The sequence below is a fragment of the Dunckerocampus dactyliophorus genome, chromosome 18, assembly GCF_027744805.1.
Source record: "Dunckerocampus dactyliophorus isolate RoL2022-P2 chromosome 18, RoL_Ddac_1.1, whole genome shotgun sequence".
NCBI classification, from domain to species: Eukaryota; Metazoa; Chordata; class Actinopteri; order Syngnathiformes; family Syngnathidae; genus Dunckerocampus; species Dunckerocampus dactyliophorus.
Genome location: NC_072836.1, coordinates 18,701,603 through 18,760,224, shown reverse-complemented (window position 1 = coordinate 18,760,224; position 58,622 = coordinate 18,701,603). Strand labels below are relative to the sequence as shown.

At 40.3% G+C, this 58,622-nt stretch overlaps 4 protein-coding genes across 4 annotated transcripts; 1 reads left to right on the top strand and 3 right to left on the bottom strand.

Annotated features, from left to right (window-relative positions):
* Nucleotides 1-15,059: 15,059 nt before the first annotated feature.
* Nucleotides 15,060-17,558, top strand: ccdc97 (coiled-coil domain containing 97). The gene is made up of 7 exons (XM_054759645.1): nucleotides 15,060-15,427; nucleotides 15,519-15,683; nucleotides 16,085-16,244; nucleotides 16,313-16,401; nucleotides 16,467-16,653; nucleotides 16,744-16,867; nucleotides 17,069-17,558. The coding sequence occupies exons 1-7, from the start codon at nucleotides 15,272-15,274 to the stop codon at nucleotides 17,181-17,183; spliced, it is 996 nt and encodes a 331-aa protein (XP_054615620.1). The 5' UTR covers nucleotides 15,060-15,271; the 3' UTR covers nucleotides 17,184-17,558.
* LOC129171211 (uncharacterized) lies at nucleotides 15,987-22,578 on the bottom strand. Its single transcript, XM_054759644.1, has 3 exons — nucleotides 22,076-22,578; nucleotides 20,840-21,132; nucleotides 15,987-19,699 (listed from the first exon to the last, which is right to left on the bottom strand). Exons 1-3 carry the CDS (start codon nucleotides 22,296-22,298, stop codon nucleotides 18,923-18,925), a joined length of 1,293 nt encoding a protein of 430 aa, XP_054615619.1. The 5' UTR covers nucleotides 22,299-22,578; the 3' UTR covers nucleotides 15,987-18,922.
* Nucleotides 22,579-22,706: 128 nt separating this feature from the next.
* Nucleotides 22,707-31,629, bottom strand: sp100.1 (SP110 nuclear antigen, tandem duplicate 1). The gene is made up of 15 exons (XM_054759642.1): nucleotides 31,066-31,629; nucleotides 30,489-30,663; nucleotides 30,186-30,407; nucleotides 29,978-30,097; nucleotides 28,802-28,935; nucleotides 28,501-28,542; nucleotides 28,380-28,419; nucleotides 27,671-27,796; nucleotides 27,427-27,566; nucleotides 26,983-27,051; nucleotides 26,784-26,911; nucleotides 25,721-25,838; nucleotides 25,577-25,651; nucleotides 25,359-25,502; nucleotides 22,707-25,283 (listed from the first exon to the last, which is right to left on the bottom strand). The coding sequence occupies exons 1-15, from the start codon at nucleotides 31,198-31,200 to the stop codon at nucleotides 25,200-25,202; spliced, it is 1,752 nt and encodes a 583-aa protein (XP_054615617.1). The 5' UTR covers nucleotides 31,201-31,629; the 3' UTR covers nucleotides 22,707-25,199.
* Nucleotides 31,630-31,794: 165 nt separating this feature from the next.
* LOC129171210 (extracellular serine/threonine protein kinase FAM20C-like) lies at nucleotides 31,795-43,723 on the bottom strand. The gene is made up of 11 exons (XM_054759643.1): nucleotides 43,491-43,723; nucleotides 41,234-41,722; nucleotides 40,049-40,227; nucleotides 37,510-37,588; nucleotides 37,331-37,423; nucleotides 35,624-35,739; nucleotides 35,349-35,529; nucleotides 33,923-34,032; nucleotides 33,708-33,789; nucleotides 32,567-32,626; nucleotides 31,795-32,289 (listed from the first exon to the last, which is right to left on the bottom strand). Exons 2-11 carry the CDS (start codon nucleotides 41,719-41,721, stop codon nucleotides 32,043-32,045), a joined length of 1,635 nt encoding a protein of 544 aa, XP_054615618.1. The 5' UTR covers nucleotide 41,722; nucleotides 43,491-43,723; the 3' UTR covers nucleotides 31,795-32,042.
* Between the last annotated feature and the right edge of the window lie 14,899 nt (nucleotides 43,724-58,622).

Below are 58,622 nucleotides of genomic sequence, written 5' to 3'. Positions count from 1 at the left end.
AGTTTTATATTTTAGCGTCAGGCCAATTGATTTGAACAAATGTAGTACTTCTACTAATAAGCATTAATGTCAGACTAGAAGTTCGCTGGAAGCTATGCTTTGTTATGACTATTTGCTTGAGGCTAGAGACCTCCTGTCTCCACAAACAAGTTTCTCTGATGACATTTTCAGGCCAATAGGTTCTGATTGACCCGGACTACATCCTTGCACCTGATAAAGTCCTGATAACGTGTGTAAAACTATGCGATGCTTCTGTCCCGTCCTTCGGCAGGGTACTTGCAGCAGACTCCCAAGGCTCTTTTTCACCTGTCTTCTTCCCGTCTGATCAGAATAAATATGATAAAAGACAAATTTGTCATTGAGCGATTTATTTCTTCTCTCCCGCTGGTGCTAACGGGAATTTTCCACCCCAAGTAACACTCCTATTAGTCACCTATAGTCAACAGGAAGTGACGTCGGAGTTTCAGAGTTGAGCTTTAACTTGGCGTGGGTTAAAGCCGATGAGATCATTCAAGCCTGCAATAAAAGCCTGTTGTTCCGGCGATCAAGTCTGGTGCTTGTGTGTCTCACCACTAATGTTACTGACACCTCATGACCAGTATAGAATAGTACATATCATGAGAACATCTTTGAATGCGTCTTCTGAATACCTTATATTTGTATTTTAGTTCATTTAGCCATTTTTATGGTTGAAATTGCTTAATTTAGGCAACAAAATCTGTAAACTTCCTTAAATATGCACATTTTTTAAGCAATAGCAGACCGTATTCAACATAAAACTAAAACCGTGATAGCGAAGCCACAGAATTCGAAGTGCAAAGTGGTGACGGAATAATGTCCATCCAGCTAACTAGTAAAATAGAACCTTCTTACTGTAAATAGGTACTCCACATGATACGTTTGATTGACAAATTTTAATTCAAGGCGTATGCTTGTCACTATTTACTGTGCAATACATGGTCCAGTTTCACACTAATAGCAACAATGTGGCATAAAGTGTCAGCCTCAGGTTAGTGTTAATTACGCAGCATCACAGGGCATCTTGTCTGCAAACAACACCTCGCTGCTGCCCTATAAATAACTCTTGGTGATGAGCTACCTCGAGCTGTGTCTTGTGCTGGTAATTATTGGTTACCTTTACTATACAAGGCTGCTAAGAAGGCGCTTACATCCTAATTAGACAATGGTCAAATAAATCTATATGCCGCTTGAAGCCTCACCAGGGTGTCTATGATAAACAATTTGTTCTACAAACTCACTGTTGTCATCTCAGCCCAAATCTAAAAGTCACTCTGATGTGTTTGACAGCAGTTTTCAAAGAAATTAGTGTAAGTCTGCACAGAAATCAATGTGGCAATGTGTAAATCGAGTAAAAGGAAGGTCACAGTGCTTTGGCGTTCAATATGTAGTAGTGAGGGTGCACTAATGGCACGCGGTGGTGATCAATGACTCCATTTGCCGTATTTGTGCAACAGAGTCAGAAGAATAGACTTTACAGGTGGTCCTCGGTTTACAGTGCTTCCTGTTGCTACGTTTCGTGGTTACGTACTTAATTGTGGTCCGCATGGGACTTGCTTGAGAACGAGTTCCGAGAACTACAGCTACACTGAGGATAACATTGCTTATTAGCTACATTTCTGCACTCCATTATGCACCCCAAGCGTAAAGCAGACTCTCTTCTTGTGGCAGTGTGGCAAAGAAAAGTAAAGGCATCCCCAAGGAGGTGAAAATGAACATCGTACAAAGCTCAGAGAGCAACGTTCACAAATGTTGGCTGCACATTTGGTATCAACACTTGACTGTCACGACGAGCAATAAGGACGGTATTGTATTGTAACGTGTCAAGGACGCAAACACAGCAAACTCAACTGTCCTCTCTGTTCTCCTCGACCCGCACCCAGGACTTAGCCTGGCATCTTCACAGCCTCATGGACAGTCAGAAAACACAAAACTCTTTAGCACTACACACAACTGCCAGGTCGCGACAGTGTCTAATAACTAAGCAGTGTAGTGTCTTATTATTGAGATAGAAATGTTGCTCGTACTCTGGCTGGAAGACCAGAATCAATGCCGAGGACCGCCTGTGCAGTATGTTGAACCTTTGTGTCCATGTATTCTGTCAAGGAAGTTGCGGTGGAGGTGTTTAATGTCCCACGTCGGGGCTGGGTCGTTTTCACCTTTTTGTCCTTGCTGTCTACCTTCAATATTGAAGGTATCCATGGGAGATGAGGGATGGCCCGAAATACTGGCCATGCTTTGAATTTGGCCATGGGGGTCATAAATCAGGGGGCCGCTATAAGACCCCAGAAAGGGGATAGATGAGCAACGGAGCTGGGGGGACAATGACTTCCGGTTTCCATAAAAATAGTAACATTCTGCAAACAGGGACGTTTTGTGACAAAAATACGTTATGAACACACAGTGTATCAATAACACAAGTATGCTAGCTGGGAAATGTACGCAAACAGAGGCAAAGTTTTTACATAAATCGCAAAATAGACTAACCCGGGCTAATGGGGGTTCTACTATCAATTAGCCGATAATCACGGGACCGTGCAAAATATTACCGCTACTTTTTTCTCACGCTTTGAACCCTGCAGCTTATACAGTGATAGGGCTAATTTATGGTCACGTTCTTATGTCGCAACATCTTGTGTGCTTTAGAACAGTCACATTGCACTTCATGCACACACCCTCAACATGAAAAACACACGACAAAATGCATTTGATGCAGCTTTCAAGTTAAAGGTCATCGATGTAGCAACTTCTAAGTCTGCCACTGGATCCTGACAGCGTGGAGCAGTGTACAAAAAAATCCACTATCACCTACCGGTTTCAAAAGGCTGCACTACTGCATGATGAAGAGGACAGCACAAGCTCAAGGGCTAATATGCCTCAAGACGAAAGTGACGATGAGAACGACAATGAACGAGAGAGAGAGAGAGAGAGAGAGAGAGAGAGACTGACAAAGTGTGTGATGAAGGAATTATGAGGCTGCGCTAGGGGAAGATGAAGACAGCGATGAACTACTTTTTTGGTAGGCTGCTGTTTAACCAGTCGTATTACATGCAGTGTTCGGCACTGTTTGGGGAAAAAAAACATTATTTAATTAAAAGTTACTTAATTATTTTAGTTATATTTAATTTTAAAAAATCTTTCTGTGTAACATGTTTCTGTGTACTAAATATCCCATATTACCGTATTACCGCACCATATGTACAAATCTTTTTTCTCGTTAAATTTCCCGGAAAAAAGTCGGTAGATTAATCTGTGATTCCCATACCTGCTTTCTAGTTTCTGTTTCCAGAAAATCTGTTCACATGATTTCAGTAGCATTTCACATTTTGGGGGTTACAATACATGCTTTTAAATTAACGCAAAACTTTTGTTTCATGGGAGCCTTTTTTTTTTTATTGCAACAACAACCTTGTTTTCCTGAGCAAGTGTGAATATATGCACTTATACGGTATATTTACGGTTTGAGAGGAAAGCAATGAGGCAGCTTTCCTTGGAACCCCCGGGCTCCAGAGCAGCTGCTCTGCTGGGGTTGATGTACAGATACCTGAACTCCCCCAGTGTGTACCTTCAATTCATTAGACGGAGTGGAGAGACCATGACATGAATAATAAATCAGTCTGGATCATTAGACTTAATTGGCATCTTATTGCATTTGTGCTGACAAAAGACGAGCGCTCATTCACTCTTTCCACCTGTGCATTTCTTGCTGTGTTTCTAATTCTAGTGGAGTCTGCAGCCTTGTGTTGTCATATGAGGGGAGATTGTTCGTCACCATTGTCGGCTTTCAGCAAATAGTGTCCCACAAAATGATGTCATTTATTGTAGACAGGCTTTGCTTCTGCTCACTTAACAGTCAGGTGACCACATTCCGATTACAGTTTGAGTAGAAATGGCAGGTGAATTCTGAAATGCTGAACTGAAGTGTAGATTGAAAAAATACATTGATACACAAGGACTGAGGATCAAGTAAGCAAAAAAAACTGAGGTGGAAGAAGGAGAGGAAGTGGTATAAATAGATTTTTAAAAACTGTGTAAAATGACTTTTATGTGTGAATGTGACGTGAAAACAGGACACAGTATGTGCCCATCCTTGTGTTTTTACAGGATATAGATCTCGGTCAAAGGTTTGGAGACACTTTTACATTGTACTGAATGAGAAAGTGTCCAAAAACATTTGACTGGTATTGTTCATTATCTTTAATTGAGACTGCCTGAGATAATTCAACAATATATTTACCAGCGTAGTCATAGATGATCTACTTACTTTATCGTGCGGCTGCAACCATTATTTTCTTAGTCGATTAATCCGACGTTTGTTCTTTCGATTCAATGACAAGTCGGCCCTAGACGGACCAAATCAACATGAACCAAACACAAGCACTTAGTGGTTTGCTCTGCACCGTACCAGGAAAGAGCCAATGATGTCGGAGCCAAAGCCAAGGCCGATGGGTGTGAATATCTTGTTTTGCCTAAAACACAAAAATAAGTCTGCTTCTACGGATGACTAAGGAAATTTTAAAAAATATTCACATTTGAGAGGCTGAAATTAGAGGATATTTAAATATTTACATCAAAAAATGATGAATGGAATAGCTAGTTGTTGATTTAGTGGATAATTGATAGCATTCATGCTGACACTCATATTCCTGCAGTGTATCATATCAGGTATCATATACCGTAGAAATGACCTTTAATTACAATACTCTATATGCGTCGTGTCACACAGTAACAGCTTCTTTAGCAGCAAGCTATAGGAGATGTGAATGACTTGCATCACGGTCTGGCATGGCGTTGCAGAGGCTGCAGCTGCACGGCCTTCAGCAGCAGCTCGAAGGGATTAAGGAGGATAATTGGGTTAGGAGGTTTCAAGTCCATACATTATCCTTATTGCATTTTTTTAAACTATACCTTTAAGCTGACTAATCAAGACATGATGGCCACGGCTCTCATACTGTTGCTGGTGTGTTGTTGTTCTGTGGTTGCGCTCCTGCAGCTCGCTGACACCCCCTGCTGGTAGGGAGAGGACTCCACTTCCACTGTCATGCGAGACAATTCTTTAACGACACACGCCGGATTCGACACAATCTAGCAATGTGTTGCAATGTCTAGCAATCTGCTACATTTGAAAACGAAATTGAGACTACGTCTGTATTCGGTATCCTCAATCAGGTGGAGCAGAACACGTGTGTCTGATCTGAGCAGGGATTTAGAGAATAGATGTTGCTTCTTATTTCGTTCCACAAAGCACGTGACACATGTGGACTGCCGGCCGATAAGTCACCATCAGTGGGCCATGATGAAAAGACAACATGGGGCTGATTTGATACTGTAAGATTCAATCATGTGATGACGTTCCCTCATGCGTGCGTGTGTGTGTGTGTGTTTCCTGTACCTTTGTATTCCCAATGGAGGTAATGCAATAGTGTTTTATTATGTCCCGACGACAGAGATGGATAATTTTCTCATATCTTCGCTTATTGAATCTCACAATTTGTCCCACAACACATCAATCAAGCAACTGGGGGCGGTGTCTTCTGTACGAACCCATTTATGATGACATGGACCAAAAAGTTACCTCTTCTTGGCAAAGAGCCTTATAGATTAAAGAATATTACAGAGACAGTTGAAAATGACAACACGCGATAATGCTAATTACCCACGCTAAGCACAAAAGCTAGATGAATGGTTTTGATGGACGTTTCTTTAGTACACTCAGGAGTTAAGCCTGAATTACGTAGTGCACTTGAACGCAACAGTGCGTGGTGTGTGTGTGTGTGTGTGTGTGTGTGTGTGTGTGTGTTATATGAACAAATGAGTAAGTTTTGCATTAGAGTGTGAAATATTGAAGAGGTCATTAATATTGTGTGCAAAATGAATTGGTGTTCTCATGTGACACTGTAAATAGTGCTTTCTGTGCTGGAATTGGTTTTTTGACTGGATGGAGACTATCATATATGCAGTGACTTATTATGATTTAGAAAGGTTGTGTACGATGACCGTAAAGACTGTGATTGGTCTGCTTGTGGAACATTATTTCCTGTGTGAAACTCATTCATGCAGCCCGCCTCCTTAAACGCAACAAAAATGAGTGTTGTATCGCATCGATTAGTTCCAACTGCAGTAACGTTCCACTTTTCTCCTTAACTCGTACCGTTTACTGCTAATAAACTAAAGGTAACAAGCTAAGTAGTTGACAAGAGTTGAAGTAAAATACAATTATAAGGCATTCAAAAGGCTCATTCAAAGACGTGATGATATGTAGTATTCTACGCTGGTCACTAGGCGTCAGTAATGTTACTGACACACAAACACCAGACTTGATTGCCTTTTATTGTTTGAATGAGCTCACAACAGGCACAATAATCCCTAACACCGGCTACTGTTGCGGCCGTAACCCACGCCAAGCTAAAACTCAAGTCTGAAGCCGGCTCCTCGGCTCCCCGAGGGAATACATTTATAGCAACACACGTGAACACGAGTCTCATTTATGTTTTAAATGTTTTTTTACTCTTATTGTGTCTACTATGTTGGGTAATATGCGTGCAAAGGTGACTCTAGGGCTGTTATTTCATGTCTGGAGGGCTCTACTAATGTCAAAAAACATATTTAGAAGATTGTAAACAAGTTTTCTATGCTGTAACTACAAAATTAGGAATCCTACTTTCCGTAAAGACTTCACACTCACCATGATTGGAGCTGGAACCGATTAAGCACGATAAACACGGGATTGCTGCATATGCGTAAACACATGACGTGAAAGAGATCATGACAATTATTATACTGTATTTGCCTTCCTATTGCATTTTTATTCTTGATGGTTCTTATTTTCTTCCGTGGTCTTTAAAAAGGGTGCTGCACGCACATAGAAATCAGTCTGCCTTTGCTGGCCCTCAAGGTGAAAGGGTCGCACACTTAATCAAACGCAGGATAATCCCAGCTCATAATTGGCTTCACTGGTCAGATGTAATTATGAGAGAATTGAATTGTTCAGGGTGAAGACACAGTAACACCACGTTCCCTTCGGTAGATTTGATTTTCAAATAAATATTCCTACGGCATCATTTAGCATCGCATAACAAATCTATCTTTGTGTTGATCCTACACAGCATGTTGTAAGGGCTCATGCGTGAAGTAACTGTCGCACATGAGTGTCGTGTAGTAAGAGTGCAAATGTTCTTCCAAAAGACCAGTTCTGACCCGCAAAGCCGATTCCCAGCTGACTCTCAAGCACAGTGTGTGTTAATGGAGAGCAGCTGAACTGTTCACAGTGACGAGAATAAAGTGAGCAAGGGACTATAGAGCACAGAGAAAGAGAGAGACGGGCTGTCAAATAAGTGTCGAGATTTATGCAAATGAGAGGAAATTGGAAGGAAATTGTCTTTGATTGGCTGTCTCCCTCTGTGACTTGTGAATGAGGTTGATACTGATGGTTTGTCAAGTCAAAGCCTTTTGGTCTTCATAGTTTGTGCCATGTCCTTGTTGTAAATGCTTAATAGCCTAGGCTGTGCTTTGTAAAAGACTAAAAATCACAAAGTCAGGAAGGAAATTCAGTGTTTCCAGCATGAAAAATCAATGGAATCTCTATGGAAGAGCCACGATACAGCTGTGTAATAATCATTTCTTCATTCACTTTACACGCAGTAATCCTTCACCACTCTGTGCTTTCAATTTTGCGGCTTCACTCTATTAGGTTTTTAAAAAACTGTTAATAAATCACGGCTGTTTCACGGTTGAATACGACCTATTATTAGTTTTAAAATGTGCACATTTACACACATTTTACATATTTCTTGCCTAAATTAAGCATTTTCAAGCATATAAATGGCTAAATGAAGTAAAATACAAATATAAGGCATTCACAAGAGGCATTCAGAAGACTCATTCACAGACGTTGTGATGATATGTGGTATTCTACACTGGTCACGAGGTGTCAGCCACCGCAGGACGGGCTGTCCAGACCACAAAGTTAAAAAAAAAGGAAAAACAAGGAACTCTTCCAGTGCTAACATGTGTGAGCCCGTATTATATCTTCTTTTCTCTTATTATGTCTACTATATTGGGTAATACGAGTGTAAAGGTGGCAGTAGGGGTGTTATTTCATATGTAGAAGGCTCTAATAATGTTAAAAACCGTATTTAGAAGATCATAAACAGGTTTTCAGGACGGTCGCCGGGCCAATAACAACAACAAACCATAGACATAAATAGGGAAACTCCACACCGACATTTTAGAATTGACGAAGCCTCAACAAAGAAGAAGTGTCCAGTTGCCTTGATTCAACCCTTGCAGATGACCAAATATGGTTTCGTGCCCTAAAAACTACTTCGGAAATAGTAAACCGTTGGTTACCATACCTACCCGAATGTAAAAAGTCTCTGAAAGGTGGGTTGTCTTATATTTGGGCTTTAGAGATTTAAGTCAATGGTAAATTGACTTTTACTATGTAGCGCTTTTTTCAAGGTACCCAAAGCGCTGTTAGCACATTTACCTTCTGATGACGCAGCGTCAGGAGCAACTGGGGGGTTCAGCACCTTGCCCAAGGATACTTTGACCGTCAGGTTGGCAACCGACCGCTCTACCACTTTGAGCCATGCAAGCCAACCGGTGACGCCAAACATTTTCTCCCTCAGTGAGCCAGCGCTTTTCTTCCAGTCACTCACACACCAGTGGCCTGGAGCGATTGGGCAAGTTAGCACACAGCAGAGGAGGCGTTTTGATGCTAGTTTTAAGAAAATGGTAATCAAGTGAGAAGGTAAACATGAAGGTACATTTTGTCTAAAAACCAAAACAAAATTCCAAAAGAGAGATTGTCTTATACTCAGGGTTGTCTTACATTTGGGTCGACACGGTAATTCATCATTAAGAGTGATGTCAATTATGTGGAATTCATTGTGTCAAGAAGAAGAACAACAAAGAAGCTGAGCTCATTTTCCTCCTGTCCTACCCAGGCAAGGAAATGTCCCTTTTCTCATCTTTTTCATTATTAATTGTGGTGATGATGTCAGGACAACCAAGCAGACTGCATAGTAGGCATCCACGTTGCCAGTGTGAGTGGCTTAGCAACCCTGGAGCAACACTGATGGTACCTGCTCAAGCCTCAGTTCACGTCGCTGAACACTGTCGGACCGCTGGTATGCGCTCGCCCCTGCACCCCCAGGGGACGACAACCCTCTTAGACCCCTTACTCGCCCACAGAGGAGGGCCATGTGGCCCTTTTGAGGGTATATGTACCTCGGCTACATGGGAAGTTGAAGGATGGATGGATATAGATGGATGGTTGGAAAGCGGGACAGTGAAAGGGATGGAAATCAATATGAAAAGGATGGAGAAAAAATGAAAGCGAAGATTAGAGGGGAAGATAAATGGAGAGTGGCAGCTGGAAGAAAAATGGCACAACAGGCCAAAGAGATGGATGACATCAGAAAGGAAACATCTGAGGGAAAAACAATAAGTTCTGCTACTGACTGATAGACCAGAAATTGATGAGACGTACTCAATCTTTTTGCTGCAACTCTGGATTATTGTTTGAAAGATGACTCTGTTGCATCAAGTCTGTGATTACAATGACGATGAACTTGTGTGGATCAGCAGAGTGAGCTTTCAACAATAGGACTCGTCTGACTACATTTTATTTCAATGATGATCAACTGCGGGCATAATTAGGTAATGAACTCATTTCTTTATGATTGAATCAAAATGTTTCACACAGCTCTGAGTGACACCGCTGCAAAATACAACCACAAAAATAAACATTGTTGAGTTCAGTGTCAATCAAAACAGAGTATTAATTGTTGTCATGGAAGAATATCTAACATAAAGTAGCTGTTGTATTGGAGCTAGTAAGAGTGTGCCTAATATTGTGGCCAATCAGTAATGTATGTACTTTGTGCTTTGAATTTCACGGCGTCACGCTATCACGGTTTTGCAAAGATATATTCATGAATACATCATTGTTGTTTTGTGGTTGAATATGGCCTACTATTTGCTAAAAAAAAAAATGCATATTTAAGTAAATGTTACTTTCCCCCCCCCCTAAATTACGCATAAAAATGGCTAAATAAAATAAAATACAACTATCAAGCATTCAGAAGACACGTTCAAAGATGCTGTGATGATATGTAGTATTCTACACTGGTCACAAGGTGTCAGTAAGGTGACACTGATGAGGCAATAGCCAATGCAGGAAGTAGTGTACAGAACAGGAAGTTTTAAAAAAAAGAACACACATACTAACGTGTGTGAATCTAGAGTAGGTCTTTTTATCTACTATATTGGGTAATAGGAGTGTAAAGGTGACTATAGGGGTGTTATTTCATATCTAGAGGGCTCTAATAATGTAAATGAGCAGAGCTTTCTACCCCTTCTCCATAATCATATATATTAGTACAATATAATTCTATTAATAATATGAAAAATGTTAAAATAGTTGAATACGTCCGATTCTTACAAAATATGCATATTTAAGCAAATTGTGCATATTTTTGCCTAAATTGAGCATTTTCAAGCATAAGAATGACTAAATGAACTAAAGTACAAATATAAGGCATTCAGAAGACTGACTGCCAGAACAACAGGCTTTTATTGCAGGTTAGAATGATCTTACGACTGTCACAATAATCTCTAACACAGGCTACTGTTCCTTTTTTTTTTTTTTTTTTAGAAGTGTGATATACACTTCCCCTGTTATACAAAATTTATTTGACTTTGACGCTTGGGGGGGGGGATGAGAGGGGGACAAAAAAAAAGAGAGACAAGAAACAAGGACAACAGCAGCAACAACAACAATTGTGACAACAAGAACAGAACAACAGAAACATACAGAACGACATCAGCAAATAAATGTCTGTGACAACTATAAAGACGAACAAGGACATAAGGACAAAGGACAAAACAATATCAACAACCACAATGACAACGCTGTCAATGACAATCACACATAATAGTAGTCATGAAATGAACTATGACAGTGATCACAATGACAATACTGCATTGAAACAGTCACACATAATAGTAGCCATGAAATGATGAACTATGATAGTGATCACAATGACAATACTGCATTGAAACAGTCACACATAATAGTAGCCATGAAATGATGAACTATGATAGTGATCACAATGACAATACTGCATTGAAACAGTCACACATAATAGTAGTCATGAAATGATGAACTATGATAGTGATCACAATGACAATACTGCATTGAAACAGTCACACATAATAGCAGTCATGAAATGATGAACTATGATAGTGATCACAATGACAATACTGCATTGAAACAGTCACACATAATAGTAGTCATGAAATGATGAACTATGACAGTGATCACAATGACAATACTGCATTGAAACAGTCACACATAATAGTAGTCATGAAATGAACTATGATAGTGATCACAATGACAATACTGCATTGAAACAGTCACACATAATAGTAGTCATGAAATGATGAACTATGATAGTGATCACAATGACAATACTGCATTGAAACAGTCACACATAATAGCAGTCATGAAATGATGAACTATGATAGTGATCACAATGACAATACTGCATTGAAACAGTCACACATAATAGTAGTCATGAAATGAACTATGATAGTGATCACAATGACAATACTGCATTGAAACAGTCACACATAATAGTAGTCATGAAATGAACTATGATAGTGATCACAATGACAATACTGCATTGAAACAGTCACACATAATAGTAGTCATGAAATGATGAACTATGATAGTGATCACAATGACAATACTGCATTGAAACAGTCACACATAATAGTAGTCATGAAATGATGAACTATGACAGTGATCACAATGACAATACTGCATTGAAACAGTCACACATAATAGTAGTCATGAAATGATGAACTATGACAGTGATCACAATGACAATACTGCATTGAAACAGTCACACATAATAGTAGTCATGAAATGAACTATGATAGTGATCACAATGACAATACTGCATTGAAACAGTCACACATAATAGTAGTCATGAAATGATGAACTATGATAGTGATCACAATGACAATACTGCATTGAAACAGTCACACATAATAGCAGTCATGAAATGATGAACTATGATAGTGATCACAATGACAATACTGCATTGAAACAGTCACACATAATAGTAGTCATGAAATGAACTATGATAGTGATCACAATGACAATACTGCATTGAAACAGTCACACATAATAGTAGTCATGAAATGATGAACTATGATAGTGATCACAATGACAATACTGCATTGAAACAGTCACACATAATAGTAGTCATGAAATGAACTATGATAGTGATCACAATGACAATACTGCATTGAAACAGTCACACATAATAGCAGTCATGAAATGATAAACTATGATAGTGATCACAATGACAATACTGCATTGAAACAGTCACACATAATAGCAGTCATGAAATGATGAACTATGATAGTGATCACAATGACAATACTGCATTGAAACAGTCACAGATAATAGACAGGCTACTGTTCCAACCATAACCCACGCCAAGCTAATACTCAACTCTGAACGTCGCTTCCTGTCCGTCCCCCACTCAGCTCCCCTAGCACCAACACAATTACACAAGTACAAGTCTTATTTATGTCTTAAATTGATTATTTTCTCTTATTATGTATGCTATATTGGATAATGGGAGATACCCAATAAAGATGACTATAGGGGTGTTATGTCATGTCCAGAGGGCTGTAATAATGTTAAAACCTGTATTTAGAAGGTCAAAACAGGTTTTCTATGCTCTAACTGAAAAATATTCCATTTATAAATAAAGAATTCTACTTGGAATTTCACTTACCAGGGTCGGGTCTGGAACCAATTAACAGTTGATCTACGTGTGTTAGAATAAAAGACGCACAAAATCCCTTTTAAACTATAATCTTGATTTAAAAAGATGAAACTATACAATATTCAATTTGTAAAAGCAGAACGCATGTTAGAGTTCCGTCAGTCTAATTCATTCTACTGCAAATAACGGTGTCTCGTTTAATGATATGAAACTTTTCAGGTAGCTGCTGTAGAATGCAAATGCAGTCTATGTTAATGTATTCTCCCAAGTTTTCAGATGAAGGCAAGCTGTGTGCCCCGAGTGCCAGCAAGTCGAAATCCCATTAAATTGTTCTTCCATTGAATGCAGCGTGTGCTCATTTTGCCCCCCATCCTAAACTGTTCCTGAACCCGCCGTCGTCTGTCCTCTGATGTATTTTAGCTCACACACGTCCCGAAATGTGACTTCTTTTCAAGCGTTGTCTCAAACAGCAAGCGTGCCCTGACGTGGGTGCTTACAACTTCGTTGTGGAGGAAAAAGCATCAGTTGTTTTCAGTCATCTTTTTGATGCATGTGCGCCTTGTGCTATTCTTCTCCCGTTTGTGATTCTTCATGAATATTATAAGCATAACATGCACGAACTGTTACATTATAGAAAGTACAATGTTTTTGAACACAACTTTTCCGCCATGTTTGTAGGGACAATCTACAACATACTGTATATATTTATTCTCAATGTTTTGGAGGATTTTGCAGAATCTCTCGTTTATAGTGGTTAATTGGTTCCACACACACGACCATAAAAAGTGAATTTCCACGAAGTACAGAATTCTTTATTTATGAATTGAATATTTTTGTGGCTGGAGTATAGAAACCCTGTTTATGACCTTCTAAATAGAGTTCTTTAACATTAGAGCCCTCGAGACATGAAATAACACCCCTATAGTCACCTTTACACTCCTATCACCCAATATAGTTGACATAAGAGAAAATAAGACATAAATAAGATTTGTACTGGTATGTGTTGCTGTAAATGTGTTCCGGTGCTCGTGGAGATGAGTGGGGGACGGATGATACCTATCATCACAGCGTCTTTGAATGCGTATTCTGAATGCCTTATATTTGTATTTTAGTTCATTTAGCCGTTTTTATGTTTGAAAACGCTTCCTTTTGGCAAAAATATATGTAAAATTTGCTTAAATATGCATATTTTTTATCAATAAAAACCATATTTAACCACAGCGTGATTTATGAATTTATTGTATTGTCTGTCTATAGATAGATCTATCTTTCTATCTATACAAAGTCAGTAATATACATGAAGGGGTAGGAATAAGTCAGCTCTGCTTCTTCCAGCTCCTTTTTAGACATGCTGAAATGTGCAAATGTAACCACGTGATGCTCCTTAATGTGACACAAGATGCTACAATGCGAAGGCATCATTATTGGTGACTGTAGATACAGTAGATGCAGTGGGACATTTTGCAGAGCTGATTCACTCAAACAGTGGTGTGTGCATCGGTGTGCATGTTGGAGGGATTTGTGTAAGTGTGTGTTTCTCTACTGAGGGTGTTTGTATGCAAGAGGATGTAGTATCCCCGGGCAGAGAACTTGAAAGTCTAGGAAAAGAGGGGGGAACGAATCATTACTCCAGATAAGGCCACAACGGCAGTGCTGGCGCGGATAATCTCGCTTTGCTGCGTTGTGTGCATTGCAGACGTGTAGGTACGCTGTTACAAGACTTTCAACTCTTACGTGTCAAATAATTTATGTAAATGCGACCGTGAAACTGCATCTGAATATCTTTAAAACTCAATCCACATCATCACCAGCAGGCGTTCATGTGAGTCACAAGTACGGAGACAACAAATTAGAAACAGGTTCAAGTTAGGTTCAAGTTTTAACCCCATTTCTTCCACTCATATACTGTATGTATCTGATGTGTTGTGTGTGTGTGTATGTATATGCGTGTGTCAATCCCAAACGAGCCCCAGCACGGATGTAATTTTGAATTTTGGGGGCAGTTTATTCCTCTGTAGTTTTTACTGTCCAAAAATAATATTCTGCGATATTAAAAGGAGATTTGTCAACCACTAATAAAAACTTTTTCTGCATTATAAAAATACTTTCACATGCAATAATATCAATAATTATAATGTAAATTTTGTTATAAATATATCTAGGCGTTCATTTCCACAATCTACCAGCAGAGGGCATATACGCGCCGTGTCCGTGGGAAGTGGGGGACCAAAAATAGTGACGGACCAATATGGCGGCGCACCATCATGCTAGCAGGAACGATAGCAACGTGTGTATTAATGATGACGTTAGTGTCACTTAACTCTGCTACTGTTGCTATTTTATCATTTTAGATGTCAACCTCTCATATACACGTCTCTGATCATACAGTAGCACAACAAAGGGTGACAACATTAACTTTGCGTCACGTTAGAAATACGTAAGCAATGTGGGGTGAGCTCGAACCTCGCGTTAAAATACAACCGAACACGTCCGATACATCTGATCTGCAGGACGACCGAAGTACACTCCCTGAAAAACCGGTGGAGATAAAGCTCCTTGTTCCCCCCATAGTTCAACAGGAGCCGCTGGAAGACACCCAGGTGAGCTAACGGAATTAGCTTTGTAAAATAGGCCCTCGGCCACAGTATACTCGCGTGGCTGATGTGTGCTTTTGGATTGCACTTGTTTCAGAATGTCCCTGCTGATATCACCGCCTTGTTGGATGCTGTGGTTGTGAGTGGAAGCAAAGTGAAGAGTCAGCAGATAGGAGAAGCTGAACTGACACCAGAGGAACGTAAAAAAGAGCTCCTGCAGCAGTACAGGAGCAAACCTCTGGTCTTCCTGGAGAGATACCATGTAAGTGCATGTGTTGTTGCCTAACATCTATCATATAAACATCGTCAGAGTGTACTAAGGTTATCAGGAAAATAAGGAACTGAGGGGAAAAAAACGTTACTTGCAGCCCTAACCAATGAGCTACAGATTAATTTATGAAGAAAACATGACGTCATACATGACTTGATTGATATTGTGCAGTACAACCCTGGCATGGAAGGAGAAGTCCAGAACATGCAGAGAAATTCTCAGATCCCCTAATGTATTATTTAAAAATGAGAAACAAAATTAGTGATCATTTGTCAATCTAGGAAACTTGGTGAAATGCCCATCCCGTAAGGGAATTAACTGGAAATATGGAGTGATTTATTTATATTAAAATTTTATACAGCTGTATTTTGTATTTTTCTTGGCTTTTCCAGGGCTACCTGAAGCCGGAGCATTTGCGATCTTTTGCCCACGTCAGCGCTGATCCGCGGACTCAGCACTACAGCAAAGTGATCCATAGGCGAGCTGCAGGAAGCACCGACAAGAAGCGAATTAGAAACCAGCGCTATGCTGCTCTCAGGGCCCTGCAGAAAGGTAGAGGCATCTTTTCTTTTTCTTTTTAAATGTACAGTACCACTTAAAAGTCTTCACTCTTTTCTTAGAGGGTGAATATTTTAGTGAAGAACAAATGCGAATGAGGGAACCACTGCTGTATGAACAGTATATTGGACAGTACCTCACCGATGAGGAGGTAACAATGTACTATAAAGTCATGCTCTCGCTGCAGGATGTGGTTTCAATCTTTTCCCATTTCAGGTGCTGGAGCGCTCCCAGGAGGCCATGTTGCACAGTGCACAGGGGGGACCTGAGGCACAACAGGGAGCGCCCGGAGGGCTCGCCCACCTCCTCCTCAACTCCTACCAGGAGCGTCTCATCCAAGGTCGTTTGCAGGAGGAGCAGGAGAGAGAGGAGGATGCGCAGGAGGAGGACGAGGACGATGAAGGCAAGGAACGCAAGAAATGGTGGCGCTTTAGTTGGATTTTTCTTTTTTAAAGTGTTATTTTTTGTGTGTCATTCAATGTTGCTGCTGAAGATGATGGAGTCCAGGAGAAGACTTGGGAGCCGACCTCTGAAGAGAAGGCTCTTCTACGGGAGGAGTTCATCAGTCAGATGCACCAGCGCTTCCTCGACGGCAAAGACAAGGATTTCAACTACAGGTCGGCCTTCACTCCAAGATGGCATGTACACCATTTGAGTTATCTTCAAGCTGTCCTCATGAAGACATCATGCGCGTTTGAAACATGGTGGCACTCTCTGTGGAGGTTGCACGTTCTCCCCATGCTCGTGCGCATGTACTCCGGTGTGGCTTGTAACTGAACGTTGCATCCTAAGCGTGTGCTTGTGTGTCTCCCTGACAGCGAGGTGGATGAGAACCCAGACTTCGACAACCTCGACATTGTCAGCAGAGATGCAGAGGAAAAGTACTTTGATGAAGACGACGAGGGAGAAGATGAAGACGTTATGACTGAATAGCGACTGCATTTTAAATACCGTGTTTCCCCTAGAATAAAACCAGGAAAAAAGTCCGAAAAAGATGAGTCTAAGTGAGTAAGAGCTTTTCTTCCTGTCACTCACACACAGCAGTAACCTGGAGTAGATGCAGCTGCCACACAGAGAAATGTGTTATGCTAATTTGAAGATAATGTCATGACATAACTGTCCATCAGCTAATAAATATGATAACCTTCTAGATGTCAGTCTACCAGTTTTATTGATATTGAAAGTGTGATTTAAAAATGATTCATTTGGTCATTCTTGTGTATAGCACTGAACAACAAGGACACAACAACACAAAAGTTGTGTTGTATTTTTCAGTGCTATAATTTGTAATAAATATTGTTTTTGGAATTGATGTATCATTTTTTCCTGCGATAACCAGGCCTGCAAACTCACTGCCAACTCCGTGAGGTATTACTCGGCTGGTTAGTGATGTAGAGGCGACTCTTTGAAATGAACGAAACGAGTGCCGCCGCTCAGACTTGAACGAGCAGTCCGTTGTTTTCCCTCGTCTTTGTTTCTGTTAAAGCCGCACACGGTTGGTCAAAATGTGCGGTGCCGACGTGTCAACACGCTGCAAAAGGAGGACGCAGTGGTCACGCACGCAAGCTGGAAAGGTGAGGAGTTGAGCTGATTCTAATTAGAAATAATTCATTTTTTGTTGCAATTTGTTCCATGTTGAGCATTTAAATAAAGCCATATAAACAAACATTTGATATTCAGGAATCCCTCTATCACGGTTAATTGGTTCCAGACCAGACCACGGTACGTGAATTTCTGCATAGTAGGATAACTATTTCCATGGTTAGAGCATAGAAAACCTGTTTATGACCTTCTAAGCACATTTTAAACATAATTAGAGCCCTCTAAACACGCCTATAATCATCTTTACGCTCATATTACTCAATATAGTAGACATAATTACAGAAAGTAGGCCATTTTAGACATAAGACTTGAGGTCGTGTGTGTTGCTGTAAAAGTGTCCCGGTGTTGAAGAGGAAATGACGTCATCGGTTCAGAGTTGAGTTTTAGCTTGGCGTGGGTTTCAACCGCAACAGTCGCTCATGTTAGCGATTATTGTGCCTGCTGTGTGATCATTCCAACCTTCAAAAGCCTGTTGTTCTGGCGATCAGATCTGGTGCTTGTGTCTCACCGAACATTACAGTAACATTACTGACACCTAGTGACCAGTGTAGAATACTACATATAGTCACAGCATCTTGGACTGCATCTTCTGAATGCCTTATATTTGGATTTTACTTCATTTATGCTTGATTTCAGCAAAAAATTAGTCAAATTTGCATATTTTTGACTAATAAGATGTATTCAACCACAAAACAGCATGATTTATTAATATACTTTTGAAAAACCGTGATAGAGTGAAGCCGTGGCAGGGATTACTGTAATTATATTTTTACATTAGAAATTAATTTTACACCTATTTTGGTAAGAAATCAATTTAAGCAACAAAAAAAATCTGAGGAGCCAAAAGAACCGACTCTTTTTAGTGAGCCGAGTCAAAAGTGCCTGTTCTCTGAAAAGAGGCAAACTTGTCACCACTAGTGTTGGTTTGTGGTAGCCTGTTAAAAACAATCAACTTGATAAGTTGGATACTAATAATGTTTAGTAAACATGGCGATAATCATTGAAGACAGGTGACACTCAAATAATGTGAGATTTTTAAGCCAAAGTTACTTTAACGTGTTCTTTTTCCTTCACTTTTTGTCAGCCAGCCTCTGCAGGAGAGCAATGACGGTGTCCTGCTTAGAGGAGAGCAGCTCCAGAGCCGTGGCGATCCTGCACAGGGACTTTGCCATCCGCATCTCCCTCCTCTCACGCCGTCTTTCTCTCGCCTCCACGCGGCCGTGAGCGACGCCATCCAGGTGAGTCTGCTCCTCCCTTTTCTTAAAAATCTCCCGGTAGAAGGGGGTGCTGCTGTGCTCCTCGTTCGCCTTCTGGACTTCGGGCCCTGCTGTGGCCGGGGTGGAAACGGAGGACGCGATGGAGGAGGACGTGGAGGGGAAATTGGAGGTGAGGTTCTGGCCCCGACGAAAGCATATGACGTCTGTTGGGAACGACAGAGCTTTGCGGGGGGTGTTCAGGTCAGACCCAAGCGAGGGTGAGGCAGTGTGTGTGAAACAGGATGAGGAGATGAATGATGGAGGTGGATCAGTGGAGGCTAGATGAAGGCTGTTGGTAACAATGTCACTGTTAAGTACCATTAGGGGTTTGAGGTCTGGACTTTCTGTTTGGCGAACAGTCGCAATGGCATCGCTGTTGCTAACGCTGGCAGCAGAGTGAGCTTTGGCCCCTGATTCCACATGAACAGGCGTGGAGAAGTTCCCATTAGGGTGGATGATGGTAGTCGGCGATGGGATGTGCAGCTTGGGTGTGACCTTTGCAGGGGCTTGTGTGGGCATGGCGCTGCCTCCTTTGCTACGTTTGTTGCTGATGTAAGAACCGACAGTGTCACAGAGCGTGGCATCCATGAGCTGCAAGGCAGAGGAGACACAACAATTCTATCATTAGACAGTGTGTATATATATATATATATATATATATATATTTATATTTACACACATACAGTATATACAGTAATCCCTCATTTATTGCAGTTAATTGATTCCAGACCTGACCATGATAAGTGAATTTCCGCAAAGTATGATTTATAAATGGAATATTTTCGTAGTTAGAGCATAAAACACCTGTTTACAACCTTCTAAGTACTTGTTAACAATATTAGAGCCCTCTAGACATGAAACAACACCCCTTTACACTCGTATTACCCAATACAGCAGACATAATAAGAGAAAATAAGACATTTAAGACATAAGTAAGACTCGTGCTGCTATAAGTGTGTGACAGGCGGACAGGAAGTGATGTCGAGGGTTCAGAGTTGAGTTGAGTTTGACGTGGGAAGCAACAGTAGCCCATGTTTTTGTTTATTGTGCCTATGGTGATACAAGTAAAAGCCTAAAGTCTGGTGCGAGTGTGTCGCACCGTACATTACAGTAACATTCCTGACACCTAGTGACCAGTGTGTAATACTACATGTCATTCACAGCATCTTTGAATGAGTCTTTTGAATTCCTTGTATATGAGTTTTAATTTTGCCATTTTTATGCTTGAAAATGCTTAATTTAAGCAAAAAAAATTGTAACATTTGCGTCAATATGCTTTTTTTTTTTTTTTTTTTACTAATAATAGGCCGCATTCAACCACGAAACAGCATGATTTATTCATTAATGTAGTTGTGAAAAACGGTGACAGAGTGAATCCTCAAAACTCTAACCGCAAAGTGGTGAGGGACGACTAAATAGTCAAACCTCGGTTTTTGTACGCCCGACTTTTCACGTGATTCGGTTTTCGTTGAAAATATTCACCAAAATGTTTCCTCGGTTGCACATAACTAGTCCGTTTTCTCTGTACTGCATCGTTCTGTGAAATGGAGTGCCCAAACAAAGCACCCTACACGTTGCTGACTCGCTGTCTTTTTATTGAGTGTCCCTGCTAAATGACCCACCATGGGGGTCCAAAAAAGTTGAGAGATCTTCTATGATTAAACAACGGTGAGAAACACTATTGAATTTGAGTTTGCCTGGAGTTTGTCCTTTTAGGACCGCCACGCTCACATCAAAGAACTCCCAGGACGTCTTGGCTTGGCCCGTCTCGCGGCTGCGGTCTTTGACCCTTTTGTACGTAACAATCAAGTTATTCCACTTGCGTCGGATCCTCTCCACAGGAAGCATGTGGCCCTTGGCGGCCAGCTCCTCCTGGACGCTCTGGAAGAGCTGCGAGCGTTCCCGCGTCTCGTAAAGGCCCCAGCGGCGACCGACGGCCTCGATCAGACACAAAACAGCTTTGGAGGAGAAATCGGAACCGAGGGGGAGCGTCTTCTCGGGAGGAGCAGATGGCATCACCGGGGCTGGGAAGAGACACACCAGGGACTATTATAACATTTTTGGTTTAGTCAAAAAGTTAAAGTATTATTATTAATAATATTTATTAATAAAGCATTATTACTATTATCATATGGCCAATATTATATTAAGTAATACAAATATTTGAATAATTATTTGAAACCATTAATACACAATTATATTGAAGGGGAATTTTTGTTTTTTTTTGTGGCCACCATCTCGAGGCCATGGGACCCTAAGCATTTGCCTAATGGGCCAGCAGGCTCTTCTAATAATGCAGAGATTCAAAATGTATATCACAATTACGCCTCATAAGATCACAATGATATTTCACTTCATCTGTGGAAGATGAGAACATATTGCTTAATTTTACCACCAAATTAAAAAGAAAAAAGTCAAACATTAGTTTGAATTATTTTTTGTTTGTTTTAATTAATTATTGTTTTATTTTTTTATGTATTGTTATTTGTATTTTTATTCATTTATTGTTTTATTTAAACGCTGGGTTGAGACCATTTGAGAAACCATGGTTTGGGAGGTCAATAAATATTTTGGAACACATAACGTCTGCCTAGCAACACGTGCCCAGGAAACTGTGAAAAGAATCTTCGCATTTCAGAAGCAGCGATGAAGAATTGCTTTGCGTTCCATCTCCGGGTCACGCCCACGAGCTTGGGAGAACACTTGTCTCTAGGCAGAATTTGTGAAATATATTTTCATACAGCCAATGAAAAAAAATGGCATATTCCAAACACGCCCACTAGGATGTTCGAATGCCAAACTAGGGGTTATGAACTAGTCTCCAAAAACATCACGATAAGAAAAAAGAGCGTATATATCCGCGTTAATTGGATGACTATTTTTAAACAGCGCCATCTGGTGCCCTGCATGCATAGTCGCCATTGGGTGAAAAGCGTGTTGCAAATAAAAATCAGAGTGAGCACTCACACAGCAGCGTAGGAGTAGCAGTGTTGGTTGTATGCAGCTGTGATGAGTCTCCCAGCTCTTCTCCTCCCCTGCATACAGGATCGCTGCAGGGCGCAGGCGAGTGCTGGCTGCCCAAAACCAGCGCAGATTGCTTTTCCTCTCCCTCCTCCCTTTTTACGTGCACCGTTGCGGTGTCGCAGCTGCCTGCTTGTAAACTGGTGGCTTCCATCGCGGACACACACATGTAGACAGACACATACACACCGAGGGGGAGGAGGGGGCTGCGCAGGCGTTGAAATCCAAGGAAAGTTTAGAGATGGCGGATCTCAGTGGATTCAGTAGACTCCAGCTGTGATTCTTCGCGATGATTCCTCAACGTTACACGCGTGTGTGTGAGATGAACACACAACACTTCGGTGTGTGTTTGTGTGTCTGCGTTGAGGGGCACAGAAATGGCTGCGCTGCCCACAAGCTGGCGGATGCGCATGGCGGCTGCGCAGTTTCTCAACACAGCCTCGTTGCGGACGATGTGACGTCACCCCCGCCCCAACACACACACACACACACACACACTTGTGCACACTACAGTGCTGCATTTAGTGACATGTAAGCATAGTTAATAACACATCAATACATAAGTTCAATAAAACAGGCTTCATTGCATTGCTGTATTCTATTGTGTTGACTTGTGCCATATTATCCATTTGTTTTTACAATGGTTACAAAACAGTGGATTTAAAAATACGTTGTCTTTCTTGATTGTTTCGTCCTTCAAACTTACAACTATGACAGTAACATTTACATGTGGGGTGTCCAAAGTGCGGCCAAATGCCATTTGTGGCCCACTACGTTTATTATTGGCCCGTGGTGTGTTGTAGTAGGGAGCCCCGGAGGGGACATGGAGAAAAAAAATATGATGGGTAAAAATTTTTTTTAAAAAGAACTTTTGCGAGATAACGCAAAACTGTTTTGCGAGATAACGCAAAACTGTTTTGCGAGATAACGCAAAACGTTTTGCGAGGGAACGCAAAAGAGACTGCGGTAAAGCTGGAAACATATTCACATATTCAAACTGCCGAGATCAATAAGTGAAAGGTTCTAACACAGCAAACCATACCTCTTTCCAACCGTGGCAACACAGACAAACAGCTACAACCCAGTTTTTATCAAAACGAGCCGTCTCCTGTGCAGTCTGACTTCTATTGATCTCTGTGAGAAGCCGGCAGCGAGACCGTTGCGCAGAGACTGTCTACAAATGTCTTCTTTTTCTTCTGTATTATGGCGGTTGGCATCAATGTTGCAATTTTGCATAATTTAGGGCAATTTTTTATTAGGTTGTTAATAAATTCACTTTTGTAATGTGTAGAACCACAAAACTCACCTCACACATCAGCGGCATTCTCCTGTTCATGCTGCAACAAAGACTTTGGGAAAATGTGCTTTTAAATAATTTTGGGGAAAATTTTATTGTTTAATAAATGCAATTGTGTAACACGTCCGTTCAATTGCTTCACTTGGCCATTGATTTTTAAGGTGAATTTTGTGGTCTTACTCTTCACAGAAGTGAAGTTATTGAACGGACTTGTGACAGAATTTAATTTATTAACGATAATTCTTGTGAAAATTCCCAAAAATGATTTAAAAGCACATTTTCCAAACTAATTGCTGTTGTAATACCAGGAAGGAGTCCCTGATGTGTGAGGTGAGTTTTGTAGTGGTTTACTGTGTTAGAACCATTCACTTGGGAGTTATTGATCCCGGACGTTTGAATATGTGAATATGTTTCCAGTTTTACCACAGTCTCTTTTGCGTTATCTCGCAAAACAGTTTTGCGAGGTAATGCAAAAGTTTGTTCTTTTTTTTTTTAATCCATCATATTTTTCTCCATGTCCCCTCTGGGCCTCTGAATTGTAGAAATAAATGTAAACACTACAAAAAAACCCCCCAGCAAAAATTACACAAAATAGAGCAAAAAGGCACAATGTAAAGTAAACATGACATGTTGATATTAATAATGAATAACACAAAGCTTTGGTTTTAAACTTATGTATATAGTTGTTTTTTTTAGGCTTGTTATAAAATAAAAAACATATATATAAAATATCAAAGCGGCCCCCCACATTCTTCGTTTTTTCTGTATGCAGCCCTTGGTGGAAAGAGTTTGGACACCCCCGATTTACATAAAAAATAAAAAACAACCCCGTACATAAAAATACAGTCAAACCTGTCTATAGCGGCCACTAAAGGGAAACGGCAAAAATGGCCGCTATAGGCAGGTGGCCGTTATAGACAGGTTGGCGGCCATTTTGAATTTGTGCGCGCACATATTAACATGTCTGTGATTAGAAGCTTGTTGTCTTTGCAGATACATATATTTATACTGTTACATGTTGACCAGTAGAGGGCACTGTGGGACTGCGGATAAAAGTTGTAAAGCACTACTAGGTTAATAAACCTCTGTTAATAAAGTGCTTAAAGTGCATCGGTGACGTGAGTCTCTCCTTCCCCACAACAAGGGGCATTACTGTATTGACCAGTGCACATTGTCTCACACCAGGAAATAAACGGTGTAACTGCCTGCAACAAGCTCCAAAGAAGACGGCTTTATTTTTAATGTCAAACAACTGAGAGTTTGTGTGGATCTTGTGAATGATTGTGACTGAGCTACGACTCAGTAATTAAAGTCTTCACACGACGGCTTCATTGATTAAAAAACAAAACTTTTTCGTGCATGAAGCTTCTGCTTGAGTCGGCATTTTGGCCGCTATATGCGGTCAGGTATTGACCAAGGGATACAAAATGGGTGACCGCTATACACAGGGTCTATAACATGTTAATTTTCTGGGGGGCCGCTATAGGCAGGTGGCCGTTCTATACAGGTGGCCGCTAAGACAGGTTTGACTGTACTTTGAATATGAAATGATTCTGTGGCATCATAAGGAAATATAAAAAAAAAGGAAGTTGATTTTTTTTAGACAAACAAAAGAGAAAAACGTCTAGGTTTGGTATTAAAATATATATACAATGGTAGTATTTTTCTAATGATGCATTCATAGCAATTGCACATCACAATAAACATGTTCATTAAAAAAAAACATCTTTAAGCATTATCGTAAAGATTTCATATAAATGTAGTCAGTCCATCCTAACAGATGCTGAAAGCACTCTTAAATTCATCATCAAACAACTTTTTTAGTTTGGAGCCCAGGTTGGCAAAATCAGGGTTATCCTGCAAGACGGGAGAACACCGCTTGATTAAAAAGAACGAAATAATCTTCATGCGAGCACAGACATGGTTTCTCACCTTGTTATACAAAGCACAGTTAGTGAAAACGAGCTGGACGTCAGATACGAAGTCACCAACGAGTCGGTAGTGGTTCTCCTCGAGTCTGTCTGCGACTTTGCACAGCCACATGGGCGTCTTGACCACAGAGGTGTAGTCCTTCACCTGTGAACGTCGAGTCCAACATGAATATTTTAGACACAAAGTTGTGCGTGAGACGAGCAGAGGAAGAGTCTTACGTGGAAAGATGGGTTTGTTGCAAAGATCTGATCATCATCGGCGCTAAACAGACATAAGAGGAGGTACTGGCACTCCTTTGTGGGAAGAGGGAGAAAAATCAGAACCACATGACGGAAACTCAATAACAACTGCAGTGAGCTCACCAGCATGTGTTTGGATATTTGGTAGGACATTACTGCGTTGCTTTCCAGTACGTCTGAGTAGCGCCACTCTTGAGCCCTTTTGAAGATACAGAAGGTACAATCCCACTGTCTTGGATTCCTGCGTACACAAACACAGAACTTTTTATACTTTTTTTTTTTTTTTGCTCCTCCTGTTATTTTCACAAGCTATGAAAAACCTCACAACGAGCTTGCCAACTCATTGGGAATTGAAGGGGGTCATTCTTTACTCCATAGCAGTCTGACTCACAGTGTCATCTTACAAACATGAAACTCATCACACAGCAACTTAACACTCAAAAGGTACCTAGGAAATATAGCTCACAAGTACCAATACGAGTTTAAAATAACAAACAGCACCTTTTTTACATCTACCCATAATGCATTACTGCCGGAAGAACAGTTCATTGGCGGGCAAGTAACATAGAAAATGGTGGATGCCGCTGCAATGCTTCCTCTGAGGGAGCCCAGAGCCCAGATGGAGGCTGACGTCATTGCAGCACCCCAATGAATGCGTTGCTCAGACGCAATGCTTTATGGGAAATCTTACTAAAACTAACTAAAAGAGTTATTTTTTTCCATTTCAAACTCATATTGGTACACAATTGTATATTTGTCAGGTACATGTTTTGAGTGTTATGTTGCTGTGTGATGAATTTAGTGTTGTTAGTAAAGTATTCTTAGTAGGATGACACCGTGAGTCAGACTGTTATGTTGTCATACTGTTATATATACTGACCTCCTGTGATTTCCAATGCGTTGAAAAGCTTGTTGTTAGTGCACTGATAGCTCGTGATTGGCTCCTGCTAAAGAAACAGCTACTGTTTCCTCACTGACTCACGAGAGGCACAACTTAAACAATTAGTAGTTCTGAAGTAAAGGAGCTGTCTCATTAGAATTTAGCTATACTGTAGATTATCTGCATCACTGTATAAGCTACAGGGTTCAAAGTTCAAGAAAAAAGTTGCGGCTTGTACACCGTAATTTATACAACAACAACAGAACCAACACCGAATCTCTTGTAAGTGTGACTGATTGTGATCACCTCAAAATAGTGTTGTCGACGTGAGGCAGGTGACACGTTGGGTGGAAAGAAAGCGGACAGTTGTCACACACCACCAGGTTTCCTACATTTTTACACACACAGCACTCGTCATCGTTTTTCTGCTCCTCCTGGCAAGAAACAGAAGAGCTCCACTTGACATAAAAGTTATGACTGAAAATTTGCCCAGAAACAATCTTACCAGGTCGCTACCAGTTGGACTGCACAGCCTGCAAGTACATAACAGCGAGTGGATGCTCAAGATATTGTCCTGAAATAGGCCACAATTACAAGTAAGTCTCTGTGTGCCCTTATACAAGTAGTATCACCACGGCAACAGTAAAAGCCGATGGAAAGTCAAGAGAAGAAAAATAGTACAATTATGAGGGGGGAAAGAAGTCAGAATGTCAAAATTCCCTCACACACACAAAACACCAGCAGCCACGATGTCGCTTTATGAACCTCCCAAATATTCTTAGATATCTGTAATAATAAGCACATACAGTATGGATGTATTTGGAATCTATCTTTCTTTGTATGCTCTTTCACAAGGGTGTCAGTGATGACGACAAAGGCAAGGTACACAAGATGTTACTTTAGATGGAGGGTCCTCCACTAGCAAAACACACCAACAGCAGGTATTTACCTGTATTAGAACAAGGAGGGGCTGGCCTTCAAACAGGATGTCTCTTTTCCAGTACGTGTTCTCCTCCCCCAGTGCCTTCTTCACAAAGTTCACCGGACTCATCCAGCTTGTGTTGGTGCGTATGCACTGGCCGCTAGTTCCTGTTGGCGAGAGCAGGGTTCTAAGAGGTGCACGTCTCTGAGATGACATGAGATCTTTGATGACATTTACAGCTGCGTGTGTTCAGAGTTCATGGAACTGTTACCTGATGCAAATCGTTTTTTGTGTAATTTGCCGGTGAGTTGTCCGCATGTCACGTTGAACACAGAGTTGTTGCTCTGCTCAGGCTGCACTTCATTCTCTTGATTTGTATTAACCTCTTGGTGGGAATCTGAGGAATATAATGGGAGTTATGCACATCTTCCACATCGTCTTTCGTTATTCGTGCTATTTTAAAAGGTCTCATATTGTACAATTTCAACATGTCTCAGAGGTCCTTTTAATAGCGTATTGTGCCAAACTGCCACTTTCTAAGTGCTTTCAGTAATCCAGACACTGTTTTGTGTCTGTAGCTTTAATGTAGCAATATTGCAAAACCCGTAATTTAGCGATGCAAAAATCTGACACTGTGCTTGCGTGCTCAATTTGGAGAGTCCATGGGGACGTCCTTAAAAATGCTATTTTTTCATAAGATATCGGGTGTATTTTCATTCGTATGCATGTTTGTTAGGTAAGATTACTTCTTCCTCTTCAATTTTGTATCGGATTTATTCCGAGTGTTGAACCACATCAACTCAAACAAATGCTTTCAATGTTGAGTCAAATTTTTTTAAGCCTTTCAAACTCAAAGATTGGAGCTTCAGGACAAGATAAAAGGTATGTAGGATATTAATTCACTTTAATGTCCATCTGCAGATGAAATTTCACTAATCTCATATACTAATAATGTATTGTTTCCCACTTAAACAACAAACCTGTCGTTATCTTTTCAGAGGCGAACAGCGATTTCTGGTCCTAACAAAAAGAAAATTGATCATTAATTAAGACTGACATAAAAATCACAAATCCATTCACTGAAATGCAGTGGCTTCCAACCTTGTGTACTCGTTTGAAGTTCACACTTTGCAGATGTCCTGCCTGCAGTGGAGTCCACAGAAACAAAACAGAAAATGGAGTTTCACAACAAACGGCACATGCAGCATGTCCACTAAACCCTCTTAATGTTGTGTTATCCACCAGCACAATTTCTGAACAAATAATTCTCACCGAGTGACGCTGTGAAGTATTAAGTATCATCATCATCATCAGGTTATAATGTTTGTAAAAAAATCAATTTTGTATTGGACCTCATCAAGAGTGTGCACCCAATAATAAATGAACATAATATTCAACAAACCTCAATGAGCTTTCCTAGGGGTTTGTCCATACATCGAATGCTGATCTTCCAGTTCTTGGCACTCTTCTTGCCACCAAGACGTTCAAATTCGCTGGGCGTGAACCACTGTTTGTCGACCAAAATGCACGGCTCCCCTGAAATATTAGGAATTCAGAAATAGAGAGCATTAAAACCACCTTTACAGCAAGAAATTGTTGTATAGTAATCCCTCGATCGCGGTTAACTGGTTCGAGACCCGACCGTAAAGTGAATTTCCAGGAAGTAGGATTCCTTATTTTTTAAATGGCTCTAGCGTGGTTAATATGCCGGTCACATTATTTAAATGGAGTGTTGTTGGTGTTTTGTTTTTTTAATAGGCGGAATAGGTACGTCCCATTACGTGCACTCATTATATGCCTCTTTTTAGTTGTTTTTATATCTTTAGAACACACAGAAAAGAAAAAGATGTGTTCATGTCTCACATACGGATTGTGGATGATGGGCAAAATTCCAAAAAAAGTGCAGTTTTCTTTTAATGTAAAGTGATGAGGTGATGTTGCAGTTCAAATTCCGTGGCTTCACTCTATTACATTTTTTCAAACATATCTTAATTAATGACTTAGCGCTTTTTGCGGCCTATTATTAGTCCAAAAATATGCATATTTGAGCAAATTTTACGTATTTTTGGCCAACATTAAGTCTTGTCAAAGTATTGTATAAAAAAGGCTACACAAACTAAAATACAAATATAAGCCATTTAGAAGACACATTCAAAGACACGTGCTGATATGTAGTATTGTACGCTGGTCACTAAATGGTCAGTCAGTAATGTTACATTGATGACACAATAGCCACTGCAGGAAGTACGGTACAAACAGGATGTAAAAAAGTAACAACAAAAAAACTCTCCAAATGCTAACATGTGTGAGTCTATATTATGTCTTGTATGTCTTATTTTATGGGTGATATGAGTGTAAAGGCGACTATAGGGGTGTTATTTCATGTTTACAAGGCTCTAATAATGTTAAAAACCTGTATTTAGAAGGTCACAAACCGGTTTTCTATGCTCTAACTATGAAAATATTCCATTTATAAGTACTGAATCCTACTTTGTGGAAATTGACTTATCACGCTCGGGTCTGGAACCGATTAACTGCGATAAACCAGGGAAGAGTGTATTGTTAGTTTGCCTGTGACCTTTGCTTAGCTTGTCTCTGTTCAATGTCCCTTTCAGGGTTCCACATGTCACAGGAAGGTTGGACTTATAGATAGGCCATGCCCAAAAATCCTTCGCTTCTCCTGTTTTCTTCAGCGGGGCTGGAAACACAAAAACAAGACAGAGAGACACTTCAATACATGAAGATGTTTGAAAAGGTCCAATTGCAATTAGTCAGTGATGACTCACAGAAACATATTTTACTGGAACGTTTCTTTCGTGGTGATGATTGTGTAGGGAGTTTGCTCTGCTTCGCCTCTTCATCGCTCAGGCTCACATTTTTCAGTTTCTTCTTCTTCTTCGCTGTCACTTGGATTTCTGTGTTCTCATCTTCTGATGGCTCCTTCCTTTTCCTGGCATGTGTCTCCTCTCGTTCCTCACTTAACAGCTGTGCGTCCAAATGGAAGGATCCTGATGCAGACATGAGTCAATATGGGCAAAGGTTTTGGGACACCATTGTAGTCCCACAAGAATGTAAGCAAGCAGTCCTACCATCCAGCAGGCTGTTGCGCAGCTGTTGCAGGGTGGGGTACTGGTTTAAGATACTCTCCTTGAAGACACACCTCCAGAACACCTTGATGGACTGCGAGTGCTCTCTCTCCAACCAGTCCAGAACTTCATAGAGGCCTTTTTTCAAGGCCTCTTTGCTCTTTATGCGGCTCACTTTCTGCTCACACAATGAAATAGACATTGATTAAAAGTTACACGTTACAGCGTATTCTCGACTGTGCTCTACCCTCACAGATGTCATCTAGTCTTTGTCACACTATCATCCTTAAAGTACCTTATAAAAGTGAGTACAATACTCCCTTCCTAGTGGTCTGCATGTTTTACCTCTGCCAAAGACAATGTTTTCATAACATGGAATATTTTGATTTTGTGCAATTGACTCGTGACTGATTTTTCAACTTTATAAAGAGGTTAAAAACAATGACAAGTGTTTGCTCCGAACTCCTGGCTCTCATTAAATTAAAGGTTTAGATGAACAGTATAGGAATCTGCGGAAATATTATAAGATCAACAGAAGAAGAAATGCTCCGTGGGTTTGGAAACTGTTCTTCCGCCTCACCTTGTAGGACTGTTCCGGTAGCAGATTGTGATCCCTGAGTTGCCGAACAAACGTGTGCGGATTTTCCATGCACGACATCTCGGTCTTTGAACAGTGAAATAAGCGTAGCAGTTCTTCGTCTGCTGGTAACTCCATTATGCGGCAAAACTCTAACCTCCTTCACTAATTGAGAACCTACTTCAGAATAGATAGTAGCAAAACCCGCTAAGATGGTGCGTTTGTCACGGTTGTAACGTCGCCCTCAAAACCCTCAAACAAACATGTTCCCGCTTCTTTCAGAAAATGCAAAATGGCGCGGCAGGATTTAGGAGGTAACTGCCCACAGAGTGTCACTGACGAAAGTGAAAGTATCACTCCACACGGTCTTACGAAGCCCCATCATATTTTTTTTCTCCATGTTCCCTCCGGGGCTCCGTACAGTCTAAAGAGGGGCCACTGAATCGTTCATAATCAACAAGTTAAACCATAAAAGCAGGATAAACACCAATGGCGCCGCCATGTTGGCGTGTCGTCGTAGTAGGTGACCCTAAACTGGTGGACTAGTGGACACCTAAACTTTGGAGTGGTACATAGTGGACCTGCGCTTCCAGTCATTGCCTGTAGGTGTCAACATTGTGCTTTGGTAGAAAACCTTAACATCTGGACTACTTTTATACAGTACAATCTCTACAAAAAGAATTGCTCGCGTGATGGAAATATTAATAATTTACAAGCTATGTCACGTTATCTTGTAAGTTATAGGTATATATTTAATTATTGTCGGTTTTGATTCTTATGTATATATAAATACTGTATCTTGTATACAGTATTATGTTAAAGCAAGGGTTTTCAAAGTGGAAGACGAGTCCCCCCTCCCATAAAAACATGTTTCGCTCCTTGGTAAAAGTAGCCTTTGAAACTTTTTTTTAAACAAAATAAGTCAAACACGCCAGTCCAATATTGACCAATTATAGTTATTTTATAGTTTATTTACTTTGTTACTCATATTCTCCCTTGTATCCTCCCAGGTCATTTAGAACAACTTCATCATGGTGCTGTTGACAGGTCTTCACCACATGCAAGACTGTTGCGAGGCGTCGGTCCAAAGCATTGAGGTGTAGCTCAGAGAGTAGGGGCGCCACGACTGCCAAAGGATCTTGGGCCAGAGACTCCCTCATGACATCGCTCAGGCGGAAGTCCGGAAGGGACAAGAGGTGCAAGCGAAGGAGGGTGGAGCGACGGATCCTGGGAAGGTAGTTGGAGAGTAAATAGTGACGTACAAACACACCTGAGGCTTTCACTTGGATAGCATGTGGTCTGCTCCTAAGTATGCATTACTTTCCTACACTAAGTACAAAATAAGCCACAAGTCAGGGCTTGGATCTAGTTTCCTCTCATTCTTAATTCTTTATCTATTCTGTATTTTTCTTCTACGTACAGTTCAAATGTAATCCCAACACCTTTTTTTTTTTTTTAAATAATTACTTTCCCCATGCTTTTTTTTTGCACATTTAAGCATTACCTGCAGCACTGCTGTAGGGGAGCTAAAATTGACATCTCATCTTGAGAGTGACGCCCAAACCTGCAAAATATGACCAAAAACATTGAATCCGTGCAAAATGTGGGACAGTCATTGACTTTCACGGCTTCACTCAATCAGTTTTTCCAAATATATTCATTTTTTTTTAAATCACATCGGGGTCCTCGCTGTTTTGTGGTTTACTCCAGCCTATTAAATTGAACTTTTTCAAAGCATAAAAATGGCTAAATGAGCTAAAATACAAATATAAGGCATTCAAAGACAACGGTCTGGGTACATGTAACTAATGTAGCATCATCATCGAACAAGTTGCAGTATGTTCACAGGTTGGTAGTTGTGTTTAAAACTGTATGCGTGTGTGTGTGTAATATGTATGAGTATGTAAGTATTATTACTTTCTAAGCGTGTAGTAAGTATATCAAATTAAACAAACCATAGGCTAGGGGTATGTGTGTCAGTCTTGCCAGGTCTCATGAGAGAAACAAGCCTTGGGAACTTGGGAATTTGCAAGTGACTTTATACTAAAACAAGCCCAAAGTCGCTTTATAAGAGGCAGACCTGGCATCACTGACGCGTGTGTGTACCTATATTATGTCTTATTTGTCTAATTTTCTCTTATAATGTCCACTTTATTGGAGAACACAAGTGTAAAGGCGACTATAGGGGTGTTATTTTGTGTTTAGAGAGCTCTAATAATGTTAAAAACCGTATTTGGAAGGTTGTAAACAGGTTTTCCATGCTCTAACGACAAAAATAAGGAATCCTACTTTGCGGAAATGTACCTGTCATTCTTGGGTCTGGAACAAATGAACCTTTACAAATGAGGGGTTTAATTTTTCCCTAATATTGTTTTAGCTTGAATATTTCATGCGGTGTAATCTTTTGAAAATAGGGTACCTTGATTTTACTAATGCAGTGTCTGTTAAGTGTGACGTTATGTAAAGACCTTAAATAAATTGTCCAATGTGTGTGTTTTGGCCACCTGAGATTAGACAAAGCGCTGTGATCTGATTAAAATGTGTTGATCCAAAGGTGCTTAACGACAACATGAACGGGAGCTTTTGTTGTTGCTTCCACTTTCATCATCCTCATGTTAAGCTGATCTATAAACAATGGTACTCACGCTCGTCCATTATCCAGATGAAGCAGGAAAGTGTCATTGCCAAATGTCTCAAACGTCTCATAGTGATGTCTATCCATGTTGCCTTTGAATAGAAAAGTATTTTTGGTTGTTGTGACCTTTTATTATGTGCATTTTTCATTTTTAGACGTTGGAGTAAAAACTATATACTGGTCATGGTTACAAAGCCTCCCCTTAAATTGAAAGTAGAGACGGACTCATGAGGAAGTCCAATATGGCCATGTCGATAACATCCACCAGTCGGGTGCCGTGGTTATAAGGAGGTGTTTGTTTGACAGTGTCACAGTAGGCTGGGTCTTTCTCCCACCTGGCCACAGCAGAACATTCAACATTAGACATGCATTTAAATGAATTTCCCTCAACAATACAGTACGTCCCGTTTAGTATTGCCCCCCCCCCCCCCCCCCCCATGTTTATTTTCCAACTCATAAAAAATCATTGTATTTTTTCTTCAGTTAATATGACTTTATTCCCATGATATTTTGGCTTTATTCCCATATTATAACACTTTCCCCAACTTAATATTCCAAAAATGACAATTTTATTTTGTTTTGGTTGTTTCTCATAACATTACGCCTTTTTAAAAAAAGTTTTTTTTTTAACTATTTAAACTGCACACTAAAATTTGACATTTTATTTATATGTGATTATTTTTCCTCAAATTAGGGTTTATGGGTTTATTCTAGTAAAATCGAAACTTTTGTTACAATACGACATTTTTTTTTTGCAATTTCTGCTGTTTTTTTGTTCTTGTAATTAGGACTTTATTCCCATAATTTACAGTATTCCAGTAATATTATAACTTTTTCTCCCAGCTAATTTTCCAAATTTTTTCCATTTTGTTTGTTTTTCATATTGACTTTTTTTTAAAATTATTTTTTCTTTAATATTTCAACTTCGTGCTTCAAAAATTACGTTATTTTCCCTCATAATATTCCCTGATAATATTATGACATTATTCAAGAGAGTTTTCAAGAGAGTTTTATTGTCATGTGCATAGTAAAACAGCAGTTATACCATGCAATGAAAATCTTATCCTGTTCATTCTCCCAAGAAAAGAAAGAAAACACAAGAAAGAATAAGAACATAAGAAACATAAACACATAAACATATCCTCATAAAGGTACGACTTCGTTAGTTTACAGCTTTTTTCCGCAATATTTGGACTTTATTCTTGTAAAATTATGGCTGATTTTTTCATTTTTACTGTTGCTGTTTTTTTGTTATTGTTTTTTTTTTTTTAAGTTTTGTTAAATTACTGTATATTGTTAGAATGTGGCGCGTCCAGTAAAAACAACTGCCCCGGGCCGCACTTTGAACACCCGTGGTCTATGTCAAAAGTTTTCATAGTGTGGCGTTGTCAGGCTCACTGAAGAGAATATAACAAGTTTTGAGCCTCCTGTAGTCAGATTTTTTTTAAACACTCAAGAAGTGTATTCATTTTGCCTTTGACTTAGTTTGGCAGGTTTGAAAAGTATGGCTTTCTTAATTGTTTTCAAGCTGCTGTGCCTTCTGTAAAGTCTACTGGCACCCCCCACTTTGAAATGGTCGCAGTTATTATTGACAGCTTAAAATCAAAATTAAAAAAAACTTCCTGCTACTTGAATCAACTGCAGTGCTCACTGTGCCAGCTTTGTGCGACTGTAGGATCGTCTCCATGGCGACCTCCATGACCTGCGAGGAGCAAGGCTGAGGTCCGGTAGCATGGCGGCCAAGGATACCTCCAGTAAGTGTGGCTGGCCGCACAGTGGGTGCTCGGTTGAGCAGTAGTATTCACACTGGCCATAGAAACACACATTCCCCGCTAGAGGGAGTTAGAGAGACATTGGTTTTAATGATTATTTTTTGTTGCTTCAGTGTGAGAAGATACACGGCGGTACACTCATGCTGGAGCACACCAGGGGAAGTAAAGAAGGTACGAGACAACTTGCGGTCCGTGGTAATCTCTCTGATCTCTCTGGTGATGTTGATGAGACGACCGACCACTGGCGGGATTCTATTGAAGCCCAGCAGTCTGGGAGAGATGAGAGCGTTAGGGATCAAGAGAATTCTGTAAAGCACAGGCCTCCAACAAATTGTGCCCTGTAGGTGGCAGTCATACCCATAGTCTGCTGATTAAAGTTATTGCCACTATACCTTTAAATCATACAGCTTCTATTCATTTGTCAGTTATTAAAAGTTCCTTCTTATGTTTCATCAGAATTGGTCAAGTAGTTTTTGAGTTATACGCGTGATATAAATATATACTACACATCAGGGCCACTCCTGGACAAATTGGGGCCCTAAGCAGATTTTATTTGGGGGGAAAAGACAGCAGCTGTACCATTACACCAGGGACTGAAAGGTGAGTGGGTGAATTGCTGCATGCTGTCAATCATTGAGGTGACGGGCACGGTGCCAGATTACTCAGATTACCACCTCGTGCTGACTTGGTGCTCCATGCCATCATTTGCGCATTTTCCCAGAATGCGCCCCCTTGCGTAAAATGGTAATCCCCATGAATCGTGGGGAGCTATGCACAGCGCGTGTTCTGCATGCAGGGAGGGGTGTCCCTGCTACGCACGGTGTATGAATGAGACAAATACAAAAGCTCCTCTGATGGTGGATGTAAGCAACCTCTTCCAAGGCTGAGTAATTGTACACCTTCATCCACTCCCACCTATGACTTCATTATGATTCATGCAATTTTATAAGCAAAATACGGTGAAAACTCTAGTGTTGTACAAGATCTGTGTAGTAAAAATGTATTAATGTAATGTCGCATGATGAAAAAAAGCCAAAGAAAAAGCTAAGATCACACAAAATGTTGATTCTCTCTGAACTGAAGTCTTGTGATGTAACATCCAAGCTTTTATGCAACTATAGAAGTGTATTTTTCCTAAAAAATAACAATAATAATAAAAAAATATCTTGATGTTGATCTGCATTCTTGTTTTATTTAGCTTTGGCTTAGCAGTATGGCCTCGACTTTGAGGTTGTAAAAACAACTTCCATCCATCTTTTTCCACTTATCCGAGGTCGGGTCACGGGGGCAGCAGCCTAAGACGAGAAGAGCCCAGACTTCCCTCTCCCCGGGAACTTCATCCAGCTCCTCCCAGCGGATCTTGAGGTGTTCTCAGGCCAGTTGAGAGACATAGTCTCCACAACCTGTCCTGGGTTTTCCCCGAGGCCTGTTACGGGTTGCACATGCCCTGAACACCTCCGCAGGGAAGCATCCTGACCAGATGCTCGAGCCACCTCATCTGGCTCGTGTCAGTGCAGAGGAGCAGCGGTTCTACTCCAAGTTTCTCCCTGATGACAGTGCTTCTCACCTTATCTGAAAGGGAGAGCCCAGCCACCCTACAGAGGAAACTCATTTCGGCCACTTGTACCCGCGATCTTGTCCTTTCGGTCACTACCCAAAGCCCGTGACCGTAGGTGAGGATAGGAATGTAGCTCAACCAGTAAATTGAGAGTTTGCGTCTTGGCTCAGCTCCCTCTTCATCACAACAGACTGATAAAGAGTCAGCAAAAACAACATTGATATCTTTATTCTTATTTCAAGCTCACAGACAAATACTTCCACCAGGTGGTGCTGACAGAACGACACATTTAGCCATCCGTACCTGTCAAGGTGAAAAGCCGAGATCTCCGCGTTGTGTCTTTCAAAGTCAGAGAAGTAGAAAAGGTTCACGTCAGTCTCTGCGTCTCTGGATTGTCTACACAAGAAGCACACACATAAGACACTCCTGCTGAGATCGTCAGTTAGCCTGAAAGTGCTTTAGGATCCATACTGTGGTCTTACTTCATGGGTTTTAGCAGAGCTTGTCCGTAGTTTGGGAACGATATGAGCAGTTTGAGCTGAGTACCTCCGGATTTTTGAACTGAAACGTACAAAAAATATAGAGTGAGAACAAATGATACTTGGGTTAGAAATGGAGACAGAGTGGTCTATTGCAAAGGTAGACGTTATTGCCGGATAAAAGAGAAATTCAGCAAGATTTCTGCAGGTCTTTTTGTCCTGAAGTTTTAGGTGTAAACGTGGAAAAATCAGCCTGTACTGTATCTGCATAATGCAAATCTCTCTATATAATTTACTCTGCACTGTGCTGAAAATGTGAACAGGGTGTCTGAAGTCGGCAAGCACAAAACAAGCTTGTTGTTGCGCCGCATGACTTCACCCAGAATGTGCATGTACTTAGTTAATGGGCGCCTTTGAGTATGTTTTGGTCATCTTCCAATGAACACTTTAGCCATGACAATGTTCCATGTGTTCCATATTGTGCATACAAGGATATCATGCCATGGCTCAATTTACAAAAGCATTGAGACCCTTAAGGTCCACCAGTCATCACGCAGCTGGTGGACGTTGGACACCTTGTGCTCCTCCACTACCGACCCACAGGTGCAAAATTTGGATTCATGTGTGGAGACATACTTGGCCACTCTATCACTTTCACCTTCCTCAGCAAGGCGCTTGTCATCTTGGAGGTGTGTTTGGGCTCATGTCATGTTGGAAAATGTGTCCCAGTTTCCCAAGGAAGGGGATGATGCTCTGCTTCCCATTGTTACTGTACATGTTGGAGTTCATGCCTCCCTCACTGAACCACAGCTCCCATTGCTCGCAGCACTCATGCAGCCCCAGACTATGACAGTAGCACCAGCATGCTTGACTGTAAGCAAGACACAATTATCTTGGTACTCACGCTGTTTAGACAATAATGGCTGTGTGTTGTGTCATTCATTGTCAGTGGATAGTAAGTCTTTACTGCTATACTAGCTGTACACTGACTTTTCTAAAGCGTAGCCAAGTTTCATTTCTATAGTATTGTCCCTTGAAGATATACAGTTCTGTATTAAAATGCTGAAATGTGAGGTCTGTACTCACTTTTGTGATATTCTGATAAAATATGGGAAGTATATGTGAGGTAAAAGCTCCAAGCATTTCGTAGCGTAGAAAACCTGTTTATGACTTTCTAAATATGGGTTTTAACATTACTAGAGTGTTACTAGTTGACATGAAATAAACTCTTATTTTTTGTTGTTTACGTCACATTGCGCTGGCAACGGGATCTCTGCAGGGACAGGGACATAACAGATGGCCGCCACTAGCATAGCATGCCACCTAGCTAACTATTTAGCTTCTCCAATTTACTTATTCTCAATTTAAGAAAGTGTTTCAAACGGAGTGGGAAAGAAGGACAAAGAAGCCCAAAATTTACCACTTCCACACAGATTGAGATGAAAAACTTTTTTCATTTAATTTAAGCCATGGCATGTCGACGCAGCTCTAGCTAGTCTCCATGCAGTATGAAAGGTACTGTATGTAATCTTAACGTCATGTCTCATAACATTACTTAGGCCTAGTGACCAATAATATGCCACAGTCAACCACGAAACAGCGAGCATTTATTAATTCTTTTTTGAAAAAAGATGTAGTGAGGGCGCTATATGGCGATATAGCGAGGGGTGACTGTATTTGTAATTTTCTGTCATCTTCCAAATTGCTAAGGACATCAGCTAGTAAGTGCTTTAGGTAAGGGTGAAAAGTAAAAAAAAAACAAAAAAGTGCTCCACTCCCCACCGCTTGTGGTGACGGCATTGCAGGAATACACTGGATCAGTTCTGGATCAGATCAGTTCTTGATGCTAAAAATTATACACTTAAAGGGAGGTCTCTAATCTCGTAAGGGTCAGTCATCTTTCTTGTGTAACTTAGTGTGTGCGTGTGTGTGTGTGTGTGTGTGTGTCTCTTTTGAACTGAAAAATCTCCAACGTATTCCGTGCTCTGAATGTAAACTTTGGCACAGTTTGCTCTATCCACTAAGTTTAAAAAAACAAAACAAAAACCCTCTGTGTGATTTCCCCGTCTTCCCTCTGGCTCTCTCACAGCCTTGCTCGTTTCTATAAAAGGATTTGAGTGAAAGTGAAATAAGCAGCATGGTGGCGACTTTGTTTTTCTGTTTAACCAAGAAGAAACAGAATTATCATAATTAGATGAGAAGCGAGCACCGCTGGGACCGTCGTGGTTAATAGCTAGGTCAGTTGCTAAATTTATTCTTGGCTTGTTGAGCAATGCAGCACTTCGGCAGCGAAGTGCAGAATTATGTCTGTCTGCTTTTAACCCAAAAAGACAACTAAATGTTTAATACTAAATGAGGGTAATGGCTCTAAAACTTTGCAATACTTTACCGAATGTGATGCAATGTGGTTTTAAATATAAGACTACACTTATGAGCCATCTCTGCACAAATCTGTGCACTTTTTCACCTCATCCCTGCCTTCAAAAGATACATTTTATTATTATTATTTCACAGCTTGCAGTTTTTTCTCTTCTTCACTCACCTGCTCCAAGAATATGTTGCGTTGCCAAGTAGTGAGTCAGCTTTGCAACAGTGGAGTCCTTCCTGTTGTATAGTTCCCACCGTGTGATGCCCAAGTGGAACCGCAGCCATGGCGGGTGCGTCTCTGCATTGCTGGTCCAAGAGACTTTGTCATAACCTTCCTCCTGACTTGCACTCTGCCTTCAGAAGAGACACCGAAGGTGAGGTACAAACAGGAGCGCAAAGTTGGGGGCCCGCGATAGCTGACAAACTTTGAACTTCTACAGCAGTAGCTCTATGCAAACGGGCCCCCTGTAAATTTTTTGCCAACGGCCCTGTTATGTTATTTTTACACCTTTTAGATTCAGTCTAAGAGCTCTGCATTGTCAGTCTAATAGCTTCTCATAGAAGGCATTGTAGACACACACTCACATAGCACGATCAAAGTTGCGCAACATGACTGCTGGAAAAATACTGGGAGACAATAGTTTCATTGTTCTCAATCACAGAAGCTTAACTCTCACTTCGACACAAACTTAACCTTCACTTTCTAGAGGGGCGTGGCAACTACACTGTGTACTTTCCTTCTGGGCTAAGAAATTTTATGAGTATAGTCCCACCCCGCCTCTCACACCCCCCGAAACCAAACCGTGCCCTGCTAAGGGGCTTAAAGTTAGACAATGTGGAGTTTTTATATGACAAAAATGATGGGGCACAGACTGCATAAAAGGAAATTTACAGCAACCTCTCTCTTTTTTTTGCAATTCTGCAATTCAGCAATCCATTCCAATTGGATTGTTTTTCCTGGTTATAGCATGCATTTGTTTGGTCACTTGTTGCTTGGCCAAATTTATCAGGCTCACTCATTACGGCCCCACAGGCCAATGAAAGAAGTGTTTTATATCATTCACACTGCCAAAGCTCACTGCTTTGCATTAAATATAAAATACACATTACAACAAATTGATATTATATATTTAATAACATGAATGGGGTTTGGACTTGCAATGTGACGCTAGAACCAAGTAATTCCTTCTAAAGAAGACGGTGAAAATAGAACGGTCTTCAATTGTAGTGAATCATAATGATACAGTATTTATTTTTAAGCTGGTAATTGATGTATTAAAACATTAGACAAGTCGTTGCCCTACAAAGGTCTGTGTGTCGGTAACACTTTCAGGATTGCACAGCTGCATTCCACACTCACCACTGACTGTCACTACTGATGCCTTCTTCCTTGTCATCACCCCCATTGTCTGTGTCCCTTGCGTCCTCATTTGTCTTCACCCGGAGCAGCCAATCGTCCTCTAGCAACTCTGGTCCTGGCAGGTTGTACAGCGGGTGCTCGTAAAGTGCCTCCAGCTTCGAGGCATTCTTGACAACTTGATTTACTTTTCCAGCACCGATCACTTTTTTCTCCGCGCCAGTGGCCACAGGCAACCTGGTCGCATTTAACTTGTGAAATTTGTCATTCTCAGAACTTATCGATAGTTTATGTGAAGAGGAGGAGACTGGATGATGCTTCCGGGTATCTGTTCTTGGACTGATGGAGGAGGAATAGGAGTTGGGAAGGACGCAGGCTGTCTGGAGGACAGCGAGGCAGAAGAATGCCAGAATGAGGTGCAGAGCAACAGAAAGGCAAGCCAGACATATATAGACAGAACGAGTAGATGGTCCCACGTTCCGTCTCACCATGCTGGAAGATAGAGAGGGAAAAACAGAATAAGGAATACTTTATAATCAAAGAGGCTGCTGAGCCTTGCCCACTTCAAACCTAATCACGATGAAAGATGTTTTTATTGCTTTCTAATGGACGCGGACATCATTTGCTTTGGTCTCCTCAGTTCACATCAAATTGAAGTATTCATTTATATTCATTTTACACTTTTTTTGCAATAAAATGGAGACCCGACATGGAATTGCTTCAAGCCAGAGGTGATTTATAGAACCGAAAGTCACCTCATTCGTTGCTGAGCTTAAAGAAACCCTGTGAAACACACCAGGTCATCTACTTGTTAGTTGCCAGTAATATGGGTTGACCAGCCCGCTAACTTTGATACTAACAGTACTGTTTAGATTTGTATAGAAAGAGCATTGTGTAAATGCTGACAAATTACAGTATATACGCATCGACCCGAACAGAAGAAATATATATATTTTTAAATTAGAATAAAAGCATAACCACTGGTAGATAAAAATAAAACAAGGACATGATATTTCTTAGCTGCTCTAACAGTTGTGGATGAGTCCTCTTCATTTGTTACCATTATATTAAAAATAAACACCATAACTGCTCCTCTCTTTGCTAACTTGCCTAACCTTTTAACCATTTGGGGTTTTTTGCGGGTAATTGAGTTCCGGCTCGGGTTGGGCATCGTTTACATATTATCTGATGCCTCTTTTAAAACAGTGTCCGTGCTCAAACCAGTACTTTAAGAATGGTAAACATACAAATTTGGTCCAAAAATAGTTCATTTTTATTTTCTGATATGCAGGTTGAACATAGCAGTGATTTAAATAGATCTATAATTATCACAGCGAAACAGAACCCAGGGAATGTACAAAAAATGTGCAAGATTTTTACTGTGCATGCATTCCACGCAATTCCAGCAGAAATTGATAAGTGATGCGCCATTCTGCCGACGTACTACAATATGTGTGAGTTTACCATGTTACAACTGAGCACCGCTGTTGGCGTGTTAAGGCCGGCGTTTAAAAAGCCCGTCGGACTCTGTGTGCATCTGTCATGATGTTACATTGGAAGAAGTTACTAGCACAATATCCCCTTCAATCAAGCATTTGTTGCAGGTGACAAAGTCTGCATTCATTTAGCACCCAAATGAGGCACCAATAGCTACTTTTTTTTCCTGTCCGGTTAGTACTGCTTATGTCGGTACCGGGGCCTTAACGATACAGAGTTTTGGTATGCATTCCTAGTCACGGCTGCATCTCTCAAGGTCGTTGGTGTGTGTGACTGACAGGAAGAAAAGCTTTAACTCGCTTGGCACCACCTGTATAAATCTCTACACCCCACACATAAGACAGATGACCCATCTTTTTTCAGAATTTGTTTGTATGGAAAGTAACTGCACAACTCATTTAACAACTGTGAGGGAGTTCTGGATTAAAAACAAAACATTTTTCCCCCTACTTCAATAAGATATACAATATAATATCATGTATGTTACTCTAAGCTGGCTTTTATAATTACCTTACACATCTAAGTAAATATTTATCAGAATATAAGGAACAATGTGTAGAAAAACAAATCGATTTAACCGATTTAGTCAGACACCAGCATAGTTGATGAACGACACAGGGATTAATTACGTAAAAAAAAAAAAAAAAAAAAAGCTAATCATTTACGTGAGTTACAGAAAAGCTCAGTGAAGAAAATCAATAAATTATTGAACTTGCTGCTCCTAAATTCCCTGCGGGCACCGCAGGGAGAAGGAATTACTTACATCTCTTTCCCTTCAAAACCTTTATTTCTTCTCCCACTCTGCGTTCCCCCGCTTCCTCTGCTAATGAGATAGATATGTGACTTTGCTGCTAATTCTATCACAGTGTGCACTTTGTTATCGCACGCTTCAGTTCAAACAGAAGAGAGGGACACTCATGTTGGAGTGACCTGTGTCATAGTGACCTGCACTCACATGGTAATTCGGAGTAGAGTGATAAACACACACAGGAGAAAGTGCAGGTAAAAAGTATCTAAAGTTTATATTCCCAAAGCAATAGATGACACAACAATTACCAGCACCACTGAACTGGTCAACTTATTGACTTATTTTAAATGTCAAGACCATGCGGATGCACAAAACAATGTAAACAAGCTGTTACCCTTTCCTCTGGTTTCCATATTATGCATGAATATGACTTGTTTTGACCCATTTCCTCACTTTCAACATTGGTATTTTTTATGGATTGAAAGGAGTCTTGTGTTTTAATATTGCCACCTAACTAATTATGATATGTTTCAGTTAATTAGCTAAATGCTTTGGGTCTGAATGGATAATGAGAGTTGCAGCAGGTCCCAGAAGAATATGCCAGCGTTAAGAACCTGCACATGCGGTAGCATAAATTGTATGATGTCCATGCATACTAATCAACTCCTTCTGCACAACATACTCTGAACAATCATTTTTTAGATTATTTGTCATGTGTGAGTGAACAATTGAAAAAAAACTAGTTTTCTTTAATGCAGTGATTCTCAGTGGGTGGGTCGTGGAAAATATTGTACCAACCCCGATGTCCATGAATGCACCTCGCGCTCTTGTTGTCCGTACTATTTGCTTGTCATGTGTTTCTGGGCGACTTTGTCAAGCGAGAGGGAAAGGATGCTTGATGTCTGTCCGACACAGCTGCAGATAGGCAGCTGCTCCCGTGTCGCGCGGGGCAATGTCGCCCACAATGAGCACTCTCAGGTACGACAGTAAAGCGGACTGGATAGTGTTTTTTGCCCAATTTGAACTATTAACCCAGGCTGGGAGATGGTCTACACAAGAAATGGTCCTGTCATTATTAAACTTACCTCCAGATTTACTGTAATCAGAAGAAAAGTTACATTTTTATATTTACTGTAATTTCCGGACTATAGAGCACACGGTATATTAGCCGCACTCACTAAATTTAAAGAGAAAAAAAGATTTGTACATATAGGCCGCACCTCTCTATAAGTCGCAGGTGTCCATTTCGTAACATGGGATATTTAAAGCACAGATTTTTTTAAACTTTTGATTGAATGATTTTTTTTCCAAACAGTGCATGTAGTATGGCTAGTTAAACAGTAGCCTAGCAGAAAAATAGGATACCTCATATGATTTTTTTCCCTAGTCCATGTAAATTGCCTAATTTTGCATGTAACAAAGCACACATTTTGGATCAGCGCCATGATCCTACAACAGGATGTAAGGCAATCAAGCAGTTCACATTTTAAAGTATATCAAATTTATTTATTTTCATGTGCTATATCCATGTAAACACTCTTTCAAAGGTCTGAAGGCCTGTTTCCTCTCATAGCGCTCAACAGCTTGATGTAGGTTGCTTGGAAACAACCCAGAATTTGTTACTTAAATTGGAGTGTGCACATGCTTTATCCACCAGGCAGGCAGGCCGCCATGCCAAAATGCAAACCAAGGATAATATGACATACGCATTTCAGAATCACAGCTGGCATGTTGGAGGGAAATGTGCAACAGTGGAACCTACTGGATCCTCTGGAGCATCAACTAGTGTGGTTTCCTTTATTACTCTCTCTTAGTTGGCTTGTATCTTCCCTGCATTAGAGCGTGTGTCATGTGTAGTTTTTCTTCTGATATGAACCCTTCCTGGTAAAAACCATGCAGATTGCCAGGTCAGGGGTTGCAGTCCATCACAATTGATTAGGATGAGCGCTACCATTGAGGTTGTTACCCCAACTGAGGGCACCAAAAAATGGCATGGTACATGTCCGTTGTTTTGGTACGTTTGACAAAAACAAATATCTACCAAACTGAACTGAAATGTCCAGCTTAGTGGAAATCTGTGCATATACAGTATGTCACCTGTCAGCTGGAAATGGAGACTTTGTGCAGTCTGTCTTTTCGCCTTCAGTCTCCCACTGCTCTCGTCTCTAACCTGCTCTTTTCTGTCATCACCTCACCTCTTCTCCTTTCCAGCCCAGTGGTGCTCATCCTCTCTCACCATCTTTTTCCTCTCCTCTCAAAGCTCAAAGGCCTGATCTTTGCGAGCGCATTGACTCCTGTGGCTGCTGCACTCCCAGTATGGATGGCCATGAATATTTCATACAGACAGAGCGTGGTGGGAGATTTAGACAAAAAAGACATAGAGAACGACAAACGTGATGACGTAAAACAGGTTGGAGCAACATGAAGGAATGATGTAAAGGAGGTACAATGCAAATGGAGGGAAGGGGAGGAAGAGAGATGTAGGAGGTGTTAATACAGACGTTGCAGAGTATGAGGGAACTGACATGGAATACCAAGTAGTGTAGGGCAACCATTGTGTTCAATGTGCTCAGTTCATGTGTATATTAGGGCTGTCTTCCACTAAGGATTTTCATAGCCAAATATGATTCGTTAGATTTTGTCCATCCAATTTGTTTTGTCCATTTTGACCATCCAATAACACTTAGGTGATGAACAATGCTTTTTCCAGCATAATAAAGCACCTTGCAATAAGGTGAATGTGATAACTAACTGGCTCGGGGAACAAAACATTGAGTCCATGGCCAGGAAACTTCTCAGACCTTAATAATCCCTTTGAGGACTTGTGACCAGTCCTCAGGAGGCGGGTGGACAAACAAAAATGTGCAAAGTCTCACAAACTCCAAGCATTGATTATGCAATAATGGGCTGTAATCAGTCAGGACGTGGCCCGGAAGTGAATTGACAACATGACACAGTGAATTGAAAAAGAAGGTCAACCTTGCAAATATGAACTCTTTACATGAACTTAGTGTAACTGTCAATAAAAGCCTTTGACATTCATCAAATGCTTGTAATTATGCTTCAGTATATCATAGTAACATCTGACAAAAATATCTGAAGACAAAAATATCTGAATAAGTAAAAATAAGTGAATTTTTGCAAAGTTGGAGCATAGAAAACCTGTTTAAGACCTTCTAAATATGGGACTTAGCATTATTAGAGCCTTCTAGACATGAAATAACTCTATAGTCACTTTTACACTTGTATTACCCAATATAGTTGACATAATAATAGAAAATAAGTCCTCTTAGACATAAATAAGACATTACATTGAGTCAAAGTTAGCATTGATAGCATACTTGGTGGTTATTGTCTCGTCAGTGTTACGTTCCTGACACCTAGTGGCTAGTGTAGTAGAATACTACTGCAATGGCGCAGAGAACACATGCAGTGAACCTTCACACAGGAGCTGCTGTCAGCCACAACTCACGGCAGTCATTGACACTCTCCACACTGCTAACCATGCTAGCACTCAGCAACTCTACGGTAGCTAGCTGACGTCACACACGTCACTTCCCAGACCCCAGCCCATCACTGTCATATTGCTCTTCTGTAAACCACAACACCACCTCTGCTTTTTGCAGCAAAGTAATGCACTCCATTTGGCCTCAATGTCTTGAACACAGAATTAATCAAAGATTAATTCCGCCACATTCAAGCACATTCTCAATGATCAACTAATCGATTATTATGCCCATCCCTATACAGCAACAACTACTTTCCGTTCTTTCAACTTTCTGTTGTATCAATGACTCGGAACTCTGAAACTCGCCTCTTTAAAGGACTTGATATTCTCCCCTCTAGCCTATGAAAGTGGGTCAGCATGGTGAAGTTGCACGAGCAGGGTACGGACAAGAAAGACACAATAATCCCTCTGTTGGGGGGGGAGAATTGAGAATCCACACATCGCTACATTCATATTAACAAAAATCTACAAAATTAAAAGAAAAAGTACAACACACACAAGCCGAGGTCCCACGTCTGCAGAAGTCCTGGGTGTTGTGTATCATGATGGTTCAAACTCAGAAGCTTTGTGTGACTTTAGAGGAGTACCTTTTCCAAACGTTACAATCTGAAGGGTAATCAGCTTGAGAGGTTCCACTTTATTGATAATAATACTGATAATAGTAGCATTTTAGCTTATTTTGGAGGCCCTCAGATGGAATGTGATGATGTTTTTGAAGTGGAACGCTGAAGGCATCGTGCAAATAGTCTGCAAGAAAATGGTGGCATTGGGATTGGCAGTATCTTAACTCAACCATTTCATCAGACCTTCCCAGCCCTTATATGTGATGTAAGAATTTACAACATCCAACAAAAGTTCTCAAGGCAGCCTTTGCACGGATACTGGTGTTTTTAGGACAAAAAGCTGCGATCCCCTTGAGCAAGACACCTTTGTGTAAATAGTATAAAGTTTACCCTTGAGGATGAAACATGAATAAACACAGTAAGACCTTCACCAATAATCTTATTTTTTGATGAATCATTCTAGCTGAAAGGAAATTGCATTTTAACAGATGGCACAAAAAACACTTTGAGAATGTGGGCTGGCTCTGGAACTATTTGGAGGACACACTGCGGAGATGAATTCATTTGATTTTGCACACACATACATGAACGCTCCACGATGCTACACACATTTCTAGTTTAGTTGCTGGAATAAAAGAGTACACTTATCCTTGTCCTGTACTTGAGCATTTGCTCTTTGTTGCAGAGAAGACAGATATATAATGCACAAAACTATTGAGGCGTGCCTCTTCAGCAATGAGTTATTCAAACATGACATGGACTAGATCATGGGCATATTTAAATCCTTGTTGTCATTGCTAAATTTAATTGTAGCACCACCACCATTGGCAATATCAGCAATTTGAATCCATTGTATTGTTATATTCTTACATTGTTTGTTTCTTACACACTGTGATGCACTTGTATTTGGGCCACAAAATGCTGTTTTCTGTCTAAACTGTATAATGCATGCAGCGCTAATCCCACAGTGCACTGCCATAGCTCCATCGTGACAAAAGGCAGTACAGTCATTATTTACCAGAGGTGGGGAAAAAGTCAGTGTTTTGCAAGTCTCAAGTAAGTCCTGAGTCAAGTCCAATTCAAGACAAGACAGGTCGAGTCAAGTCTGAATTAGGCTTGAAATGTTCACATTTGTTCACAATGTTCACAAGTCATAAGCACAGTTTGGTATTTCAATGTTAAATTGTCGTTAGTTCAGTAGAAGTATTGGCTTACAGTACATGGTTCGTCCAGTGCTGCACTCTGGGCTCATAGTTGTCTTTTGATGTCAAACCCAAAATATTTTCAGTCTACAGCAAAAATAAAGACATTGACCTCACTGTTCCAATACTTGTGGAGGGCACTGTACAAGCCAGAGTAATGCAGTTCCATTATTGGTTTCGTCGTTTCTCACATTCCTTCATGATCCCACATGCAGACAGCCCACTCAGCCTCTCACCCCCTCCATTCTTTGCACATTCATTTGTCTTCACACCTCATTTTTATTACATTACATGATGTTCTCTCCTTTTTAAATGCCGAAATTAGTGAAATGATCAACAACACAAAGATCGGTGTGTTTTTGTCACATTGTGAGTCGTTCGTGTAAACAGCTATGCATGAAAGCATGATACCATAATATCTGGATAGGTGTCGCGAGGGAAACGACAGGTTTTAGAAGGAAGAGATGGAAGTTAAAAGTGGATGTGAAACTATGAGCGAGATTAGGAGGCAAATGTCAAGTGGGATTGCAAGGAAATCGCTGATCAATCATGCAGTAGCAGGCCTGTCTTCTGCTGCAGCTTACAATCTCTCCTTTGAATCGACTTACGTCTTATGTGTTTTTATATTTAAAAAAAACAATATTCTTCCACACAATAACGTGTGTACTGCTACTATGACGCCATCAGGTACATCTGTAAGCCTCAACAAAAGAAAAAAAGCTACACTGCTCTGTCCCAGAGACGGTGTAGCCCCCTGTGCATTCAAAAATGAATACATTTATTAAGAGGCAGCAAGAACATGTAATGACAGATTAATCTAATTAATTATTAATTATTATTGTGGTTGGGATTGACAAATCTGTTCCAGGTATTTATTTTTGTTTGTTTGTTTTCAAAAATGTAAATATCCCCTGATTTCAGCCTATCAAATGTGAATTGTTTTTATTTTCCTTCATCATCCATGAAAGCATACCTCTTATCTTTGTGTTTAGTGCAAAACAAGATATTCACACACATCAGCTTTGACTTTGGAAAACAATGCTGGACATTTTTGCCTCTTTCCTGATATGTTGCAGACCAAACCACTTACTGTTTGTTTTTGGTTCATATTGATTTGGTTTGTCCAATGCAGTGGTTTCCAAAGTGCGGCCCGAGGACCATTTACTGCCGGACCTTGTTTTTTATTGGCCTGCGGCACATTGTAGACATTACATTTTTTTTGCCTTTTTACAAAAACAAAGAAATATGAACAAATGGCCTTCACACCCTTTGACTTTTCCATATGCGAGCCTCGCTGGAAAAAGATCGGACACCCCTGGTCTAGTGCCTAACTGATTACTCAATTAATCAAAACAACAAGCTTGAGATTAATTGACTAAGACACTAACAGTTAGTTGCAGCCCAAATGCTCACACTAAATATGGACACAATTTCACACAAAAAACTGTTCACTGCAAAGTGTTGCCGGCTATTTTCACATGAGACTACATTTATGCTGCTACCCAAACTGTACGCTGACTACTCTTAAGGGTGCTGACTCATTTGAACGTACTGCAAGCATTATATTCCGCCCTAATCCTGTTTTGAGTAAGTAAGCTACAGCAGATGTAACACGCTCACGCGCACAAGTTACATTGTTGTCCGCTAATGATAGCAATTTGACAAATGTAATGTGAATGTAATGTGTATCTTATTGTACATTACAGCGTGACTGAAAATTGTCATTTGCTTCCGTGGGGCTGCTTGTGTGTGTGTGTGTGTGTGCGTGCGTGTGCGTGTGTGTGTGCACGCAGCAACTGGTGTATGATTTAGTGTAGTTTCACTGTGAGTGAATCTATTTTTAGCCTATGCTTATACTGTAGCACTGAGTATGAAATAATGGTCCGCCATGTTTGAACGGACGTTGTATTAAAAGCAGGTGGAGAGTGTGTGGGAGGAGGATAAGAGGCAAAGTGGGTGACAAAGATGGGGGAAGATAAAGCGTGTTCCTGTCCAGATGGAGTCTCTGTGGGAATTTTGGACTGTGTGTATGTGTGTGTGTGTGTGTGTGTGTGTGTGTTTGCGAGTGAGTGCGTGCGTGCGTGCGTGCGTGCGTGCGTGTGTGTGTAGAGGGTGAATGTACTATTCTGGTAGAGTGCCATGTGGAGGCTGAGTAGGTGGATTACCTACGGTGAAAGTGATGTTGAGTAGTTAAATTGAAGGATTTTTAAAACAACGTATACAATGATGACAGTATGGGGGCAACATTGTTTTACTCACCTCCACCGGGCTATTACACAGAACAACTGACCAATGTGTTTTCATTGCACACTTGTCATCACTTGTACAAGGTATTAAAACACCGGAAAGCACGTATCAGGCACATCTTTAAGAATAATTTCCTCTCATTATCAGCTGCAATATTCAGTGTTCACAAATCTGCATTCAAAACATTCCCTTCTGTTTCGACTTCATGCTGAAAGCAAGTGAAAGGTCATATAATTTTGGACTAAACCCTTTTAATGCAGTGGCGCTGGGTCAGGGGAGACGGTCGTAAAGAAAATAAATAAAAGTAAAATAATAAAGTAAATATTAGGGGTGTCACGGGATCTTATGAGATCTCATGAGAATAAAACGTGACAAGATTTGTTGTTTGGAGGAAAGTTGTCTCGCGAGAACCGGTCGGCCAGAAACCAATGAGACTGTGAACTATGGCAATGATACTACAAGTATGAATGATAGTCGTAATATGGAAGTAGCAGTGTGGAAGGCATTATTGGAAGCGCACATGAAGTGCTTTACACACACTTTAAACCCTGCAATCCAACCTACCTTGGTGTTCAAATTTGGGGGACAATAAGCATTTCAAATCCCCCATGCATGGTATTGTGACTTGGCTAAATAAAAAAGTTTGTTTGTCCAGTCATATTTTTTCATTGTATTTTTCTTAAAATTAATTTTAAAATCTTGTCTCGTATCATGTTTTGGACTCAATCTCTTGCATCGTCTTGTGAGTTGGGTGTCTCGTGACACCCCTAGTAAATATCAATATTTGTCCATTGAGGTATTATATATTTATTTTTTGTATGATTCTAATTGTTTTTAACATTTTCGTAAGTAAAAATCACTGAATTGATTCATTTCAGAAAGCCGAGGTGACACTGCAGCGAATCTGCCCTCTACTCTTAAGTGCGGAGTTGAGTCTATCATCTGAGTGCACTGAATGGCGGATGTCACGTACCTGTTTCTGTTTTTTTGGCATGTCTTCATTGTAATGTTTGCAGAAACACTAATTATACACCATGACTTTCTACAGACCGTGTGATGTCTTTAATGTAAGTGTGACATCATTTTTGCTAATCAGACAATAAAATACAGAGAAATATCATATGTGGAGGCACTTGCAGCACTTGCTTCATCCTGAAGGGGTGGGGGCGTGCGTGAGCTGGAAGATGCTTGTCACTGCCGGCCTTTCATAGAGAGGAAAAACAACATCCCTTAAAGATATTTTATGGCATTAAAAGTATTTGAAAACAAATTTTATAATGAAAGTGAATTATCCTCTTAACGAGCAACCGGTATTAACATGAAAAAACACTCCATAGTAGTCCGTACCTCACCAGTCATGAACCTCACCACCTCAATACTATGTCCAGATGAAGTTTGAAAGCCCAAATGAGATTATTTTATGGAAACCAGAAAAAAATCCTCACACGCAGATATGCAACAGCAGATGTGTCCCACCAAAAAGTAGCCAAATAACAGAACAGATAAAAAAGCAATCTGAATGAACTGTGCTTAAATTGAATATTTTGCCCTAGTTTTTGTTTCATCCCAACCTGAGATGAACCACGATTACAGTAGTTCAGTCAGAACGTTGCAAACTGTTATGCCATCCGTTCCATGGATTATATGGGATTACATACTGCCCATTCCTAGATGGAACATTATGGATTAGATCGGGACCAGTAATCCAACAGGGAATATCATCTTTTGGTTGTGTATATTTTGACTGCTAAAGATGGTCAGCCTGGTCGTACAATTTTTTTTTTTTTTTTTACTGAACTGGAAAGGTCACAGGTTAAATCCCTGCTGCGGCTTGCATGCATCCTACTTTAAAGTAAACCCACACACACTGCTGCGCGCTGTCAGATGACATTGTCATGCTTCAGTAAGCGCATCGACAATGTTTTTGTCTGCAAAAAAACAAAAATATAAATGAGACAAGGGAACCGAACTAACGCAACAACAATGAATTTGCATTCTTCCGACCTCCGTTCTATTTAGTTCCTCTAAGGAACAAAGGAAGTGCTGATGAGGAAATTTACACCAAATTGTTAATGTATGGCATATTTGTTAAAGATACAGCGCAAGAAAGAAATAAATGAAAGAAACGCTAACAAAAAAAATAACGCAAACTTCCCTTGAAGTGGATTTCCCTGTGCAGTCAACAAGCCTAAGATTTTAGAGTTGTTTTTGTCATCACTGTGGAAAAGTAAAAAAATAATACACTTTATAGTATATAACATTACATTGTACATTTTTGACGCACATTGGCACTGGTATTAGCATTGTATTAACATATTTCTTGTCATGAAATCCTTCCATCCATTTTCTATGTCGCTTATCCTCACTAGGGTCGCGGGGGTGTGCTGGAGCATATCACAGCTGACTTTGGGTGAGAGGCGGGGTACACCCTGGACCCCTTGGTCGCCAGCCAATCGCAGGGCACATATAGAAAAACAAACATTCACAGTCACATTCATATTCACATTCAATTAACCTAACATGCATATTTTTGGAATGTGGGAGGAAACCGGACTACCCGGAGAAAACCCACGCACACACGAGGAGAACATGCAAACTCCACACAGAGACGCTTGTCTTGAAATCAAGTTACCAAAACTAACTAACTTAGGTTGAGTTTCTAAAATGACTTTTCTCAGTCGTATACTGATAGTTGCACATCACTTACAGACACAGTCTCCAAGGCAGAAGAGTATTAGAAAGTATTTTGTAAGAAAAAGCATCTCTGTATCATTCAATTTGTGTGCCTAACTGCGCGTCAACAAGCTCAACTCAATGTGTTATTGTGGCCACTAGGTGACACCAAAAAACCAACCACCACCCCACTTGAACTTGTTAAATTATATACTTAATATATTTCGATTTATAAGTCGCGCCTGACTATAAGTTGCAGGAGCAGCAAAACTATAGGAGAAGTGTGACCTATAGTCTGGAAAATACAGCATGTGTCCAGTATGAATTTATGTTGCATCCGTTCTGCTCGATACTGCAGTTTTATTTGGCCAAGATTGATTTCCCTCTTCTTCTGCACCTTGTTGTCTCTTCCTGTTAATCATACTCTTGCTGCTTTCTAGTGATGGACGATACCCCAGATTTTCTTGCTGATATGATACCAAGTAAAACAGAGCTTGGTTTCGCCAATACCGATACTGATACTTTAGCAAAGCAATGGGTTTGGGAAAGAAATAACACACTAACCTTATCAATGGTCAAAGCCACCACCCTAATTACTTGATGCTAAAATACTTAGATATGCAAGTATACAGAATAAATTTAGAATTAAAGGATGCTTGGCCAACATGTATTCATTTGGCTGGCTTTTGATTTTTTTCTATTAACTTTGACCTCATTTGTTTATACTAAATTACTACACTTACACCTACAATAAATTTACAGACAGTACTTGTCTGCATGTTTCTATGGTGAGGCTGACAAGACACACCACATACATTAGTCCAATCTGAAAATCAGACTAATTTGAGTCACAATGAGAGGTGGAAGAAAAAAGCATTTCTTGCCATTACGTATCTTTTAAGATTCTGTAAATTACATAATGATATCATGTGAATAATTCAAACGCAACTCCCCGAAAATGTGTCATATGAGAATCAATATGAGAATCAATACCAGTATCAGGATATTTCCGTTTCGATCCATCCATCTCTATAGCTTTTCCACTTTCATCTCCCGCTGATGCATTTTTGTATTGGCGTCCACCTGCCTCCACTCCACACGCCGCACATTTTGTAATACTTTAGCAGCATTGCATTTCTGTGAAAAAGTACCGCTGGTGCTGTGACGCATCGTTAGGAGCATCATGTTCCTCCTCATCAGTGTGTCTCTAAGCAGGTTCTCACACACAGCAGATTACACTTGCAATGTAAAAAAGGTTAATAGGGCTTTGACTCTGTTTAAATCTTATTTGTGTGACTCCCGCCAGCTGACTGTTCAAGTCTGGCACGAGCGCGCGACCTGCTGATGGACTTAAGTTCTCAGTCCATTACTGCAAAAGACCATTGCATGAATGGTGATCAGTCTTCTTTTATCTACCCTTAAAAGTCACTCATGGTAATTAGGGATTAAAGATGGATTATTGCGAGCTCCCTGTGACCTCAACCAGCCAGTCAAATTCATACCAGACTCTTTAAGTAATAGACTGTAGAGATACATCAATATTTTAAGAATGATCAAACACGTTCTGCCCTCCATCAAAGGGATTGTGTTTTCACAATGGTGTTTGTTTCTTTGCAGGGTAACACAAAAACAACTTCACCAGTTTCCACAAAACAAGGTGGGGAAATGGGCAAGGTAGGAAAAACCTGTGCAATCCCCGTACAGATCTGGATTAAAATGCAAATCCAGGGCAAAGATTAAGAGGGCTTTTTCTTTAATTTCCCAGTGAGTAATCCACATATCATTCAAAAAGCATCATCACAAAATTCTGAAAAGTTCTGATTCAAAGTAGGATTGGCAGAGGTCTTGTGAAATCCTGGTGGATTGTGGCTTCAACACTGCATATGCATTAACCAAGGATGACCATATTTTGATTACCAAAAACCAGCACGCTCGGTCTGGCAATGAGATACTCAAATGATACTCGAAGTTTACTCAAAGATATCGTATCATTTCAATACATTTATAGTATCCTTCCTCTCTATTGATAGAAATGTATATTAGTAATTACATCGATATGACACATACTCCGAACTTGCAGCCAACTTTACAAGGATCTTCTATTCCGTGCGTATTTTTTAAAATTGTTAGTCGAAGGTGAAATGGAAATTTCATAGTTGTAATTGTTACATTATTGAGGTATTGTGATCATAAAATTAATCTTGAATAATGTTTGGTCTTTTTTTGATTGATGATTTAGTCCTGGATAATTGGGGCAAAAGAGGACACAAAAACCTGGCACAACTACCATGGTTTTATTGAGTGGCTCTGATATGAACTGTAAAATGATTTGCACTACACGTCATTACTGATGAGCTGTTTGCAAAATGTGCACACAATTTCTGTACCAAGTACAGGAACTTTTGAAACCCAATAATAATAATAATTGTTACCTTTCGTGTCCTCCACCATCACATGCGTTACTGCGTTACTGCCTCGAATGCCTTACGTCAGCTGCCAAACAAGAAGCTGGACTATAGTTATAGGACCAACTTACTCATATGAGTTAAACGTTAAGTTAATTATATATTTATCTAAAAATCAAGTGGTGTCCAATCATCACCACTGTTATTACTGACATGAATGTTTTGAGGACATTTTCTTGTCTAAAGAAATGCTACAAAAAGAGGACATGAGGAACGTGGGGGATTTTGTTTTTGAAAAGGAGAGGAGGGTGATGATGAAGATGACAGTGCTCAGAGGTGGAAGAGGCTATGAGTGACAAAATGTGTGAGAATGAATAGCAGAGAAAGAATGAAGGTTGATGCTGGATGTAATGGTGTAAACCCATTGGGTATTTCACTTGTAATGACATTGGAAATATATGAAATCTGCCACTTTGGAAAGCTCAGAGTTACTGGGAAACAGAGACTTCTCAATTGCCTTGATGTCCCCCACAGGTATAATGAAGTATTCCAACCTACAGCAACCAGCCACCAGGTAATAAACTATGTCCAATTTCAAAGAACTGTTGATGATGCCTTTTCTTTCTTATTATGACATTCAATACCACAAACGGACAGTAGCTACCGATTTGTGACTTTAATTTTGCACAAAATATGGCTATATGGGGACAATCCAGGAAAGTCAACCCTTGGTTTTCAAACTCTCCAATTTTTCCATGATTGGGTTTTTGATAAACATGTTTGCCAAAATGTTCTCTTGAGTCTCGGTTATCAAACAATATTGCGCTTGACAAAATGGTTGGATTTTACCCTTTGGTACGATGAATCTTCTTCTGTCCTCTTGGATCACATACCCAACACCAGACCTTCCGATACTTAGGTAACACGATACTACGGTATCCTGTAAGGCACATTCATTTGGTAAACTCGAATGACAATGTTACACAAACTAGTCTGTTTGCCGCATCAAGAAGTCTTCAGTAAAGGTAGAAGTGATGTCTAATGTTCTCCATTTCTAATTATTTTGCATTGTTTTCTGCATGTAAAACTATAATTATTGTCTATAAAATGTAGTTTTTGTTAATATTTTTGTCTGTCTGGAATGGATGAATCGGATCAATATGATTTTCTATGAGGAAAAATGCTTTGGTTTTTGTAGGTTACAGTTTTTGTCAGACCTTTTTAAAAACCACTGTATTAGGGTGGCTTGTATAGATTAAACAAAGGACACACCGCATCGCCTTATAGTGTTAGCGAGGATAATCCACTTCAACAGGTGAAGACTTGCTGTTTTGGGACCTTGTGCTAAGCAAAGCTGACTAGCTGCATGTTGTTGTCTTAGTTTTTGAAATTATTTGAAAGGAATGTTTAACTTTGTATAGAGTGATAGTCTGAGCTAGTAACTTGCTGTGTAATTCTGTGAAAGTGGTTTGCACATCTGCCTCACTGTCAGAATCTGTAGAATCTCTGTTGAAGCTCTCAAATCTCTGTTATGCATATCTGTCTGAATCTTGCATGTTCTTCATGTGCCTACGTGGGTTTTCTCAGGGTACTCTGGCTTTGCCGCACATTCCAAAAACATGCACGTGAGGTACTCTGGAGACTAATTGTCCATAGGTGTAAATGGGAGTGGGAATGGTTGTTTGTCTGTGATTGACTGGCAGCCAGTCCAGAATGTACCCCGCCTCTCGCCCAAAGTCAGCTTGGATAGGCTCCAGCTCACTCGTGCCCCTTACCGAGGATAAATGGTATAAAAAAATGGACAGATGGATGGAGTTGTACTCATAATTTAGCCATGATGACTCAGTCCACAAGAGCTGTGATGCATCAATACTGCATCAGCACTGAGTACAAGGTTAGGTTACTTGTTATTTGTCTCCCATTTTAGCAACTCCCATGCGCCTCTGCAATGTTTGACTGCATACTGAAGGTTCTGCTCATAATGATCTGTCCACAGTACATGTCACTATTGTCTTTTTGTTGGGTAGACTGTGGCCTGTGACACAATGTATGTATTACTTTATTATAGGCTATATGCTTTATTGCACTGAACAAAATGCGCTGTAAACAAATGTGGATAGTATCAGTCATTTTTGCATGTCAATTCTCAATAGGCCACAAAACATTTGTCTCACCAAGCTTGCAGCATTTTGAAAAAATACAAGTTTTCCTTGAATGAAAAAAAAACAGGTCATGCATTCTAAAATGGAACCCCCCTGTGTGAATGTCACTAGAAGATCAAATCGTCCAATCAACCACTGGAAAAGGTCAAACTATGGATTGCAGTATACTGTATATTTGAAATTGGACCTGAACAATTGGTATCCCTTCTGGCATAAAACGCCATTTTACAAAATGTCAGCAGCATTAGGAGAACTAGACCTAGACCATGGCCGCCGAATAACTTTTATCAGCAAGGTTTTGGCATAATCATACACTACAGTATAAGTGGGAGGTTATGGACCATTTGGGCCCCTAAAGATACGTAAATAAAACATGCTAGATCTACC

What these genes read in the sequence shown, in the direction of transcription:
- LOC129171211 (XM_054759644.1), bottom strand. Translation starts at nt 22,298, where the DNA reads ATGTGTGTGTCCGCGATGGAAGCCACCAGTTTACAAGCAGGCAGCTGC. An exon ending in TGCTACTCCTACGCTGCTGT is followed by an intron (nt 21,133 to 22,075) that starts GTGAGTGCTCAC and finishes GTCTCTTCCCAG; the next exon opens with CCCCGGTGATGCCATCTGCT. An exon ending in CGTCCTGGGAGTTCTTTGAT is followed by an intron (nt 19,700 to 20,839) that starts GTGAGCGTGGCG and finishes TCTGCCTTGCAG; the next exon opens with CTCATGGATGCCACGCTCTG.
- sp100.1 (XM_054759642.1), bottom strand. Translation starts at nt 31,200, where the DNA reads ATGGAGTTACCAGCAGACGAAGAACTGCTACGCTTATTTCACTGTTCA. An exon ending in TACCGGAACAGTCCTACAAG is followed by an intron (nt 30,664 to 31,065) that starts GTGAGGCGGAAG and finishes TTGTGTGAGCAG; the next exon opens with AAAGTGAGCCGCATAAAGAG. An exon ending in CAACAAACCCATCTTTCCAC is followed by an intron (nt 25,503 to 25,576) that starts GTAAGACTCTTC and finishes CGACGTTCACAG; the next exon opens with GTGAAGGACTACACCTCTGT.
- LOC129171210 (XM_054759643.1), bottom strand. Translation starts at nt 41,721, where the DNA reads ATGGTGAGACGGAACGTGGGACCATCTACTCGTTCTGTCTATATATGT. An exon ending in TCGGCTTTTCACCTTGACAG is followed by an intron (nt 35,740 to 37,330) that starts GTACGGATGGCT and finishes CATCTCTCCCAG; the next exon opens with ACTGCTGGGCTTCAATAGAA. An exon ending in CCCCTACAGCAGTGCTGCAG is followed by an intron (nt 32,290 to 32,566) that starts GTAATGCTTAAA and finishes CTACCTTCCCAG; the next exon opens with GATCCGTCGCTCCACCCTCC.
- ccdc97 (XM_054759645.1), top strand. Translation starts at nt 15,272, where the DNA reads ATGTGGGGTGAGCTCGAACCTCGCGTTAAAATACAACCGAACACGTCC. An exon ending in AGCCGCTGGAAGACACCCAG is followed by an intron (nt 15,428 to 15,518) that starts GTGAGCTAACGG and finishes CACTTGTTTCAG; the next exon opens with AATGTCCCTGCTGATATCAC. An exon ending in GACAAGGATTTCAACTACAG is followed by an intron (nt 16,868 to 17,068) that starts GTCGGCCTTCAC and finishes TCTCCCTGACAG; the next exon opens with CGAGGTGGATGAGAACCCAG.